The 64,632-nt window shown below is 26.1% G+C and overlaps 4 protein-coding genes across 4 annotated transcripts; 1 reads left to right on the top strand and 3 right to left on the bottom strand.

Annotated features, from left to right (window-relative positions):
* Positions 1–6,044: 6,044 nt before the first annotated feature.
* On the top strand, positions 6,045–7,451 carry LOC145833340 (equilibrative nucleobase transporter 1-like). The gene has a single exon (XM_082940523.1). The coding sequence runs from the start codon at positions 6,045–6,047 to the stop codon at positions 7,449–7,451; it is 1,407 nt and encodes a 468-aa protein (XP_082796649.1).
* A 3,210-nt stretch (positions 7,452–10,661) lies between these two features.
* Positions 10,662–12,408, bottom strand: LOC145834236 (glycosyltransferase 1 domain-containing protein 1-like). The gene has a single exon (XM_082941612.1). The coding sequence runs from the start codon at positions 12,293–12,295 to the stop codon at positions 11,300–11,302; it is 996 nt and encodes a 331-aa protein (XP_082797738.1). The 5' UTR covers positions 12,296–12,408; the 3' UTR covers positions 10,662–11,299.
* Positions 12,409–41,589: 29,181 nt separating this feature from the next.
* On the bottom strand, positions 41,590–48,593 carry LOC145834486 (TM2 domain-containing protein 1-like). The gene is made up of 5 exons (XM_082941924.1): positions 48,424–48,593; positions 45,690–45,786; positions 44,080–44,174; positions 43,830–43,929; positions 41,590–42,230 (listed from the first exon to the last, which is right to left on the bottom strand). Exons 1-5 carry the CDS (start codon positions 48,576–48,578, stop codon positions 42,123–42,125), a joined length of 555 nt encoding a protein of 184 aa, XP_082798050.1. The 5' UTR covers positions 48,579–48,593; the 3' UTR covers positions 41,590–42,122.
* A 4,574-nt stretch (positions 48,594–53,167) lies between these two features.
* LOC145834664 (NTF2-related export protein-like) lies at positions 53,168–53,829 on the bottom strand. The gene has a single exon (XM_082942150.1). The coding sequence runs from the start codon at positions 53,820–53,822 to the stop codon at positions 53,421–53,423; it is 402 nt and encodes a 133-aa protein (XP_082798276.1). The 5' UTR covers positions 53,823–53,829; the 3' UTR covers positions 53,168–53,420.
* Between the last annotated feature and the right edge of the window lie 10,803 nt (positions 53,830–64,632).

The following is a 64,632-nucleotide window of genomic DNA, read 5'->3' as shown; positions in this document are numbered from 1 at the left end:
GGCCACTAAAGTTTAAAAGTAACTATTAAAGCAAAACCCCACAAATCAAAAACTTTCATCATAAAAACAAAACATATTTGCTGAAAATTTATTAGAAGTCTTAAATACTTATTTAGTATTTGTACTTGTGTTTATATTAAACCCATAAAGTATGTTATTTATCTTATATTTTCTTAAACGTTGAAAAATTTACATAGTACATTTAACTATTTACGAATTTTAAACAAATAGAGATTTATCAAAACTTCGATCATGCTTTTAATAAATTGTGTTTATTCAAAAAACTAGTTTAAGGTTATAAAACTTTACCTCTGCTTACTTATTATTTAGTTTTTTTTTTTTTTACTTTTTTCACTTTTATGTTGCAACCATAGGGTAAGTAATTAAACGGTATCCGTGGTGTACGACTCGATAACCGAATGGTTCCTCGTCTCCAAGTCCTAGGATAGGACTAAACATTTTGAACGTTTTTTTTACCGTTCAATAAACTATAGTATAGTAAATATAAATTGCACTGTTCATTATGTTTTTGTCTAAGTTTTATTAAACCTCTGTGTTTTAATCATCGGATATTTAAATTTTAATTGCACTAGTAATTTTTTTTGTTTATCTAAAATTTGTATTATTTTTTAAGATGTAATGTTAAAAGGCGTTAAATCCTGGAGATCCTGATAAGCTAAGCTTATCGGAATTTATACAACAGATGTTTTTGTGTTAAAACTTTATTCCGACTAACGGCGTTTCACTGCTCTCAAATAAATTTAAGAACAGATCTACGGGAGTCTATAAAATATTAACACACATTATTGAATTTGCCCAACTTGCAGCAGAAGATAAAGACCTACTCCTGAACAAGCGGCAAGATTTATCGAATATTTGTCCCCACATCCGACGATTCTACTTTAAATAACTCTGTCTACTTATGCACTTATTTATTTCACAACATTTACAATCACAAACTCTTGCAAATTTAATACTTCATGTTTTTAAGCTGCATAAGTTATTGATCAATTTGTTAAATTTATCATGACATAACATTTCTGCACAACTCACTTTAATTTTCATTTTTAAAAACTTGCCTATACTTAGAGCTTTTTTGAGGTTAGTGTTTGCTTTTATTAAATTTGTATTTTTTGCAGACAATTTTATAATTTTATGTTTTTATTCCAAACTTTATTTTTAAACCATAAAGTTCGTTTATAGTTACTACTCACAAAAACACTATACATAATTATACATGCTTTTTTTCTTATGTGTGTTAATATTTTATAGACACCGTAGATCTGTTCTTAAATTTATTTGAGAGCAGTGAAACGCCGTTAGTCGGTATAAAGTTTTAACACAAAAACATCTGTGGTACTATTTTTTAAGTATTTTTTATTTCAATCTTTTAATTATAGCGTATGTAAATTTAAATTGCACTGTTCATAAACTGCACTTGTTTAGTTTTAGCTTATTTAGTATTATACAGTTAATTTTTTTTTTAATAGAATAATTTTGTATTACTACATTTTCTTTTAAGTTTTAATGTTGAACATAGCGTTTTTAGGCTAAAAAAAGCGTAACATACTGGCAGTTCGTACCTATGAAGTGCGTACCTAGTTGGCAGGTTACTGTATATATAACTTGACTTAGAATTGAAATTAATCTTTTTCAAAAACTTTACATGTACAAAAATTTAACGCATTAGAAATAATGCGTAAACTATTGATTTGAATAAACGGATAACATATAAAAAGGTTGAAAGTGATTTGATTTGGAATTGATTCGAGTTCGAACTGATTCAAGTGGAAATTGATTCAGGTGGGAATTGATTCGGGTGGGAATTGATCGGGTGAGAATTAATTAGGTGGGAATTGATTCAGGTGGGAATTGATCGGGTGGGATTTGATTCGGGTGGGTTTTGATTCGGGTGGTAATTGTGCGGGTAGTATTTGATCAGATGGGAATTTTTTTTTTATCGTTTAAATTTTTTTTAAGTTTTACCGTAAAATAATTAATTTTTATAAACTAACTTAAAATTCTTGAAATAACTAACAAAATTAACAAAACATGTTTAAATATAAAAGATTTTAAACTTCATTTTTGAAAAAAAATTCAAAGGACATTTTAATAATATCTAAAAACTAACAACAGCTAACAGTTAGTTAATAGACAATTGTAACGGTTTCAAGTATAATCTCTTAAATAAATGGATAAAATTTTACAATATTGACTTGTTAATCTTAATATCTGTATCAGTTGAACAAATTAAAACCACTTTCTTTTAAAAATTTCTTTGTGAAAGAAACTTCTATAACTAAATTAAAAGGAAGGGCTATTCCAAAATTTTTAGCAATAGTTTTATGAAAAAATAATTTCATTTGCATTATAACAGTCACTTACTTCATTTTCTAAAGTGATTTACTAAAGGCCAATTTATAAAAAAAACTTAATTAATGAACAGAAAAAAATTGTGCTAGCCACTTGAAAAAGCCTAAACACGCCTCTAGTTTGGTTATTTAGTTGTGTCCTTAGTTTAAATAAAATAAAATTGTTAGAAGCTTTTAATTACATATAAAAAAAAAGCACACTTAAAACTTAAAAAACTCCATTATTTTCATTATTCTCAACCTAGGAGTCGGCAAACTGCGGCCCTTAAAGCAAAAATCTGCGGCTCGCAAGGTACTTCAGCACAAAACATGCTTTTTCAAACATTAAAAGAATAACTTTTGATGGTTGAAGCTTATAGTTATGAATTTTATTTAGTAATTATTTTATACTTTTGTTCTACTATTGTAAATTTGTTATCTCGTTTTCGGTTTAAAATATATTGAATAATACAATTAATTCAAAATGCCGAAGACTTTTATCTATAAAGTGCCAACCGACCGCGAGCAACTTTTATTATAAAACTTGGACTTATAATTGTATAATTATTAAATCTAAAATCACTAAGGCTTTAATTGACAAGTTTTACATTTAAACTAGGCGTCAGCAAACAACAGCCTGCGAAGGGTAATATGTTTTTAATTAATATGTAATATGTTAATATGGGCACGGGATTATGTTTTTATTTTAAATGAAATGCATCCTGCAAACATGGAAATTTTGCCTGCGAATAAACATTTTGAAACTTACACTAGATATTATTGAATTTAAATCAAAACAAAATGAAAAGTTCTTGGGTGGTTTTTGTTAGAAATTTAAAACTTACACTAAATGTTCTTGTATTTGAAATGAAGAACAAAATAATCTTTAGTACACTTTTATTCAAAACTTACACTAGATACTTCGGGTTTTTTATGTTATTTCAGTAAATACTAAAGCTTAAACTTCGTCCGCAAATATTTTTATTTATGAAAGTAGGCCCGCAACCACAAAATGTCTGTCGACCTCTACCATAGCTACATATCTTTTTTAATAACTTATAATCTTTATCGTTTATAAATTAACCAAGGTGTTAAGCTTTAATATTTATAAATATAAGCTCGTTTATGTATCTAACATATATAATTTAAATTAAACGATAAAGTTACAAAAACTAGCTTAGCCAGAAAGGTATGTTGTGCTGCTTATAGATTGTAAACTGTAAAAGTGTAATGTAATTATAAGTTGTCTTTTCTATGACCACTAAAGACTCAAGTTGTTAAAATGTTATTCAAGTAACTTTAATTTGCAACACACTTTATTGACAGATTTTTTGTAGTTAAGATATATAAAGCTTTATGGCTATAACTTAAATCAACCTTGTATTTTATTTAAATTAACTCCACACTTTAGTTGCTTAGTTTAGTATAATTAAAATTTGTTAAAATGTTATAACTATAAATACTAGTTGATTTTATGCGTGCTTGTTTTATGTATCTTTGATATATTTATTGCTTTAAATATTTAAATTTTATAGTCACTTGATTAATTAATTGTTTATTTGAACTCTAAAATGTGAAACAACCACAGTCAACCCATTTTAAAGTAAAAAATTATTTATAATGCATAAAAAAAAAAAGAAAAAAAAAAGTGTGATATGTGGGCTGCTGTAAAGCAAGTACTAGTTGTTAACCCACGTTAAATCAAGCACACTAATTTTGACTCTATGTTTTGACTAGTTTATTTACAGTTCGTTATTTTCTAAATTAAAGTAGATTTTAAAAAAGTTATTGTGCTAAAGTTTGGAAGCATTTATTCAAGTTTACACTTAGATTAGTTTTAGTTTAAAAAATTATCATATAATTAAGTTTTAGCTTGATTAGAATTTCTTAACATTGCGATTTTTGTAACTAATAAAGTAGTATTTAAAAGAAAAACTTCAAAAAAAAGTTTGTTACAAACAAAGTAAAACACATCTTTAAAATATATTTATTAATAAAACCATATATTTGATTTTCATAATAAAATACATGAAATTATATGTTTTGTTTTTTAGAAAACTAATTAAAAGATCTCAATTACTAGAGGAGATATAATATATTTTTTCTTCTAAGACTTTATTATGCAAACTAAGTTTAGGTCAAAGACCTCGTCAGTGCTTTTATTTAAAACCTTATTCAAATAGTACAGAATAAAATATATGTTTTAGATTTTGTTTCAAGATTTAGAATAAATATTTTGCACATTTGTTTAATTTTAATGAAATTCGAATAGTGTAGTTTTTTTTGTGGTTTTTAATCATTTTTTGATTAACTACCGTGCTTTTTAATTTTAAAAGTAAAAAACTTCTAAAAAGCAGATTACATATCAGAAAGAACAATATTTGTAATACAAATCTATAAACATTTCAAATAAACCTATTCATATAGTAAAGATGAACAATAAAGTTTAAAGCATTATTACACACATTATTACGACCAACTTAAAACATACTAAATATTTTACATATTTATTAAGTAACTGAGAAAGAAAAACAAAACAAAAAAAATTTTAACTGATTGTTCAACTTACAAAATTTTTATTATAAACTTGTTTTTAAAAATGAAGTTTTTTTCAACTGAATGTAGTTTTTTTGATTAATAAGTTTTAAATTTGAAACTAATTTTGTTTTAATTTTTTTATCTTAAATGTATTCATAGTTGTTTGTAATCTCAATTTTTAAATAACTTTATGTCTTGTCCTGAACATGACATTACACTGTTCTGGTGTAAGACTCGATAACCGAAAGGTTTTTTCGTACACCAGGTCCTTGGACCAAACTTTTTGAGCAATTTTTTTTATGAGCTTAAAACAAAAAGAATATAGTTGGATAAAAAGCGTATTAAGTCTTTATCTTTTTCAACAGACAAAAAAAAATTAGCAAAGTTAACCTATTTCTATAAAATACTGTTGTATGAAACTAAAATTTAGTTTAAATTTATAAAATGCTATATCTATTACTGTTCAAACCAAAATGTTTTACAAGTTAGTAGCAATCTAAAATTCAACTAACTGATCAAAAATAATTATAAACGGTAGTACTACTACGGTCAGTAAGAATATGTCGGAAGAAAAATTATATTTTTTTAAGTAGAAGATATGTTAATAGAAAACAATCAACAAAATAAAAGTAATATATTTGACAATTTATTTAAGTTAAAAGAATGGAAGTTTTAGTTTTGTATGAAAACAGATTAAAAGCGTAAAGTAGTGTTGTTACACTACCAATTTTATTTAGCAGTGACTATTATACAATGCTTTATACTTTAATATAGAGTTTAAATTGTAGATGATTTCAAACTTTCCTTTAAATCTTTTTTTTTTTATACTAATCAAGTGCATAATTAGATAATTAAGAAAAATTAAAACTATACTTTTTTAATAGATCAAATATAGTGAAAATAAAAAATTTTATAAAAGTTACCTATTATTTTTTTGTTTTTACCCTAAAATATTAAGAAACTTTTAAAGTTTAAAGTTTCTACCATACTAATTGCTTATAAATCTAATCAAGTTAAAAAAAAATGTTTTTTAAATGAGCAGCTAACAAAAAAGTTAATTCCAGAGTGTTTTTTAGTTAAATACTCAATACTTTTTGTTAAAAATACATCAATTTGTGGGAATTCTTTCCAAAACTAACGTAAACAGTGTCAGCCATGATTCAAAAAGCACTGACTTGGATTACAGCAGTCTTAGAAAACTTGTTTTTCGCGGGAATAATCTTTGGATGGGCGAATATCGAACCTGTGCTTGTAAAAGAAGGGTACTTCAGCGAGGGCTGCGTCAATGCTTCCACGACCAAGAACGTAACCATAGTAACGAAAGTAGCTTTTGACTGCAAGTCCCAGCAGAAGCAACTTTCGCTTGTGTTCACATTGTCTACATCGATCGGTCTTTTGTGCATCCTTTTAGTCGGGCCAGCACTGGACTTCTTTGGAAATTGGGTAGTCAGAACAGTTCTTGTTAACATGGGAGTACTGGCTTTACTAGCAACTGGAGGAGCGAAATCTTGGATGTTGTACTTTACTTTTCCTGCAATGTACATTTCTGGCCTCGGGCTTCACGTTACCAATCTTCAGATGTCAAAAATGTTTACTAATAACAAGAATTTTTATGTATCTTCCATCTCAGGAGCTCTTATGTCGGCGTCTTTGACTTTTCTAATATTTTCCTTGTTGTATGATAAATACGGCGTCGGGTATCAGACTCTTTTCACAGTTTACGCAGTCATTTACGCTTTGCTGAACCTAAGAACCTTTCTTTTCACTCCAAAAATGCGTGCTCCCGAAAACATTCCAGACGATTTCAAGTACGGGTACAAGCAACTGAGGTGCTCAAAAGGAACAGAAATTGATTCTGAAATACTAATCCAAAACGACGATGGAGACACCAAACCTAAGTTTAAAGCTTTTGCCTGTTCTTTACTCAACATCACTACAGTTTTATCAATCAACGTAGCAAATTACTTGTACGTGGATTACATGTCCACACTCAACTTGTTCATTTCTACCTTGTTCGAAAACGAGCACAAGGAAGTAGTGGAAAATACTCTTTTCTACGGAAATGTGATGGGAAGCCTAATGTTTGTGGCCTTTCCAATTTGTCTTTTGCATGGCGCAATGGCGAACTTTTTCATGATCAAACTTTCGCCCGATAGGACGGTAGGACAAATAAAGTACTGCCTGATCGGATTGTTTGCGGGCTGCGCGTGCACAATCGGCATGCAGGCGTGCACGATTGTCAGCTCAACAAGGCTGCAATACTTGTCAATGGCCTTGTACATTGGTGGAAGGGCACTCCTCATCAGCGCCAGCAACACGTTTTTGAGCGTAATTTTTCCCGCCAAAATATTCGGCCGGTTGTACTGCGTTCTGTCGGTGAGCCGATCCCTGCTGTTTCTGACGACGTACCCTCTCCAGCTTTTCTTGTACGATGTTTTGAACAAGAATTTTGTCGTCTTCAACTCGCTGCTGACGGTTCTTGCCACTTTGACGCTTGTCCAGCCGTTGTACGTGCTCTATTGGCTCAAAAATGGTAAGTATGAAACTAACCCGGTCGAATAAGTAACTTTAGTTTCATAATTTTAAAAAGTTGTAAAAAAAAAGTTATGTTTTAAAAATTTTTGCGAAATACTTCGTGAGATGAGAACTTTCAAATGTTAAAAAAGCGTTTTTGGAAAAAAGAACAAGCTATATTTTTACTATAGGCTTGTAAAGTTTTCATTTTCTTTTATGATTCAAATTTGTCTTAATTATATATTTGTACATAAGGCTTGTAAAGAATAATATACTTATTTAGTTTTATTAAAATACTTTTCTTCTGTTTTAGATTTTTCTTAACTGTGAGCATTGAAAATGTATAATTGTTTTAATAAAAACATTTTTCTAAGTACTTATTTGACTTGTTAAAAAAAAATGTTGGTATTTGTTAAATGCCATTCTGCTAAGTTTTGTAAATTCATGTGGTAATATTAGTTATAACTTTTGATAGTTTAAACATAATAATCAAAGTTTAAATTAATATATAAAACATTTTTAGTTACAATTGTGTACTTATTAAGTTAATAAGTACTTTGTACCAAAATCCATTTCTGTTTGTAAATTGATCGTTTTTTAGTTACTTTGTTTATCGTTAATTTATTACCGAGTCTAAATTGTTATTATTACTCTCGTTAATTTAATAATATAAAGTACTCTGAATAAAAAATATTATACTTAATTACTAATGAAAATTAGATATATTGTTTATTATTTATTGAACAACAAACGAATACGCTCGAAAATTTTAGTCCAAGGACCTGGTGCACGAAAAAACCTTTCGTTTATCGAGTCATACACCAGAACAGTTTAACGTCATGTCCAGGGCAGAACATGATTGCAACTTTTACTTGTACACCAACATTAGGTATCGAAGTGATCTTAAGGCTAGAGTTATTAAAACTGCAAGTTACAAAAAATACTAATTTCTGATGTTAGTTTATTAAATTTTTCAATTATGTTTACAAAAGTTTGAAATAAATGTATAGTTTGCTGGTACAGTTAGCACTATTTAGCCATAAAATTGTGCTATAAAAGCTTTTTTTTTCTAATATTTCACCTAAAGCTGAGTAATACAAAAAAATTTTTATGAAATTGAACTTTATTTAGTGTACATAAAATACTTAAGAAACAGTGTAAAAATAAAGAGCAAAACGTAAATACTAAATGTGATACGATTGAGTATGTCAACATTGCCTATACACTCTATGATTAGATATAAATGCGTCCACATATTTTGAATCTTTAATAATAAAACAGAAGAAATTCATTATATAAATAAAAGCTTTGATGGTGAGTAGGGAAAGCAAAATGAATTAATAATTGCATCTTGTCTACGTGACAACGTACACAGGTTTATCTTTGAAAAAATAAGCTTATTTCCTTTAAAGATAGAATATTTTCAACTTTTAATATCACTGGTGTTGTTGTTTAAAGCTTTTTAATTTATTTAATATTTATATAATAGTAATAATACAATTAAATATTTAATAATAATATTTTAGTTATGTAAGTTTACACTTTTTGTTAAGGATTGAATTGGTATTACTACTGAAAAAATAGCGTAAGTTATATACACTCAAACTTTATTAAAACAATACTTATCAAGCATAGACTTAACAAAATGATAAGAAAATAGTTCATTTTTTATTGATGCATAGAACTAAATACAGTCACTTACTGCTTAACTTGGTAAATTAAAAAAATATTAACAATTAAGTTTTACTGCTTAGCACAACAAACCTTAACTGAAGTCTATAAAAAACTGTTATTGACTTGAAGTAATAACTTTTTGAATGTCTTGCAACTGCTTATGTTAAAAAGCTAATTATAATTAATTTAATGCTTTAATAATTAAATCTGTTTCTTGCTTATTATATTTAACTTTTATAACAAAATTGTACATTTTGAAATTAAGGAAGTAAAATTAAATCAGTAGATATAAAAAATTGGTGTATTGAAAATCAGCTATGAACATATATTTAAAGCTGACGTTCATCTTATAATTTTGACTCAAGATTCAACAGGATAATTTACGCGATAGGTTGCTGTGTTGAGATACTTTTTTACAACTACTAAACACTAATACAACGATCGGCAGCCTTTTGTAAATCGCAGGCCAATTTCTTTGATAGATTTGCTTGTTGGCCGCTCTTTATAGAAAATAGTCTTCTGCGGGCCGTAGTTATAAAAATAATTGTATAAATCGGTAAAAAAATTGTTTAAACCGAAAATGTGACAAGTTTCTACTAGTTATGAGTTTAAGAGCCTCGCTTGTAAGTTTTAAACATACTTTTTTATTGTGTCAAAAAGTAAATATCGAGCTGGAGAGTTTTGTCATGAGGGCCATATTTGGTCTGCAGTTTGCTGATCCTTGCATTATTACAAAGAAACAATATCACAAAAATATACTAAGGATTGCATTGAAAAGTTTCTTTTACAAAATTTTGTAGGTAAAACTATACTACCATTACTATACTCTACTACATAAAATGTTTTTAATTGAATTAATGAGACACTTTTTTAATAACTTAATTAATTAGAAAAGACAATAAATAAAATTAAAATTAACATGGGTAGCTTTAATTTTTTAGTATTGATGGTAACACTCATATTTTCGAAAAATTATCAATTTCGACATGGGTTGTTTAAATAATGTAAAATTAATTAAGTAAATTTTATAATTCATAGATTTTTATGACAATTATAATACTAAAATGAGCGCTTAGAAAACATCCCCAGAAAGTCATTATTTGCTGACTTAAAAAAATGTGAAAGCATTGAAAACGTTTAGTCAATTTATTTTTGTAAAGAATATCAATGTATATAAAAAATAAAACATCTATCTAATAAATAAATCAATAACACTAAAATTGTCAAAATATAAACATTAGTAAAATACTTTCATAACGCTACAAATAATCTTTATACATTATTCAGAATACTTAAAACCAGATTGAAGTTATGCATGGAAAAGTAAAAAACTGGACAATTTAGCTTTTTTTAGGAGAATTGTTAAACTTTGTGAATAAAATTCAATTAATCTAAAAGTAAACAAATTATAACAATTGTTAGGATACTATCCTTCAAAAAATTTACTACTAATTTTTTAAGTACTAAAAATAAATTTTGGTAGGAAATTTTTATAAAAATTATAATTCAAATTTTAAAGTAAAACTAAAAGGAAATGTTAGATGAAAGTATCAAGTTCTTAAACAAAACGAAATCAATGCAGAGGTAATAAATTAAAGTTGATTCAAAACACAGAATGACATAACTGAAATACTGCTGATAATGATGTCTTTATGTAGTTTTTTAAACAGAATAGTGATATATAATTCTTTTGTAAACCATCAGTTATAAAGATTTATGTTTCTTTCAACTAATTTGATAAAACACGCTTGAAGATCTTAGTGTAACAAACCATAGCATTTACAACTAACACTGATTAAAAAACTTAGAAAATAGCAATTATACGGCTAACAAAGGTCTTTTTCATACACTGATTTAATTTTTAACAAAAAGCACTTTTATAAAATTTTAAAAACTATAAATCTTTTGAGGCAACAATACGCACAAATGATCATAAAATGAGCTTAAAATAATATGATTATTTTTCAATTTTTTTCATTTTTGTTTGAAAACAAATGGTTTTCTACACGTAAACAAGCAATGCAATATAATGCAAAGTGAAGATTTATTGTGCAAAAATACAACCTATACTGCAAAAATTTAAGTTTGACTAAAATAATAAAATTTGAGAAATATTAACTATACTTAGTAAACTAGTATAAATTAAAAATAATTAGCTATGTATTCTAGTCTAGTTTGAAAGAACTAATTACATTAGTTACAGATAAAACAGCTTTGTTTGATTAAAGGGAGTTTAAATGCTTAAATAAAAATTCAGCTTCTTTATCAGGGCTATGAAACTCTCTAATAGCACTCATACCATTTTCAATAACTTTAATTCTTAAACTTGTAATGTGCATTAATTTAAAAGCATTATCTATAAAATCTTCAGTTGAGTTAAACAAAAGTCCATTGACTCCATGCGAAATGACACTTGAATTTCCAGGAATGTTTCTTGCAATTACAGGCAGTCCAACTGCCATTCCTTCGAGAATAGAAGAAGCCATGCCTTCACTCTCTGAGGAATTTAGAAGGGCACACAACTTTCCTGAACTCATCAATTGCAAAATTGATTTAGATTCTAGAGGTGACATGTATTGAATGAAAGGGGCGCCTGGATCATTTATCCAAATTTCAACTTCAGCTAACGTTGTTTTACAATCTTTTGTAGAACAGTACTTATTAATGCTCATTTCAGTGCATGTTCCATCTGACTTTACTGCTATTTTAACTTGATTTAGAAAATTTTCAAAATATGCTTCATCTACTTTAGGCCCAATAATAAGCAGTCTAACATTGTACTGTAAATGACACTTCATTTTTATAAATGATTCAATGAGAAAAGAAGGATCTTTTACAGAACGAATACTTGTAGGCAATAAAAATATATAAGGAGCAGAAGAAGTGTAATTTTTTTTATTTCCTAAACTGCTGTACAAAATCGGAGCTACTGCTTGAGGATGAACAAAGCTAAACTTGGAGCACAAACTTGGACATTGACTCAGTGACTTTGTAAAGCACCAAACAAAACAACTGTTTTCTACACAACTTTTCATTACTTCTAGTTTTTTGGGTTCATTTGTATCAACATTTATATCAGTTCCTCCATATATAACACAGTACTTAAAGTTAGGAACTTGTTTTGTTTTACATGCACATACTAATATGCTTCCACTTTTGTAAGCATGAACAAGTAAAATAGCTTTTATTTTTTCTTTTATGACGAGTTCATTTAACATGCATAATGAACAATTTGTTTTAGAAATAAAGTCATTTGGACTTTTGGCAACAAGATCAATACTGCTTTTTGCAAAATGCCCTTTTAAACGATTAAGAGTGGTGAGATTTCCAGTTGAATATGCATCAGGGGACACAATCAAGTACATCAAAATATTTAAAACAATTCTAAAAATATTACAGCTGTATATATTGAACTTATTTATTGTACATACATGTATTATATCTAAGCAAATAATTCTTTTTTTAAATAAGTACAACAGTTTGCATAAAAACTTTTGTTATGTACAGAAAATAGTCATGGATATAAAAATTAACTCCGTTTAACTACATATTATTAAATCTCAAAATATATTTTAAATATTACTTTCCAGATTTATATAGAAAACTGTAACTAAACATTAATATAAAAATACATATATTGTTTAAAATAACCCATTTTTTAATTTTATCAAGAATTATACATAGACTTAATAAACTAGAGTCATAATTCTGTAACCAGCTATTTAACGTGCACAATAGACGTTTAAAAAAATTATATGTTTGTACACATTAAATTTGCAAACATTTACTTTTAATAATTCATCATCTTTTTTTAATCAAAGAACTAAGTGCAATTGCAGTTTTATGAGTCTTTTATTATTTTTTTATTGTTTTGTTAGTTTGATTCATTAGTTTTATTAGTTTTTTTATTGTCATTTAAAAAAAATAAATATGTTTTTATAACAATTTTTTTATGAGTTAGATTTTAACTGCTTTGTTAGTAAATATCAAAACTTAAACTTAAATAAAATAAACTAATTTGAAAAAATTCAACAAGATCTTAAATAAAAAATGTTCACTAACTTATATGTGATTAGCAACAATAACTTCATAAACAACTTAAAAAAATAGGTTATAGTTATGTAGTTTACACTTTTTGTTTTGTATCTTAAAGTTCAAGGTTTGTAAAAATATGCAAAACTTTTATAATGAATTTTTATGATCAATCTTTCAATGTAACAGGTGTTCATTAAGGCCATAGAGGGATAATTCAATACTTGTAAACAAAAATAAATTTAGCTTTAATTTAAGGGTTTTTAGTAAAACTGTAAAATAAATTTTATAGAACATAAAAAGTGAAATACTTTTTAGATATAGTCAGTTTTAGAAGTTTGTATGACTTATTTTCTTTTAAATTAGTAAAAAAATGCAAAAATCTATCTTTAGATTTTTAAATCAATTTAGCTCAAACTAAATACATATTTTCCTTGCAATATTTAGAAGTTTTTCTCAAATCAAATAAAAATTAAGTTTTAAAGATCTTATTACCAAAACAAAAAACTGTACATACTAACTTAAACATTTTATTTCAAGCATTTCTTAACTTTTTTAAGAACCATACTTTAAGCTCATAAATGATTGTTGAAAAACTGTAAAACAAAAATAGTAAAATTGTATAGAAATAGTGTATTTTCTTTTTAGCTTGTGTTTATCATAAGTCACCAATTGAAATTTCCAAATTGGATCTTTTATATCTCTTAAAAATTTACAAGCAGTAAAGTCAACTGGTAGTTTAATTTAAAATAAATGAAAAAATAACTTTTTAAGTAGTATTTTAACCTTATTTGATTTTTTTTTTAATTTATGGATGTGGTCATAAAACACTTGTTAAATATATAAGCAGCAATCTGGTTCAGCCAGCTATGCAGAGGTTTCAAATCAGTTTAATAAAAGAAGCAATACCACCACTCATGGGAACAGATCAGTTCCAACTGGCAATCAATTTTCACCCGCGCACAATTCCTTCATGATCAAATTCCAGAACCGCTTACCAACTAAGGGTAAGAGTTAAGGGTAACAGTGATAGTAAAAAATAAATAAATAGAAAACATTTAAAAAAAATAAAGTTAAAAATAAATTTAAAAGATGTTTAAAAAAAAATTGGTTGAGAAACAATCGCAAGTGAGAATTGTAAATATGCCATCACTCATACATGTAAGCAAAAACCAAGGACACATAAAAAGTTCAGTGGGCTGTCAGGCAGAAATTGACTTTTTTGGGTGACTAAAATACCAAATTAAAAGTATATTTACTTGTGTGGAAGTAAGTTCTTTTTTTTCAAAACTTTGTTTTTTATTTTTTGCTGCAAGTGTTTTAGAAGTTATGTAAATTTAAATACAGCAATTCTTTATTACTTTTTGCATTAAAATTTATCTAAATTTTCATAAAGTAGAAGTGCAATTAACGCAATAAATTCAAGGTCACGTATCTCAAAAGTCCACAAGTAAACAACCCTATGCTTTTAGTGCGAACAACATGGAAGCAAAAGTAAGTTTACATACGATTCTGTCTTAAGAAGTAAACTTTTATTTTTAGTTTTTCCAAAAAATATTTTGAAAGTTGTATGTTTTTTTCAGAAGTTATTATAACAAAAAAAAAATCTAACATTTTTAATTTACATGCTACTTATCTTATTTGCAATAGACACTATGCCATGTTTAAGAAAAATAGAAAAAATATTATTCATTAATAAACACTTCAGATAATTTTGTTTAGCTTTTGCAATTAATTTTTTGACATAATCTATTAAGAATTTTTTGGTAGTTTTTAAGCTGAAAATAGTGAAAACTGGTAAAATAGTAACTCAAATTTTGAAAGCACAACAATTATTATTAATAATTTCATAGAATTATAGAATTATAAAAAACTAAGTAAATAAATTTTAAGGCCATAGGAGGGTTAACCAGGTTTTTACAAGTTGATCTTATTTTATAAAGCTTTTTCTAAGCTTCAAGATACTTTTTATCATTTTTAAAAATTTGAATTATTTTTTGAGATATGACCAGTCAAAGTCAGGCCTCATAATAGGTTCCCTATGGGAAGGGAAAACTAAAAGAGCAAAAAAAGACTATTTTATTTAAAATCTATCTCCTCCTACATTTTTCAAGCAATCTTCTTCAAACTTTCAGTCTAATCTTTATACAATAACAAAAAAACGTTACTTTGGGATTTTAAAAAAAATTGTGAAAATAAATTTTAAAAAAAAAAAAACACTTTTTTTTTTAATTTTTGTGAAAAATTTTTATTTTCTTTAATTATTAAAACTTAAAAGTTAAGTTTTTTTCTTTTTAATATAAGAAACCTTTCCTGAAAATTTGAAGATAATTGCTTAAAAAATGAAGGAGGAGATAGATTTTTAGTGAATTTTAAAATTTCTAATAAAATTGACCCTGAAAAATATGCGGTCACCACTACGTTTGTATGGAAACTTTTTACAAAATATTAAATATCTCAAAAGTTAAATGATATTTTTTAATTCTATAAAAACTGGCTTGTAGTTTGTATTTAAAGCTTTCATATAAAAGCCAAAATTAATTTTTGTAAAAAAAAAGTGTTGGAACTCCCCTATTGCCTTAAAAAATAAATTTAACTAGCATTGTCACTCTTTATTGGAAATAAGCCAACCTAGGTGTGTAAGAAAAAAAAATCAAATAAAATTATACTATAACTAAGTTACTAACTAATAACTAAGTAAAATATCTAAAAATATCAGGTAGGTGTCAAATATTCACAAAGTGATTTTTGCACAAGGAGACACTTTTGCACAAAGTTTTTCTTTTGCTTTGATGGAGAAAATATTAGTGTTTTAATCTTTAATTTTTATTTATTTGTTAATAAAATAAAAAATGTTACCTCTAACCCATACCCTCAGTTGGTAACATTTTTTCATCTTTTTAGTCTTTTTATTAAATAATTTATTAATAATAAGTTCTTCAGTTGTTTAAAATCTTATTCAAATAGAATTCTATTTGAATAAGATTTCAAACAACTGAAGATCTTGTCTTAAAATGAGTGAAACATTGTTTTGTTTAATAAAATTTAAAATTTTATTATTGTCAATCTCCTTTTATTTTATTTAAGTTGAGAACTTTAATTGCCACCTTTAAAGTACTAAGAACAAAATAATTTATTTTCAATCTTTTTAATTTTCTTGTTTTTTTAATAGTTACTTTTTGTTTTTTATTTTTTAATTTAATTATCACTCTTACCTTTTGTTAAAAAGTGACCCACTGTGCAAAAGTGACCCTTTGTGCAAAAATGTCTTTTTGCAAAAGTGTCCCTTCATGCATATTTGACCCTTCGTGCAAAAATACGTTTGTGCATATTTGACCCCTTCCCAAAAATATCAAAACACTAAGAATAAATAAAAACAGAACTTAAGGTCAACAAAACTAGCCTGATATTTAGAAAGAATGTCCAATTTAGCATGACTTTTACAAAATCAAAATCAAACAATTTTCAGCTTTTCTAAAAATTTCAAACTCACCTGAATTAGTCTGAATCAGCCGAGTATGTAGCAACCCACTTCACAAAGTTCAACATCAACATTGTTTACAACTTTTTTATTATTATCAACTTTAAAACTGATTCTAAATTAATGCATTTAACTGCTTAATGTTAACAAGGAAAATTTTGCAATTAGATTTTATATGCAAGTAAACAAACAGTTTTTTTTTTTTTTTGTATGACCATCTAAAATTATTTTTAATCAAGTTGTCAAATGTAAACAATTACTTTTTTTATTTTATCAATATTTTTAAGCCTTAACAACCTACAATTTTAAGTTATGGTTCCCAAATGTTTAGTAATTTTTTGACTAAAATTATTAAGTGTTTATAGATATTGGTAGTGTGTTAAATTAGAAGTTATTTAACATTATCTTTATTTTAATAATTAAAAAGCACAATAAGTAATTTGATTTAATTTAAAGATCATGTCAATAAACTTTTGTAATCTCTAAATGATTTTACAATAAAAATGCTAACATTGTTCAGGGGTTCCATTTAGGTTCTGCTACTTTTCAGAAGTTTTGTTTGAATCAGCTGATACGCATGATTAGATAGAGAATTATTTTTATTAAAAACATAGCCCATAGGGATAGGATAAACTTTCCTGTGCCTCGTCTAAATTAAGGCTAGTTGAGCGATACTGATAACTGACTTTAGGGAATGATAATACTAAAAAAAATCAGAAAACTATTTTTTACTCTTTGTTAATCTTTTAACTTATACTTACTTTTTTGATAGCTATAAATAATTATAACGCCAATTAAAAAGTTGTTAAAATTTAAGAAAAAAGTTTTCTTAAGTAAGTTAAATCACGAGTAATTACATGAATGAAGCAATTAAAAAAAAAACAACCCTACTGTAAAGTAAACTATACAGTTTATGTTTAACTGTGTTTCATTTTAATATAAATAAAACACAGTTAAACATAAACTGTATAGTTTACTTTACAGTATTAACTTTACTTTAAACAGTATTAACTGAACAAAATTAATTAGATGTTAACAACTTCTGACTACTAAACAAACATTAGATTGTTCTAAATAAACATGTAATGCTCAAGTAGTTATGTGACGATTTGCTGATAGAAGTCTGGCAAGTGGCAACTATGCTGGAAAGCAAAAACAAGTTTTTAAAAGCATAATTTTTAGTTAAACACGATTTTATGTCTGGCCCTTCTCACAAAACTTCGTTTATTTGTAATGTTTATTTAACGACAAAAAAAAGACGCTCAAGTCCTATGACCTGGTGCACGAAAAAACCTTTCGATAATCGAGTCGCACACCGCTTATATACCTTTTAACGTCTTGTCCAAGCTAGATTTAAAAATAACACTTTAAATTATTTGTATCTAACTTATCAGTACAACCCTTTAAAACAAACTTTTCTCAGGAAATATTTATTACTTAAGTCAAAAATCAGTCTTTTAAGCAATATTAAAAACTTTAAATTTAACTTTTTTATACCCTAGTTTATCTCTACTTGTCTTTTTCATCTTACTTTTAGAAAAAAATTTATTTGTATCAAATAAATAGGTATTTTTGTTATTCGCTGCTTAACATTTATTTTGCTAAGATTAAATTAATAAATATTAAAAAGTAAAGTGTTCAAAATCATAAATGGTCTATTTATTTTAATATTTTCTTAGTCTTTAATTTTAATTGCTGTACTGTGCTCCCATGTGTAAAGTAAACCATATTAAGGTATTGTAAGTTATTATTAAATTACTAAACTAAACAACTTGACATATTGCTATGATTTGTTTATACTTGTATTTTTTGATATTTATAACATAGTTGTCATTGATTTTATGTTTTTGTACTAAAATTTGTTTAATAATCGTTTTTTGTTTAATAGTTTAAATTGAAAATCTACCAAAAACCTGTTAGAAATGTTATCTTACTCTTTATTTTTTCTAAACTACTTGTTACACTTTTAAACTTTCCTTTTATCATTTTCAACTTTTTTACATTAAAACTGTTAAATTAAATTACAAGTCTTTACCAATTATTTGTTAATTAAATATAAAACTTTTATAAGAAATTAGTGGAACCAATGCAAAACTAAGATCTTAAGTTTTTGTACATTATAAACATATTATAAGTTATATTGTAAATAAACAATAACTTCATTATTGCTACGTCATAATAATTATAAAGTTTTCAAATTTTAAATTTCTGTTTAATCTTGTAAATAAACTTTAGCTTACTGATAAGTATATGAGCTTATACATCTCATTTACGAAACGGTCGTATAAACTGTTGTTTTTTATATAATCAAATAAATAAATAATTGAACACCCGCTTTAAAACTTTGGGAACTTAGTACTTAACGTTTACATTAAATTAAAAAAAAAAAAAACAAGTTTAAAAGTCATTAATTTCAAAAAGTATAATGTTTTTACCATAGTGATATTTTTCGTGTTAGTTAAAAAAACAATTAATTGACAATATTGTTTTATTTTCTAATATAACTCGAATAAAAAGCCTAGTTTTAAATACTAATTTACAATTTACAATTAATTTAAAAATGTAATTATAACCATTTAGAATATTAATTTTAGCGTTTGCTAATAAAGATCTTAGCGAAACAAGTAACCAAATACATAATGATAACAAATTTAAAGAGTACTCTTTTCTTTATTACACTAACACGTGTTTCTTTTACGGGATACTTCAATAAACACATATATACATATATACCTACTTTAGCTTATAAATATCTAGTTATATTGTATAGCTATTTTCACAAACCTATTTCACAACAACAACAATAACAACAAAAAAAAATCATTTTTTTATTTTTTGTAGAATTCAATTTATAAAAACTTTGTCTTATTTTTTTCTCATCTAAATCCATAAAAAAAAAGTCTTATTAAAGGTTAACAAAATAACTTTTCTCTTAATACTTTTTAAGAAATCAACGTATTTACAAAACTATAAAAGCGAAGTTGAAGAGTTTAGGTTTTTTTTTGCATTGTTCTAATAATCATGAAGCTTCATAATAAAAACTTTTCTTTTTTTTTTGGATTTTAGAACAAAATAAACTTTTTTCCATCTGCAACCAAGTTCCATCCAAACTGTTTTCTATCCGTTTACTTTCCATCTAAATTGTTTTTCACCACTAAAATTCGAATCTAGTAATTTTCTTTTTTTCTCATTCCATTCCGAACTATTTTTCAAATCTCTTAAACCAATTTCTACCCTGTCAATTCCCGTCTAAATTAAATACGACTTGTTAATTTTCTATCTTAGTTATTTTTAACATATTTATGTCTCTTTTATGATTTATTCTTATATAAACTATTCCGCTTGTGAAAATTAGAAAATTATTAAACTAAACATAAAGTTTATACATCATTTACATATCTAACTGTTTTAATAAGTTAGTAATCACTTTACACAGTCTACCAAAATTACGTTAACTCGAATGAGGTGGTGAAATTTCGTGTATAAGAAATGTTTGTAAATATTTCTAAATTTTAATTGAAATGCAGTATAAGACTTTATCAATTGAGTTTTTTAAACAAAGTAAAAAAATACTAATAATAAAAAATTGTCATCAGACTTAAAATAGTAGCTTCCTAAAATGTATTAGTGTATTATTATATACATAAAAAAATATGTTTATTTTAAACTTTAAAACAAGGTAAGGTTTAAAGTAAATTGGATCTTTTACCCGATAGCCATAAGTTAACTTTAAAACGTTGCGTTTCAAAACTTTAATATCAAATTAATAGTTACATTAAAATTAATATCAAGAAAAATAAACCTACTTTTTTTAAAATAAAGTCATACTTATTTAAAACTTCAGCGATTAAAAATATTAAATTGGGTGGGAACTTTTCAAATGGGACACAATTCGGATGTTACTGAAAAGATGAAAGCTAACATTAATTAAAAATTTTCGAATTGGTTTCAATAGGTCTTTGTTTAGATGAGAGTGCATTTGATTAAAGTTACTTCTATCGAATTTTAATTGGTTTACAGTTGGTTGTTTAATGATTATGTCAAAAATTTAAAACAGCTAAATTTTACTAAAAATAAATAAAAATTTAATGAAATACTATGCACAGAAGTTTTGATAAACTAATTTATAGTAAAGTTTTGAGAACTAGTTCTAAACTATCTTAGCTACTTAAAAATAAATTAGTTTTAAATCACAGCAAAATTAAGTAAAATATTTTAAATAGTTTCTAAGTTTAATTTAAAACAATCGAATAGTTTTCATATCATTTTTTTTTGATTTTTCATAAATCTTTATCTTCTAAATTCAGACCTATGAAACCAATACTTTTTTTGACAGAAAATAATTTTTTAGCTGCTAGCTAATAAGTTAGAATAAAATAAGTAAATTTCCTGATTAGTTCTTTTTAACACTTGATTCAAACTATTTACACGCTGACGTTTCATTTATTATAAAGAAACAATTATTTAGGGAATATTTATTGTAAAGTGTAGTTAAGATTTGTAAAAAGGAAAATATCTGCTAAACATAACTTTGTTGATTGCAGAAAAAAAAATTCACAAGTTTAAACCAAACTTAAAATTTTCAACGTTTAATTTATATCTTGGAATAAACCAAAAACTATACATCGAAAAGACTAAAAGTATTTTGAATCCGTGCCTTAGCATGACTATTAAGTCAAAATAAAAACAATTATAACGATTTTTTCAGATAAGCTGAATTAGGTAAACAAAAGTAACTTGATACTCAAGTAGCTTAATATAATTAAAATGTAATTTTAACAAATTCAAGTTTTGTATCTGTTTTTTTTAAGTAGTGATAAGTCATTTAGTTAGTTTTTTGTCTCTCGTTAACTACTTTAAATTACAGTTTGAACTGGCTTTGCTGTTTTGTGTAAAAATATTTTTCTTTTGCCTTATATCTCTGACAAAAAATAGTCGAAATGTATTAGAAATCATACAAGTTTTTAGAATTTTATATTTCGATACAAACCTATATTTTTATTAGAATTTAATTTTTATTAGAAATATTTGTGATATAAAAAGAAAAATTGATTAAATATGTTATCAAAAATACTAAAAGTTATATATATATATATCATTTATTAAAAGATGTAGTTAAAAAATAACAGTACACTGTTTTTTTTTGTGTTTACGTTAACGTTAATATTAGCTCTATTGTTAAACGTTTACTAAAGTTGCTATAGTCTGTTTAATTTATGATACAAACTATCTTTTTCTTTACTAAAACTTAATTTAAAACGATAATTTTCACAAACTTATGTATTCAAGTTTTACAAAGGGTTCAAAACTTTACTTTTTTTATCTAGTCAACAACCGCCTCAAGTCCTAAAAAAGTAACGCTTGAGTGATTTCTCTCGTATCATCCTCTCTTCACTGCCGCTTCTACTTTCTCAACATCGTACGATGTTTAGTGCGTCTTTTTGAAAAACCTGAGCAAATTAGTTCTGCGTTACAAATGAACTTTTTCACTGCTTGATTCTTATATGAACAAGCACGGAATTTTTGTTATTTTTTTTCAGTTTTTTAAGATGGGCGTTTTCTTGATTTAAGTTCCGAAGTTTCCTTTATTTTAAATTTGTATGTTGCTTTTATGGTTTATAGTTGCAATAAATTGAAAAGTAGATCAAATGTTTAACAGCTATTATAAGTTTAAACGATTTTATTTAGAATTAAATCAAATTTTTAACCGAAGAGTTTAAAAAATCTAAAGTAAAGTTATGCTACAACTATATGTTTAATGTTTTTCAATATATTTATTTTCTACTTTCACTACTTCTATTATTCAGAAAGTCATAAAATTTATGATAGAACTTGAAGACTAATCAATTGTAAGGTCTTGAATTTTTATCATTTTACATAAGACGTTTAGTAGCACAAGTTATAAGTTTTTAGGTGTTAAAAAAGTAACAATTTAACTTTTCGACTAAGTTGTAAATAAAAATTTACCAGTTAGAAAAAATACTACAAAGCTTTTTATTGTCAGGATAAAATTAAAAAGCAAAAAGCTGTTGTTTGCACATATTGCTTTTAGTTCATTAACTTAAAAAATGTTTAAACATTAAAGATTAAATACTTACTTTCATTTATACAACTTTATATAAACAAAGTATTGTAAAATGAATTAACTTATCTAAATGGTTTATAGCGATTGTATTACAAAACAACACTAAATACAGATGCAACGAGTTTTTTGTGCTTTAGTTTTGTTGAAAATTGTGGCTTGTAATGTAAACGAATCAATATGGACCGAACCAATTACTAACACAAGCTTGAAGACGTTTGAAGGTAAAAATTTTCTTTATTATTACATAAATTAATTGTTTATCTATCACAGTCATAAAATAAAATGTATCCAACAACGTTTAAATGCACAATACTAGTTTAAAAAGAAATTAAAACTTAGAAACATACCAATTATTGATGTAAAATGTAATTTAATGAGTTCAAATTATTTTTATTAAATGAAAAATAAATAAGTTCTATTGAAAAAATTTAACAACTCATTATCAAAAACATTCAATTAAAAAATAAACTCACTAATCTTTTTCACTACAATGCAAAATTTTCTATTATGTTTGTTATGAAATGTGAATAAAAACAACTCATATAAATAAAATTACCTTTAACTTAACTTGATTAGCTTTTAACTATACCTTTTATCAACAGAATACCCAACAATTCGTTTTTTTAATGGAACATCAAAGTACAGCAATAAGCATGGTCTCGCACGAACAAATATTGTGAAAATTATTCCACTTGCTGCAACTAATCACTTAGTAATTGCTGGACAGTAAGTTTTTGTTGTATTTGAGTGAGTTTTTGCTTTTATTTTTTAAATATTACATTATTGCTAGCTAGCATTTTAAGCATATTTAGCATTTAAAAATTATATTAAAAGTAATGACTAATCAGTATTGCAATGTAAAACAAAAGTTATAGCAGATAATTAATTAGTTTTATTTTACGCTTAATGTTTTTCTATTGCTAGCAATACAACTTATTATTCTTACTAATTTGTTTTTTATTCCATAGGGAAGTGCTTTACTTTTTCTCAGTGGAGAAATTAAAAATGAGTACATGGACTTCTGATAATATAACAGAAATGAAAATAATTCCCGATGAAGTAAGTAGTTAATGAAAAAAAATTCAACATTACAACTACATTTAAGCTATTTTATTGATTAACTAGTTTTAAGTTAAAACTTTTAACTATACAACTTAAAATAGTTTCACACACTGCCATCAGACAACAAGCGACCTGATAAAGCATTTTGCAGAAACAGAAAAGATTTAGAAGGAACACATGTTAGTTACAAACTATTAATAGAAAAAACTTGTTTTCTACTTTTAAAGCTGTTCTTTTGTAGGAATATGAAAATATGTGCAAAAATTACGCTATGGTTTTCACAAATCTGGACAATTCTGGATCAAACGTTTTGTTCTGTACTACTGACGACGAACATGGAAAATGCGCTGTTTTAGAAGATGTTTGTTTTTAAAAAAGTTTATCTTATAAGTTTAGATACGAAATATAAAATTGAAGTATACTTTTTTATCTCTAGGAAATTAAAAAAATGCTTAACACGTTTTGTTTTTTAATCTTTACTTAATTAAATCTTAGTCGTGAACACAAAATTATAAAAAGTTAATAATTTTTAAAACTGTTTACGCGAAAGTATAATGTTATAACAATTAAAGTATCAAACATGTGTATCATTTTAAAGTTTGAGCTTTTAAACTTTTTTTTAACTCTAGATAAAAATGGAATATAGTATGTTACGTTTACCGCAACCAAAACAAGAATTAGATCCTATTATATCTTCAATACTAAACCATAGAAACGCTCAACAAATTTTTGGATCAGGTATTGCTTGCATTATTTTTTTTGATTTTTTATAAAGTTTATGCAAGTAAGTATTTATATATCTTTCTTTTTACTTTTCTTAAAAGTAGTTGCTTCATAACTAAGAACTTATTAAATTTTACAAATCTCTTTAAAAAAAAGTATAAATAGTTAAAGTTGAAATCATATTCAACAATTAATAATAAATAAGAAATTATAGCAAAGTATTTTAGTAAGTTCAGCGCTTATAATGAGTTTTTAAATAATCTGTCTTAATTCTGAACTAAATCTATTTACAATCGAATATTTCACAAAATGTAGAAGCACAACTATTGTAATAAATATTTTTTTTTTTACTTAAAATAGATTATCTTATTTTAATGATTTATTATAAAATTATATAGTTAAACTTTTAATTAATCAGTTGTAAAATAAAATACTTATTCTTCAGATGCATTTTGGTCGAGAAATTTCGATAAAAATTTTACCAAAAATGGAAAAGTAGACATTGATAGTATTAATGAATTGATAAATCTACCATTAAAAAAGTATTTTATCGGTAAGTTAGTAAAAAATGCTTTAAAAGTGTTACTTTAGTTTACTTTGTTTATATTAGGTTGTTATAAGTTTGTTTATATATGTATATGATTGAGGAAATATATATTTTGTAAACATAAAGAAATTGGAATATTTAATAGAAGTTGTATGCTTTTTAAAACATAGATGAAAGCGAAAAAGATATAGTTGGTATGAAGCAAATGAGTGACAGAAGTTGGATTTTCTTCAATGAATACGAGGCTACCAATAGACGTTCACCTGATGAAATAAAACTGAGAAAGGGCTTTGTTGCTCAAGTTGGTGGTGTTGTTTAAGTCTTAAAAAAAAAAATAATAGTTTACTAGAAGTTATAACAAGTTATTAATAGTGTAAATTATTAAGCAATGATGTCAAAATCAAAAAAGTTTCTTTATCAGTAGTATTCATGTGTTTAAAAACTTCAAAGGTATGTTCAAGTAAACTACAAAGTACGTCAACAAAAATAAAACAAGATGTATTAACAATGAAAATAGAGTTAAGTTGTAAAGTGGGCAAAGATATAATACTCAAAGAAATAAAACAAGTTAAACACTTTTTCCTGTCTGCGGAAATATCTGATAAACTTGAACAGACTATCTTAATTCTTTTTACAAGTAGAAAGTAAGTTTCAATCTAGTTTTTTTTATTACTAAGGTACTATCATATTTAAATAAAGTATTAAAAGTAAAATATTACTTTATTTAAACTTGTAGTTTTTTTTTTTGGACAAAAAACTTGAGTAATATACATAACAGTTTTTTATTTAGTAGAAAACTTGTTTTTCTAAAGAACACTTAAACCACAGTGATCAAAACTTATCTGGAATATGTGCTTATGAGACCTCTCAGATTCGTCAAGCTTTTGAAGGAAGCATTGGAGACGATAGGGACTTGAGAAAAATAGGAATAGCAGCTAAAAGTATATGGAAAAACTTGTTAGAAAGAAAAATACATCCTGGCTTCTGCCCTCAACCTAGTTTTGAATCTGAAACCTATGACGGAGTTAACTTAAAACACTTGTTTAGGTTATACAACAAAATGTCTGATAAAGTAAGTTTGAATTTTTTTTGTGCTATTTTTTTAAAATAATCAAAATATTTTTTTTTTATTGGTTTATTAGAAATTTGTGCTATTTATCTTGAAACACTTACATATAGCTTATTTTGAAAGTTTTTTTAACAAAAAAAAAAATATTTAAATTTATAGTATCTGAACATAGAGTCTACTTAACGTTATTCTTAAATTTTGCTTTTAGTAGAAAATTTAATAACATTAAACTCATATTTTATAATCAATAAAAAGTCAAATAAAAAATTTATAAAACACATTCTACAGGTAAGCTCAACAGCCGTTTTAAGTCTGGGTTCAGTTAGGTTTACAACATTTCAAATGAGATTGGATACAGGACCATACAAAAATTACACCATGATGTACATAGGCTCTGAAGATGGGTATGTATACAAAAGTTACTCTGGTGAATCTACTAATAATTTCAAGATGATTGATAGAATCAAAGTGTACGACGTAGAAAAGTAATAGTTTATTAAAATGATCAAACAATGTTGTTTAAAAACATAATTTTTGTTCTATAAAAGCATTTGATATTACTTATGACAATTAATTTAAAAAAAAATTTAGATTATGATTCGTAATTGTTTAGAAAACTTAAATATAACTGTAGTTTGTGAAAAAACAAACCTTAAAACTAATGAATCAAAAAAATGAAATTCTAAAATGATAAAACACATAATTGACTGAATAATTTTCCAATTAAAAAATCTTATTTGTGGTAAAAAAAGTTTTAACTAGTAATTTTTACTAGATGTAGTTCATACAACAAAAAAGAGCTGACTTACGATAGAACAGTTAGAGATATAAGTATTGATGAAGAAAAAAACTTATTAAGAGTCACATTTTCGAGATGCGTGCTTTGGAAAAAACTCGATGACTGTAGTGTTCATAAATGTAGAAAGTAAATTCAGTATTTTACATAAAATTTGTTGCAACTGGCTTACAGTGTAAATTACCTAAATAAAAAATACGGATTTACATATTTTTTATAATACTCAATATACTAAAAATATCTTTTTCTAACCTTCAAATTTATTGTAGAAAATATTTTATAGCGGCACAAAAACTTATTAGATTATATTTTTTTTTATCATAGGTTTAAAGACTGTATGAGCTTTAAATTAAAAACTCTCTTAAAGTTACTTTTTAAATGAAAAAATTAAAACAACGCTAATTAAAATATTTTTTTATTGTAATTTTTTTAACTTACTGACAAACTTACAGCTCATGTTTTGGTTCGAGCGACCCGAATTGCGGCTGGTCCTTCTTTAATAATCGCTGCCAGAGATTTGAAAAACCATCTCAAAGGTTGCATCAGATTTTAGGTAGGGTTGATTCCGACTGTGACGCGGGAGCTTCAACTACCGCTCCTCCAACAACTGAAGTCATGACCACCTCAAACCACGAAGTCACAATGTTATATAACACAACAGCAAGTTTAAACGATGTTACCATTTCAGCTGAAATTACTACGAGGAGAATGAATATCACAATCGGGACTCTTATAGCTATGGTTATTTTATCATTAGTCGTTTGCTACTGCAGGTTTTGCAAAACAAAGGATGATAAAATTTCAATGACGAACTTAAACACGCAAAGTGAACGTGAAAAACTGTTCTCAGGTACATTTTTACGACTTGTAATCACTTATAAATAAAAGATTTGTAAACAACCGTTTATAGGAAAACTAAAAACATTTTCATACATATACATTTTAAAACATAATTAAACATTTATAGCGTTTAGTTTACTTTTAGAGATATTTTTCTACACGTACATAGTATCATTATTAAAAATTACTTTAAGTTTTATGATTTGTATTTGTTTTCAGTCGCTATTTGTTATTCAAATACTTATAAATTTTTTTTGTTTAACAGAACTACCAAAAAGACATACTCAATCGCTTATAGAAACCAACGAGAATCCTAACAATAAGCAAGAAAACGCAAGTCAAATACCAATTAAAGATCTAAAAAGAACAAGTTCAACAAAAAGTAGCTCGAGTTCAGAAAAGCATTACAGTGTCGTACCGACAAAGAAAATATTCAGAGATAGAATGCAATCTGATGACTCTGGCAGAGGAAAAAGCCTCAGGAACTCTTACGAAGACGATGTTAGCTATATCTAATTTTTAGCTTAGTTTGAATGGTTTTTATAACTCCTAAAGGTACCTTTTAAATCCACCAGTTGAATTGATCTATTAAGTTTAAACAAATTAAAATATAATAAAACTGTTATAAAATTTATTTTTATGAGTTTCATATATTTTAACTTTTTTAACTATAAGTTCTACTAAATACATTTGGAAAAAAGTGTGGTTGTATACTAATAACATTAAAATACTTTTTTAAATAGTATAGAATCAAAATTTAAACATACTTATTTTTATGGTTATCATAGAAATACTTTACTTATAAATTTTATTTCTGCTAAAATATAAAGCTGTACAGTTCTAACATGTCTTTATTTGAAAATTTTCAAACAAATAAAAAAAAACAGGAATACGTTTCATTTCACCCGGTATTTGATCAGCCAGAGCTCAGTCGTAAATTATCAAACAAGACTTTCGAACGCAGTGGGAGAGAAAAACGAAATCGTCTTATTTCCGAGCCCGCGTACAAGCAACATCCCGTACTCCGAACCACCAGCCTTGCTTCTTATGACTACCAAAGAAAGCCCCTGCGGATCGTACGCCCTTCTCCCTACCACCACCTTGTGTTGAGTTCGAAACCTCCCTCTCCACACCGCACAGTCATGGTGTCTCAACCCACCACTCCGATGAATTGCAGTGTTTTCACTTTCCCGGAAAATGTGGCTGAAGCTGCAAAGTACGCATCGCTGACGAAGCAGCATGACGTCGTCGTGCAACCTAAAAGGCGACGTCATGCCAGCTGCAATCCGGAAATGACGTCGAATTACACTGTGCTGTCGAGAGTGCCAGCTACGAACTTTCAGGGACGTCAAAGACACATAAGCGTCTCTGAAGTTCCAAGTTACGATTTTATGAGGCAAAGTGTGAAAGATAACCAGGTGACGACGAGTTCAAAAGCTCCGTTGCCCACGTATGAGCAGCATTCGCTTGGAAAAACATCGAAAAACCAAGTAGTGTAAGTGCTGAGCCAAACAAATTAAACTTTTGGGTCGAAAGTTCTGAATAACAATAGAAATAAACTAAAGTTTGTACCAACTCTGCTATATTAGTTTATGTTTTTTTTAAGTTCTGCTTTTTTACAATTCTTACTACTGTATTTTTATAGTTTTTATGTACGTACACTGTTTTTTGTAATCATGATTTTACAATAAATTGTATTAGTTAAAATTTTTGTACGAATATTTTTTAGATTAACAATTGTTTTATGAAAAACTTTATTGTTTTGATATGATATATATTTAGTTTTTATATGAATTTTAAGTTTCCTTACGCATATTTAGACAGATTTAAAGTTAATTTTCAGTTAAAACTTAATAAGTTTTTCTATGAAAATTTAACTATAAATTTATAAGACTGTAGCTTAAACAGAAAAGTAATTTCCTTTATTATAACTCAACATAACAGTCATTTGACCTAAGTTCATAAAATAACTAAGCAGAACAATATTTATAAAATTAAGATGGCTAAACTTTTATTACTCATGAATTGAATAAATCTATAAGTTTTGTTTTCTATAATTTTGTTATTTTAGCTTTGTATGAATGATAGTTTACTTTATAATAAAGTAGAGCTTAGTTTGTTTGTTTTGAGTATATATTAAAAATAAGTCTACAAAATACAACAATACTGTTTGCATTTAACTGACTGTTGTTATAACAAAAACAGTTATACTTTAAAATTATCCTACCTTAAAAGTTTAACAAGAATCAAACTTTTTAATTTGTTCGCAAACAGCACTGCGAAGAGTATGCACACAAGTTCTCAAATTTCAAGGTTCATCAGTTTTTATACGGTTCAATAAGCACGCGCGCGCGCGTTCACATTTAAACTTTTCGTCTCGCGAGTTGTTTACATGAACCATTGCCCCGAGCGACTCGTGATTATAATTGTTGACAGCCGGCGCCGATAACAACGAGCTTTTTGTTTTGAGCTTGTATATTTGCAACTTTTTGCTGGTATTGCAGACAAGTTTGGTAATTAAATTTTAAAAAGACTAGTATTCAGTGGTTTATTAATACTAAAAATTTTGTAGGATGTTGATAATAACTATTTGGTTTATGTTTTGGACTAAATATATCAGCTTTAAAAAACACTTTCTACAACTTTTTTTAATGGCTTAAACTTATTATATATAGTTATGTAATAATTTATTTATGAATAAAAGTCGACTTTCATAAAAATACGTTTTTTATTTATGAATTAAAGTTTTATTAAACTATAATTTCAGACAAAATCAGAATACATACAAAAAATATTTTATATTTAATTTAATTAAAGAAGAACTGTGCTTGATAAGAAATCAAAGTTTAAGCAAAAATAAAAGAACTTCTCGTGAAAAATGTATTTAAAAAAAGAAACATTTCTTACTTGAGTACTAGATCTTTCAGTAGACCAATATTGATGCAATTCAGAAACAAGTACAATACTATAAATTTATTAAATTAAATATCAATAACTTTAGCAAGTTATTAGTAATAATTTAAATTACTAAGATTTATTAAAAAAATTCTATAATGTAGTAGTTGTTCACAAAGTTTGGACTGTTTTAAATATCATGTTAGAAGCAAACACTATTGTGAAAAATTATCTAGTAAAAAAACGAATAAAAATCTTTAAAATTATATATACGCTAAAACATTTTGAGTCTCATGCAAAAAAAATCTAAGTTAAATTATGCACATACAAGAGCTTTATTTGATTTAATTATGTTAATAAACTTATTACTGTTCAAGTGTTTTTTGTCATTTAATTAAGAGTTAGCTTTATTGGTATTTCTCAAGAGATTTGTATTTTAGACTTTTAACAACTGGAATTTGAGTTTTATTAAATATTAAAAGTGAACAGATTTAATTTGTACTTTAAAGTATTATTATTTTTAGTAGAAAGTCATCTGTATTCTAAATTGTCAGTTCTTAACTATATAAATTAAATACTAATATGAAAAACAACAGACTATAATTTATTAAGTTTACATGATAATTCACATTCGGACAACTCAGATTCTTTGATGTATATTCAATAGACTATATAACAAAAAGTAATATACATTATTTAAAATAAAATAGGGGTTGTAGGTCTAACCAAGTATTTATAAAAAGAGAAATTTAAAATCTACTGAAAAATACTATATTTTATTATTTTTTATAGCCATAAACCAAAAAATATTTTATATTTTGTAAAATAAAAAAACTGTCTGTAGATAATTAACAAACTTTCGACCCATTCTTTTTTTTTTCGAACATCAATTACTTTTAGAGATAGATTCTTAATTTTTTTCAGAATTTCAATTGTCGTGCATCCATTATTTAATTTTTAGCTTATAGAAGTAAGCTTTTGCTTGTCGTATAGGTCACAAGTTTTCTTTTTGTTTATATATTTTTATCATTAATAGTTGCTTAAAGTCATTTGAGTACATTTGTTGTGTAAAATATCATTTTGTATTTAGTTTTATAAGTTTAATTATATTTCAAAGTAATTCTTTTTAAGTGGCAAAAAATTACTGAAGTTTAATGTAATATATGATAATACTAGCAATTAATTGCAAATAAGTTAATAAATACAGTAGCATAATGCAGTTACTTTTCATAGGATAGCCTTTGTATTTAGTTGTTTATAAGCTAAAACTCGGTTTAGAAAATTGATTGCTTTTTACAAAGCTAAATAGGTCGGGATATTGTTTATAAGCAAAATCTTATTTTGAAAAAAGTTGAAACTATAACTTATCACAAAATCAAGACAAGTTTTTTGTTTTTATTAAAAAATAATTTTCGGGAATATAAGTTTTCATGCCAATGTTTGTTTCAAAAATATATACAGCTGTTCGTTGTAAAATAGAACTTTTTTAGGTGAAGTAAGTTATAATGACCTAAAATTACAAAAATAAAATAAAATGTTTATAATTATTTTAAATTTCCCAAAATTCAAAAATCTAGCAACCTTAATTTCAGTTGAATGAATACTTTAAAGAATTTAGCACATTTTCTTTTTGAGCATAAAAAAAAAGTGAATGTTAAATTGCACTTTCTTTATATCAAAAAGTACATGTTTAACACAGAATGGCCATTGGTGTCGGCGTCGCAACAATTTAAAACTTATTTGATCTGGAGTGGCCTCTGTAGCTAGAGTCTCCATATCCCTTATTACTTGATTTTGTTTAGGGCGTGCTGAACGTTTAATATGCGCTACCACCATTCATGGTGACTTGTTTTACTATACAACCTAAATGTGTACAAATCTTTAAATATATAGTAACTTGAACATTAGCTAATACTACCTAACTTAATAAATAACAATACAGACAATTAAGTGAGATTCTATTAACAAATTAAACGTAAATATAGATACAAAATAATTTTAAGTAGTACTTAAAATAGCAGTAAGAAAACTTACTACCAATTTAAGACAATTACTGAGTAACTAAACACACTCTAATAAAATATTCTTATCTTTTAGGTTTCAAATGCATGACTAAACACTTAATAGAAGGTTTGTAAAAAAATTAACTAACCAAAAAAACTTTAAAATTCAACACGACCAACGTCCTTACATGCTTAAACACTCAAGTTATTTCTAGATCGGAGTTGGCTTTGCAACTTTGTTTGCACAAGTTGATCTGCACTCCAACTTTTTTTTCTAGTTGTTAAAAGCACTTGTTGTATGCTTGAACAAAATTTATAACTGTGCTTTGCCTCAAATAAGTCATTTATCTTATACTAGTTTGCTCGCCCAGGCGAGAATTTACGAAATTTATCTAATTTAGTTGCTCGCCCTAGCAAGAATATAGGTTTTTAAGCTTGAACATTTGAATACAGTTTGAAAATTTTTGACACAGAGATCGACAAATTGCGACCCGCGTAACAAACCTGGTCCGTCAAGTCTTTTTCTGTGACCGCGAAGTATGTCTAAGCTTAAAAGCAACATGTGCAAAGTGAAGAAATTTTAAATGTTTTGATGTGCTTTAAACTTAATTATGAGTAAACATTAGGGCTTATTTAACTACAAACTTAGTTTTAAAAAGTTTTTCTCCTTTTTTTTATTGTACCTTTCGAAATTGTGGTTTCCCGCAAAGATACTTTTATTAAAAATGATGCCTGTCACTTGTAAATGGAAAGGGTCATTTTAGTACAGCGTCACTTTAGCACAGCGTCCCTTTTACACACTGTGACACTTTAGCACGGTGTGTAATTTTTGCATGTAGCTAAATCAGAATTGTTGCTTTTTAGTTAATTAATCAAATAATAATTTAGATTATATTGAGGAAAATGTTTAAAATTGAACTTAATTTAGTCAGCAACCTTTTGAGTAGGCATGTTAGGCATTTCTAAGAGTAGACTCAAAGGGAAGAATACTTACCAAAGTTATTTTCATTTAAAATTATAATAAAGAAATGAGGAAATAGTAAGACGAAGTTCGGTAGCCTGTTTAACTAAGTTACAAATTGTACTAATAGAAATCACTCGCACTTAGCAATAAGCTAGAAAATTTTAGGCTCTATTTTTAGAGAAGAACTATACTTATTGATAAAAATAACTACTATAAAGCAATAAGTTGGTAAGTTAATTGGAATTTAACTACTAGATACTTAATTAAGTTTTCTTAAATTTTATGTTATTTAAACTCATATAATAAAAAATATTACTAATAATTTACCTACAATTTATTTAATCATTTAACCAGGCTGATATAGTAAATAATTGTTACTTTATATGGGAACTGGTCTAAATTGCACGAAGACAAAATTGCACGAGGTTACTAAATTGCACGAGAACAAAGTTGCACGAGTGCACAAAATTGCACGAAGCCAAATTTGCACGAAGACGATTTTGCACCAAGGGTCAATTTTTCACGAGTTACATTTTTGCACAAATAATAAATAAACAAAAAATAAACCTAAAAATAATTTGATAAAAAAAAAGTTACTGACCGAGGGTAAGGGTTAGAGGTAACAGTGATAGTAAAAATAAAATTAAAAAATAACTAATTAAAATTAAAACAAAAAAAATTAAAAAAAAAGCTACCGACCGAGGGTAGGGGTAACAGTGATAATAAAAAAAATTAAATTAAAAAAAAAAATTAAAAAACCAATAAAAAAAAATTAAAAACAAAACAATAAATTAAAAACAAAACAAAAAAATAACTTACCAACTGAGGGTAAGGGTTACGAGTAACAGTGATAATAATTAAAAGAATAAAAAATAATTAATAAAATTAATATAGAAATTAAAAAGAAAAAAATTCAACCCATACAAAATTATCTCCGTGCAAAATTCTCTGCTCGTGCAAAAGTGTCTTCATGCAAAAGTGAACCTTCGTGCAAAAGTATCTTTGTGCAATTTTGTACGCTCGTGCAATTTAGACAGCTACCCACTTTATATATGTCAAACACAAACGAAGACTTTATTATAAAATTCCAAAATTCGTTTATTTCTAAATAAGAAGAAATTAAATCTATATGTACTACAATTTTCAAAGCTATATATATATATATATCTTTAAAATGAGCTAAATAAACTTTTAATAGTCTAACAAGTTATCAGAGCTTTTAAAAAATAAAAGTAAATTGTTTATCATTATCTATTTACATTTATATCTTACACCTTTTATTTATCTAACTTATTTTATATTAGAAAAAACGAATCGTGCAAAATAATTTCCATGCTAAATTGAAGCCGTGCTAAAGTATCACTATGTGTTAAAGTATCACTCTGTGTTAAAGTTTCACTCCGTGCTAAAGTGTCACTCTGTGCTAAAGTGACGCCGTGTTTTCTGACCCGTTCCCCTTGTAAAAGGCTGCCGACACTTGTTTCGCGTACCTTCATCTTGCAATTTCATTTTGTCAAGTAAATATAATTTTAAGTTAACAAAACCACCATATTTCAGTAACAGTAGTGTATCAATTTCATTAATACATTTTACTACCCTACCACAGTTTTTAAATTAAGTTAATGATTAAAAGTTTAGTTTTAGATGTAACTTTTTTAGCAAGTAGATCTAAAAATTTTTAAAAGATGTAACTTAAGTTTAATGACCGAAAATTTTTCAAAAACCTTGAATTATACTTTAAAATAAAATTTTAACTTAAACATTTGTATAGTTTAGAAAAAATATTCTTGTAATACTTATCTAAAAGAATTCATTATATATGTATGTAAATGAGTGCACAACTATTCACATTCAGATAATTCAAACTCTTTAAAAAATAGTTTAACAAGATACTACTCAATAAATACTACATATTTTGCTAGATTAAAAAAAATTTTTATACGTTTAATTTATACCAAGAAATAATTTTTTTATTTTAGCCAAATTATAAATATTTTTGAGATATGGCTAAAAAGTTTTAAAATATAGTAGTTTTTTAAATACTATTTTAATATTTCTTTTACTATTATAAACTCTTTAATTAGACCTAAAACCGCTTTTTCATTTTTTCAAAGTATAAAATACTTTTTCAGGGTTACATAACAATTCAACTACATTAAAAAAATGTTTTAAAGGCCACAACTTCAAATGTATTAAAAAAAAAACGGTTCTAGGTCTCTTTAATAAGATTATGGTTGTAACAAAAGACTGAAAAAATTCTTAAAGGAGAATTTTTATATTTCTAAAAATTACTATAATTTTAAACTTATTTTAAAAATATCTCAAAAAATTTTAAAATTTAAAAAACAAAGTTTGTTGTAACTAATTAGACCTACAAGCTTTTTTTTCTTGAATTTTGACCCTTTAAATAGTTTTTAAACAACTTGTATTGTCGGAATATGAATTATCATAAATTTGAATTGTCATGTAACCATGTAAATAAGCGGAAAGCAGAGTTTTAAGAGTCTAAGTAATAAATACTTAATAAATAATTGTTTTTAGCTTAAAATATCAAACCGGAGTAAATTTGGGTCAATACGCTCATCATCATACTAGCAACTATTGCGTAAAATATAACGAGGTTTTATTCTATACAGATACGTTTGGATTTTAAAAAATATATGCAAAACAGTCATGTACAAAAACTTTTAACAAATGACGTTTAGATGTCAGTATAAATATATTAAACAAAAAACCTAAAACCACTAAAACTGTCCGAACAGTTTAATTTTGTCTCACAAAATAATTTTTACGACAATAATTTGTTTAAAATATTTGTTTAGATTAAAAGTTAGTTGGTCTTCTGCAACGCTGGACTATTTTTGTAGGTTTCTAAAAATCTGAAAAAAACACTATCATTTATCCATGCAGGTTGTTGTTTGGAATGATATTCTACCTGATCTAACGTGTAGCAATAAACTTTATAGCTTTACATTTTAAAGTTTCGTATAGTATATAAATACAGAAAGTTTATACGTAAATCAATAGTAAAGTTAATTTCAATCTAATTTTAGTTTATTTAAAAAAACGTGTCCTGAGAAATTTATAAAAATTTGTTTATAAAAAAAAATCACATAGGATCCTTAAATGGTTTTTATTTACTCAGTAGCTTCATTTAATTTTTAGAACAAAGTGTAGAGAAAAAATGTTTAGCTACAAAAAATGTTTATTGTACTTTTTACATATGCATGCTATCTTTTGTGGTTTTATAGTTAAAATTGTTATGATAGAAATAGTTAGTTTAGAATTTTGATATTTTTTAAACAAATTGGGCAAAAAATTATTTTAATAAAAACAAAACAGTTAAAACTTAACTTATTATAGCTATTTGTAGAGTGTTTTATAAACATTAAAAAAAAGTTATGTTTTTATCTTGATTAATATTTAATATAAAAGAAAAAAAAACTTCATTCGAAATAACCTTAATTGAATGAACTATAATAAAAATAATAAGAACTTTTTAAACAATTACATCAAGCAATAGTTTAAATAAAACACAAACAACTAAGTTTAAAACTGTTAAAAACAAAACTTTGCTTTTTTTTTTTTTTATTCTTTGTTATAACTAAACTATTTGCCAGTTTAAAGTTAAAAATTCCTAAATCTTATAATAAATTTTTTTTAGTATGTAATATGTATGTATAAACCACTTATTTAATAAGATTTTTTTTTATAAGCACAAAACTATAAAGTAGACCTCTAGGATGGGAACAGGTCAAATATTCACGAAGACACTTTTGCACAAAGGGTCAAATATGCACGAAGACACTTTTGCACAAAGGGTCAAATATGCACGAAGATACACTTTTGCACGAAGGGTACTTTTGCACGAAGACACTTTTGCATGGATGGTCACTTTTGCACGAAGGGTGATTTTTGCACGAGAGTAAAAAAAAACAAAACATTATAAAAAAATCAAGAAAAAAAACAAAGAAGAAAAAATAAGTTACCGACCGAGGGTAAGGGTTAGGAGGGGTAACAGTAATAGTTAAAATAAAAAGCAAACAATGACTAATAAAAATTATAGATAAAATTAAAAAATCAAAATTCAAAAAACAAAAGTAATAAAAAACAAAAAAAAGAAAAAACTTCACCAACTGAGGGTAAGAAGGACTAGGGGTAACAATAATTGTAAAAAGAAAAAAAGATAAAAATTTTAAATAATAAAAAAATAAAACTAATAAAAAATTTAATTAATAAAAAAATAAATATATGAAAAAATTAACCCAGGCAAAATTGTCTCCGTGCAAAAGTGACTCCTCGTGCAAAATCGTCTTTGTAGAAAAGTGTCGTCGTGCAAAAAAGACCCTTTGTTAAAAAGTTTCCCTTCGTGCATATTTGACTCTTACTCCTCTTGGATAGGAGTTGGCAGACTTTTATAAATAATGGTCAGAATTACTTTAAAAATCTTTCATAGGCCGGATTTTTAGAACTTTTCCAAAAAAAATTTCTAAAATATTAAAATAAAGTTTCTTTTAAGTAAACTTGTAACGAAATTATCATTTAATAAGCAATACTGGTTGCTCGAAATCATATTAAGAGCATTTTGATAACTATATATCATAATACGGATCAAATTTGTTTTTTCTGCATAAATTATTTTCAAGCTAAAAAATTACACCGCTGGCCATATCTAACCCGCGAACCTTGGTTTGTAGATCCTGTATTAAATAAGTAAGCTATCTAATTCCTTATAATCCTCGACAAAACATTAAACTGTATCCAAGCGGTGTACGACTCGTTAACCAAAAGGTTTTATCTTACACCAAATTTTAGGACCAGTTATTTTAAGCGTTTGTTTTTTTGTCAAAATTACTTCTATTAAGTTTCATATATAATTATTGAATAGTAACTGCACAGTTTTTAGAATTTTAAAAACTGCTAAACGATACATAATTATTCTAGCTGTAATCAACCACTTACTTAGAAATATTAAAAGTTTTTTTGTTTATCAGTAAACTAGAGGGTTTCGATCTTACAATAAAATGTTTATTACAGTTTAAAATGTTATTATTAACACCCCTATGCCACCGAGAAACAATCTACTATATAAAAGCTACTTTTTATTAAACTTATTTGGAGCTAAATGTTAAAAAAAACTAAGTATAAAGTAATTTGTAATAAATACTTACTTTTCTGCTTTTAGTTTAATTTGTACATAATGACTTTTCCTTACAAAAAAAAAATCTTCAAAATATTGTGTGAAAACTATTAAGAATAAGTCACGGTTTAGAAGTTAACAAAAATATATTGTAGAATAACAATTATACCATACTAGTTTTTCTAATCCGTATGAATTCTTGAAGACAACATTACTAAGTTCAAAAATTTTTAAAGCGTAATACTAAATCTAACAAAAAATTGTTGTAGCATATAATTACAGTCAGAAGCTGCCGCCCAATCACTTAGAACAGGGTTTAGCAGCCTTGTGTATGTCGCAAGCCAATTCTAGAAAGTCTAAGGGGTGCTAGTTTTTTTAAAGTGAAGTAATTAATAAAAAGTACAATTTTGTACGGGTTAGCTTCAGGTTTTTATCAAAATTCCTTCAGGATTTTTTCTTTTGTTTTAAGGGTTATAAAAGTACAAGTTTTTTTTTATATAATTATAAATGAAGACTAAATTTAAGGCAAAAAACTGTTTCGAATATTATGAAATATTAAAATGAAAATTTAAACGCGTTTTATAACACTTTACTTTAAAGTAATAATAATAAAAAATTGTTATGTGGTAAACATTTTGTATCCAACTTAAATTTACTTAACATGTAAGTTGTTTATAGTTTCTCTTTTTGTTTTAATAAATACAAACCTCCAGATTATTTTTTACCCAAATTTTTAAACTTTAGTTAAATTACCAATCTGTTTATACCACAAATCTAATAAATCAAGCAATAATACTTCTAATTGTTAAACTGAGAGCCTTATACTGATTTCTTTTACTAATTTAAAAACTTTGATTGTTTTATAAAGGTTTAGTTTTAGCTGACAAGTACATTAAGGACCCTAGATTAGTGCTTTGCTAGCCGCATTTGCCCAGACGTCGGAGTTTGAACCCTGACTTAGAAGTACAGTAACATGCCAACTAGGTAAGCATTTCCTAGGTACGAACTGCCGGTATGGTACGCACCCTTTTAGCCAAAAAACGATGTGTTCAAAATGCTTTTAATTTTTTGTTAAAAAAAATAACTTAAAATAGTATTACAAAAGTATTTTATTTTTAAAGTAATTGCACTGTATTGAATTTAAACTAAAACCTAAGAAACAATAAAATAAGTCATGAAATCCAGATTGTATATCAAATCCAATATTTAAAAGAAACTATGAATTTATTTACGAAAATGACAAACATTGCTATTTAAATTTGTACACCCCATTATTAAAACATAGGAAAAAAATGTTTAAAAAATCATACAAAATTTATTTAAGCTAAAACTAATGTACAGTGCAACTGACTTTACTTACTCTATGATCGCAACATAAATGTAAAAAGTTTATAGAAAAGAAAAAAATGCAACGTAAGCAGGAACGAAGTTTTATAACCCTAAAATAGCTTTTTAAAATAAACACAATTTAGTAAAAGCATGATTAAAGTTTTCATTAATCTTTACATATATATAGTAAATGATTATATAAACTATGTTAACTTTAAACGTAAAAGGAAATAAAAGATATATTAAAAAACTTTGTGGTTTAAACATAATTATATATATTAATTAAAGACTTTATACTATTCTATATTTTTCCAACAAATATGTTTTTCTTTTATGCTGAAAGTTTTTTTTTTTGCGGGATTTTACTTTAGTAGTCATTTTTAAACTTAAGCTGCTTTTAACATGTTTGTATAAGGCCTAGTGTAGACAATTTAAGATCAAAATTTCCTAGGTACGCACTTTTGCGGTGCATTTAGAGTGCGTACCAGTTGGCAGGTTACTGTATAACTTATATAGAAACATTCTAATTAAGTAAATGTTTACTGTATAAGTTTCTTGTATTAAGCCTCATGAAAGTCAAAAAAATACATCTAATGTATAAAACTTATTAAAAGTGATTTTTACAAATTTTTTTTTTCTAAATTTTTAACAGTTTTTTTCAAAAAAAAAATTAGGAACTTAAATGGTATAATCAAATATTATAGAATCTATAATCTGTTTCTTTGATGTTTAGGAAAAAAATGTGACATTTAAAACTTCAATGATTACTTCTAAATCTACGAATCGTCAGTATAATTTTATAAAAAATTTGCAACATTTTACTACTTTTTAGACATTCTCTAACCTCTGTGGTTTCTATAACTTTTGAAATTACAGGGTTTCCAAAAGATTTTGGTAATTTTTTTCTAGATTAAAAAAAAATTTTGTATAAAATTAAATTTAAGGTAAATAAAAAGACTTAAATAGTATAAAAACATTGAAAAGATACTGTTAAGATACCTTAATTAAGTATGTTAAAGAAAAAAATAATTCAAAACTTTTTTAATCTTAATGATAAATTTTTCGTATCCAATTGAAAATTTGTTACTTTACATGTAAAAAAAGTTTAGAACTCCAGGTGTTCTCAAATTCCAGGTTTTTCGAGTTACTTTTTTTTTGCCTAAATTGTCAAAATTTGGTTCTTCTAGTATTCCAGTTTTTTCGGCAACCCATAAATAAACTAAGACTTTGGAATTTTAAAATATAACAATGGACTTTATGAAAAAACGTAAAAAGTGTGGAATAAATAGTTTTTACTATTAAAGATAGCCATTTATAGTTGTCTTAATTTGATCATTTTTAATTAAATTTAATAAGATAAGTATTTTCACAAAAATTTGTAGTTTAAGAAGCTAATTACAACAAACATTGATACATAATATAAAAACTTTAAAAAATATTTTTTACATTAAGATCCTTTAAAACACAATACTTTGATTAGACCATATTACAAATAGCCCGAGTAAAACTGTTTTAGTTACAACATTATAAGTCGTATATATAACAAAGTATAACTTGTTTTTATTATTAAGATTGTTCAAAATAAACATTTAAACTTAATTAGACCATATTACATTATACCGAATAATAATTTTTTACTTGGCTTAAAATAGTTACAACATTACAAATGGTTGTATACATAATAAATATAACTGATTTTTATTATTAAGATTGCTCAAAATACACATTCTATCTTAATTAGACCACATTACAAATATTCCGAATAATATTTTTTAATTAGCTTAAAATAGTTACAATATTATAGAAACTACACCCTTTGTACAAGTGAACTTGAATTTGTATTATGAATTTGTATTATCATTACTCTTAAGCTGATTGCTGGCTTTAGATAAAAAACACAAATCTATAAGAAAAAAAGCTAAAAACATCAATTTATAGTGGCAGTATAATTGAAAATAAATAACAGTCTCTTTACAAAGGATGTCCAGTTGTTGAAGCTGGTGTAAAAGCTAGTTTTTTTTTTCTTCCACTTGCATCTACCTTATAAAACTTTTCTTTCCCTATAAAACTACTTGAATTTCAGATTTTTCCATAATAGTAGTATGTTTGATCGTTAAGATCATATTGTGAAAGTCGAGGCCCAAACATTTCAATGACGTAATTAGACCCATCAGCTGGTATTACCACCTAAATCAGAATTATTCAGTTTGATAAAAACTAAATCAAAAATAACTATAAGTAACAAAAACTGTAACAACCTTTTAATCATTAACTCTGAATCTATTTCATTTAGTATATTACGTTTAATGTTAAATGTTAAGTTAACATTATAAACTATAAGCACTAGGTTTAATCTTGCATGGCCAATTAAATAGTGTTTGTCGTGCAAAAACTAAAAAAGGAAATTAAAAAAAAAAATATGATAAAAACAGCTAAAACATTTTTGAAATAAAAAAGATTTTAGTTCATCTGAAACCGAAGCAGAAATAAAATTCGACAACATGATACATTTGACCAGTCAAAATTGGTCTGATTTATTTTAATCTTAAAATTATCATTCGGAGGTAGCAGCTCAGACATTTATGAGATTATTTTGGTTTTAGGTGATAGTTAAAAATATAGTAAATATATTAGTCAGGGTTGCCACTGGTTTTTGGCAAGCTTTTTCCAGGTTTTTAAAAGTACACGTTTTGAGGTCTATTTTTAGTTTAAAATTAAGGTTAAGGTAAAATACTGTGTTAAATAGTATAAAAACATTGAGAAGATACTGTAGAGCAACTTTGAATGTGTTTTTTAATAAAAAAACATTTTTGATGATGACTAACTTTTACCTATATGATAGATTTTTAGTGCCAAATCATTATTTTACTACTAAACATGTAAAAGTTGTTTAAAATTCTAGACTTTTAGTGATTTTTGTTCAAAATTTCTTAAATTCTAGTTTTTTTAGTCTAATTTTTTTAATTTCAGGTTTTTCCAGGATTCCAGGTTTTGTGGCAACCCTGATTTGTATTATGAAATAAAATATATCTAACATTTTTATACAATTATGTATCTTAAATTGAAAAAAATTTAAATAGATAACACATTTCTAATTGATAAACTTAACTATAATGATTTTTAAAATTAATTAAAGTTAAATCCAATATGTATTACCGTGCAAACAATATAGTTTATTATTAAACATTGTTATAAGTTAAAACTTAAATGATACAGTGAATTAGTATACTACGTGAATTATTATCCAGTTAAAAAATTAATGAATGCAATTATTAAAAGCCAAGGTTTAAAATTAAAACGTATATATTAAAATACTCTAAAAAAACTAACTAAAACTATATACATTTGAAACTGTTTTAAGAATTAACTGTAAGTATTTATTTATTTATTTTTTTAAAGCTTCAAAATAAATATTACACGATTAAAAAACTTTTACAATTATTAGGTTATTAATAACTAGTTCAAAATCAGTTTTGACTTACACAATTAAAATAAGAAAAACAGTAATTATCATTTGTTTTGGTCACATGAATTCTAATTAAAAATACAGTTTTTACATAAAATTCGATAAAAATGTTTACACTAACTATCATTGTTTATATATACATTAAAAAAAAAGTATCATCCTCGAAAACATTTATTTAGTTTCTCACTACATTAAATGTTTCAGAAAACAACGCAACAACTTTTTCATTCAATATAAAACTTATCCCATCTGTTGTGTGTCATTCCTAAATAAAAATAATTTACCTTGTAATAAAACTTTATTATTAAATTTTAATTAACCTGCAAACCAATTAGCATGAAGTCAATAAACCATCCAAATCCACATAAGCCAAACGTAGATAATTTCAACAACCCTAATGCTGGATAGCCCAAGTAAAATCTGTTTTAATATTACAAGTTTATTAAATACAAAAAGACACAATTGAATGGTTATAAAAAAAAATTATTAGACATTAAGCTTCTATTTCTAAAAACTTTTTTACAAGCAAACTTTATACAAGCTATAAAGAAAGTAAATGGCCTTAATAACCTGTCAACACCAAGCCAACCAAGAAATATGGAAAGGATGACAGCAGTACTGTAATGCGTTCCATTGGTCCATCTGCATTCTACTTGCTTGGTAAACTAAAAAATCATATAAGTGTAAAAAACTTTTTAAAAGGTAAAACTAATAAAAAACTATTACAACTACTTATCTAGCGGTCAGAAAACTATCGCCCTCAAAGTAAAAATATTTTGGTTGTAGTTAATAACCATTAGGCTCTTAATTTAATATTTTGTAGTTACCAGTGCTTTATTGTTGCTTATTTTTACCATTTTTAGTTTAAAGTAGTAGTTTTTTAGATATAATAATTATTTAAACGGCATAGAGGGGTCTACCTTGTTTTTTTATTAGTTGAATGTACTTGGAGGAGTTTTATCTTGGCTATAAAATGCACAGAAACGGGTCGAATATGCACAAAGGTACAATTTTGGACACAAAGGGTCATTTTTGCATGTGAGTAAAAAAATAACAAATATATTAAATGATTAAAAAAATACAACAGAAAAAAGTAAATAAATTTATAAAAAACAAAAAAAAAAGTTATTGACCAAGGGTTAGGGATAACAGTCATAGTAAAAATTAAAATTCTGTTTATTTTAATAAAAAAGTAAAACATATAATAAAAAAAAAATCTGTTCAAAAGTGACTTTGTGCAAAAGTTTCTTTGTGCAAAAGTGTTCCTTTGTGCATATTTGACACCTAACCAAAATACACAAACGAAAAATGCAAAAAAAAACCTATTTTACTAAAATCAGATTTCACTTCCATTTTAACAAATTTTCTTCAAAAAATTTACACCAAGTCTATTACTAATATTTCAATCTTATAAACGTAGGGATCTTTTTAGTATAAAAAATAATATTTATTTTTACAAAAACTGCCTTTAAAATCTTTTTTTTTTTAACTACAATATTAAAAATTTCTTCAACTATATGAGGAATGTTTTATAAAAATTTGAGGTCTGTAGCTCAAAAAAATTAAGAAAGATGGATTAATTAACAATATTTTAAACTTCAAAGAATATTGAGAATGAAAAATTTAAGGTTCATATGTTTTTATTAAAATTTTTTTTTTTAATTTATATAAATCAATAATTAAACAAAGCTTTGGTTTTCCATAAAATCTAAATAGCAATTTATACTGAAAGCTTTCATATAAAAGCCAATGCTTGTTTTTGTATAAAATAAATCCTCTCACTATATCGTTAAAAGTTGTCACTTGTAGAAAACTTTTTTCTTTACAGACATTCCGCAAGCAATTTTTTATAAAAAATAGACTCACTAATTACAACAGGCTACCCATCCCTGTACTAATTTTTATTTTTTTTACCAAGAAAGAAGAAGCTGTTCTTATATTTCTACAGTTGAAGACATTAGATTGGTTTAATTAGTTTACATACTTTAAAAAGCTAAACTCATCCACTTAAAAATCTGTAAAAACTTGATAAGAATATAAGAAGGAAAATAACTAATTTCAAACATATTTTATACTTCAAAATATTTATTACTTTTTTTTGTTAACAATAAGTAGACTTTTAAAACTTGGATATTAAGTAATCTAAAATCAAACCATATAACAAATTGTTGGAAACATACTTGACTTATATTGTTTCCATTGCCTCCTTTAACTTTACAAGTAATACCTGGTGAGGTTGAGCAATTGACAAATGTTTTACCATACTGGCTGCAATTTCTAAAAACATATTATATTGAATTCGTAAAATTTATTTTTAGTTTCACCTATAGGTATTATAAAATTATAAGTAGCTATGATTTACTTTACTAATTTAAGTTCAATAGAATGAAATTTATGGTGCATCATATGGTAAATACTATTCAAAAGTTTGTTACCTATCTAATGATAACTTTTATTTAGAATTTGTTATTCTTCACAGTGTACATAGAAACTATTTTACTGTGAACAGGAAATTTAGTAAAGTATAATAGAAATAAAACACTTTTTTGTGTTTTAAGAAAAAAATTAATTTTGATTAATTCTTTTTGTTTTTGACTTCAATATTTTTTTTATTGATCCAGATTAACCCAGTAAAATGTTTAATCACTCAGGCTGGCTTTTATGTCTCAAGAGTAGCAAGCCAATTAATAGAAAAAAATTCCATTGTACAAATGCTTTTAACTATAGTATAAAAACTAATCTGTTTGCTAATCTCAAAAAAAAATATTTTTGAAAGCTGTTGTAAATCAACTTCCTAAATTTTAACTGACCATCAATTAATTATTACTACATACATTTTTTTCAAGCTAAGAACCTTATTTTTGGCTAAGTTACTGAATATGAAATTTTTAATAAGTACTATTTAAAGACTTTTTGTGAAACACTTTCTAAGTTAAGTTGATTAATTAAGTAATTTTGGAATGCAACAAAAATTTATGTGTTTAACTAAAACTAAAAAAAAAAATTAGTAGCAATTATAAAATCACTAAGTTGATCAACTTAAAGGTAAAAGGTGGATTAAGAAAGGTTCTCAATAGTACATTCACAAGGTTTCACAAGTATGTGTGCAGTAAAATAGCTAAAAGGAATTTAAAAGCTAAAAAAATCTTATGTCATACTTATTGCATTGACTAAAAATTAGGATTTTTTTAATGTTTAGTAGTATCAAGGTTGCCAAAAAGTTTTTTAAAATTTCTTTCAGTTTTTTATAAAACAAGTTTTTTGCTTCACTTTTAGTATAAAATCAAACTCAAGCTAAAAAACTGTCTTAAAACGTAAAAAACATTTAAAAAAAAACTAATTAACTACTTTAAATATGTTTGTTAATAAAAAAATTAAATGATACGAAATTTATTTTATCTTTCTGATATTATTTTTGTATCTAATGAATTTTTACTATGAATGTAAAAATAGCTTAAAATTCCAAGTTTTTTAGTGAATTTTGTTTGGTATTCTAGGTTTTTACAAAAAACTATTTTCTTTTTTTTTTTGCCTAAATTGTCAAGTTTTAGGTTTTTTTGCAACTCTGTAATATGAAGACCTATTTTAACTAAACGTGTGGTAACTTTGCCAAAATTGTTTTCTTATTCTTAAATTCGTTCTAACTTAACTCCAAAAAGTGTATCCACCCTTATATTATATTTGATGTTTTTTAATCATAACTTTAGGCTAAAAACCAATGTTTTAAGACTAATATACTTAATTTTAAAAGATACTTTGTTTTAAACAAGCTATATAAAGACATAGTAAGTACTAAATTAATTTATTTTAATTTTATGTACTTAATTGATATTATTTTACAATATTGTAATAGGTATAAATTATTTTATTGATATACTTTATATTGTAAAAGAAAAGCAATTAAATATTTAAGTTTTATTACTTTATGATAAGCAAGTTTGATTTTGTTTATGCATTTATAATATTATTTTTATGTTGTAAGATGTAAGTTATGGTTAAAAAAGACATTGAATATAATATAAATTGACTTTGATATTGGTGCAACATCATCCTAGGTAATTACCAAAAACCTTTTGATTATCAAGTTGCACACCATGGATACCTTTTAACGTCTTGTCCAGGACATACATAAAGTAATTAGTAACTACTTAGCATAATGTCACACTGATATCAAACAGAACTTACAGAATATTCAATGTCTTTTTAAACTGTAAATTTAGGCCGAAAATCAATGTTTTTAGCGTAATATGTTAGGTATAAAAAGATATTTTGTTTTGAACAAGCTATATAAATACATAAACAGATTAACTTTTTAGTAAGATATGTTGTATTTGTATATTATATACTTATAAACTGAACTAAAAAGTGTTATTAGATACTTCTAACTATTTTTAAGTTAAAATTAAATATAAAACTTAAAGATAATAAATTTCATAATATTATATTAATAAAAAAACATTGTACTTTTAATCTAAAATTATTTTCAAAAAAGACATCAAACACTATATAATTTCAGCTTGTTATTATTCCAACATCATGCTAGTTAATTACCATATAGTTTATTTATTTTCAACTAATAAAACTTAAATAATTAATTGCTTTTATTTTATAATATAAATGTATTTTATACTGATTTAATTTTATAAGTATTAAGCTTTTTCTTACTAAAACTGAACATCAAATAAATTGTCCTAAAACATTGATTTTTAGCCTAAAGTTATGAGTAAAAAAGACATTGAATATAAATATAAGGCTAACTAAATAACTTCAGCACAATACTAATGTGATATTATGCTGGGTAATTATCTTGGAAACTTTGAATAGTAGCTGTTACTAAGAAGGTGTATAAAACACTTAATTCATAGTTTAATACAAATTGTATAAACTTCAAAATAATATAAAACAAAAAACTACTTTAGCTCTTGAGTTTTTGGGTCAATGTTTTGATAATCACAATCAAACTGTCCAACCAAAAGGGTATCACAAAATGGAACAGATTCAATCTTCCTAAAACAAAAGATACTCAATATCGAAAATACTAACCATATTTTCTTAGATATGTAACACATGTTTTTTCTATTAAAATTGATGGTAGCTTTTATCATTATGGGTGACTTGGCTGAAATTCAACAAATCTTACGCTCTACTTGACACTGAATGGGTCTTATTAGAAGGAAGCAAAACTACCCAACTTTCTTCAGTATTAGAATTTATAATCGTATGTACTCTAACCGAGATGCTAAATAAATTTTTGCTACATAAAATTTAGCACAATTATAAGTTATTAACCACTCAGAAGTTTAGGAAATTTTTTAAACTAATATTTCGTTTATTTTTCAAATAACAAAATACTTTTAGTACTGTAATGACAAAACCGATATTTTTAAGTCTTTTATACGCAGTTTCAGTTGTGATTAAAGTTAATTAAACTATCAAAATTCAAAAAAAGTAAAGCAATTTTTCTTTATTATATTTTCATTAATTTTAACTAAAATTTAGAAAGATTTTATGTTTTTAAATCTTAATGTAATAATATTAATGAAACCTTACTGTTTTTATAACTGTTCAATTTTAGTTCAGTTTAGTTTAATATTATTTCTTAAATATCTAGAAAACTAAACGAAGTATTGTTTAAAAAGTTTTTCTTCAACTCAAAAGGTGTAAAATATCACAATTTACGAATGTTTTTTAAATTTAAAAAACTATACTTCAAAAAATTCAAAAATGCTTTCATTTTAAACATATTATTGGTTTAAGTAGTACTAAAAACTTTAAGCAATATTAACTCAGTCGGTTGCAGTTATGAGATTTGTAATTTTTTTCATTCATAACATTATGCGAATTAAGTAAAGTAATAATACAGCAGTATATTTATAACATCCTTACCCCAATCCTTTACCATTTATACCCATTTTTTAAATTTATACACTTTTTCGTAACCGAGCTAACACAATGTTATAAAAAACAAATTAAAAATTGTTATATTACTTAAAACTTATAGTAATACAAGTAGAATAATGCCAATCAGAAACATCTTAAATTTGCAGCTGACAGATAATAAAGAGTTGAAATAAAAGTTTTATAAGTTTTTTAAAAGTATATATTTATTTTACTTTCATGGATGATAAGAACAAAAAATCACAAAGAACAGTTGACATAACAAAACGGTTCGAGAAACTTGAATATTATAATACTACAAATTTAAACATTTTAAGTTTTACAAAAAATAGTTTAAAAACATTTTCTTTTGAAATGCCCCGTATGGGTCCTTTTTTTTTAACTATGCCGAGCAGACATCTAATTTAAGACTATCGAAGTATACCTAAACTTTGTGGTGCTTTACTAGATTGTATCAGGGATCGGCAAACTTTTCCCATAAATGGTCAATATCTGGCCTGCGAACATGCAAACTTGGCACGCGAAAGAAATTTTAAAGCTTACACTAGATGATCTGTTATTTAAATTGAGAACAAAAATCAAAAAAAAAAACGAAAGTCTTAGGTACATTTACAGGATAATTTATAATGTATAGTAACCAAGTATAATGAAGGTATTGTGCTTTTTTTAAGGCTTTCGTTTATAAAATTTTACTTATATATTATTTCTAAGTTATGCTTTATTATATAATGTAAAATTTCAGTTCAGATACAAAAAGTATACATTTCTTAGATCATGATAATAGTTTTTTTATCCTTAAAAGTTTATTTGTGATAATCCCTAGAACAATTCTTTGTTAAAGTCTCAAGCTGTGATTCTAAGTTTAAGCCAGGTTGAAAAGTAAAAGTAACAGTATTTTATAATCCTACTGTTTTATACATAATTTAACATTGTTAGATTTGTTATACATAAATGTCATTAAAAAATTATCAGCAATAAGAAAACATTTAAAAGTGTACATTTTAAAAGTATTCTTTATCTTTGATGCAAATCAAGAACTTTGACTTTTCCTCTTAAAAAATAGTTTGTTGAAAAAGATTACAAAGGGTTTTTTATTTACACTGATTTAATTTATATGCAAATTTAAAAAAAGAGTTGGTCTGATATAGTGTTCTTCTTTCAAATAAACGAACAGTGAAAAACCAAATTAAAATGAAGTTAACAAAGTTTTTTAACAAAAATACTGTTACTAATGTTTATTCTGTATTTGTTATTATTATTTTTTATCTTTAGATGTGCAAAATTTTTATTAGATAATAGCGTTATAAAACAAACAAGTTTAATTTATTACCGTATATAGAAAAAACTTCAGACTGTAGTTTAGTATTAACATTTTTAATATCTTTCCTTGACAAGATATTAAAAGGTATCCGTGGTGTGCGACTCAAGAACCGAAAGGTACTTCGAGCACCAGGCACTTTGAGCGTCTTATTTTGTCATTAAGTAAACTATAATTTAAGCACTTAACTCGCTTAAGTTCAATATAAGGTTCGTTTCATACCAGAAAAAAAATTATTGAAAGTAGAGTGAAACAGGAAGTTTAATCTGACAATCTGCTTAAACCAAAAAGTTGTTAAGTTGGTGAAGTAATATTTGTCTATGATCGATTTGATATCTTTTTTTAAATCTTAGCAGATCAAAATTTCAAAATATACAAACTAACGCAACACAAATTTTAACACTGTCCATCTTTCACATGTAGTTATAAGAAACAATCTAAAGATTTAATATTTGTGTTGAATTATTTTATAAAATATGGATAAGATTGATTTTATCGACAAAACCGTGAACAAAACGCTGTAGGATCACTAAAAGCAAAAAGTTATGATTACTTAATAAAATGTTATTTAAAATAAAATATTTTATTAGAGTAATTTTGGGCAATATGCTAATCACTACAACGGCAGCTAATAAACAGAGTATACACCTTAAAGAAAACATATGAAATTTTAGAAATGCCGTTATAAAGTGTTAATTTGAATTAATTTATATTGCAAGGTCATAAATAAGCTATGAATATAAGCAATTTTATTCCAAATCAACAAATATTGCTCTTCCAATTTAAAAGCTGTGATAAAAATGTGTTAAAGTATGGCTTACAACAACAAGTACTTGTTTGCCTAATTTATATATTAACATTTCCGTAATTTTATTATAAAATGCTTTTCTAACACATATTATATATGTAAATTAAACGACTTTTTTCTAAAACTCAACCAAAAGCGTTTAGGTAAAGCAAACATTTTTGTTAATGCAAAGCAACTTTAATGTTGTTTTATATTTAAACTTGTCAATAGCTTTCTAAATACACATTGAAGCCTTCTTTTAATCGGACACAGTTAAGATAAAAAATCAACACTTCTATTGTAGGCCTATCTAGAATGCATTAATGGTACTTTCTATGAATTTTAAATAACTATTTTACACAGTTTTAGAAACTTCCTAGTAATTCAACGGTCACAACTCGACTTATTCAAAATTCATTAGTCCACACAGTTTCTTGATTGAAACTACTTAGTAAAGTTCAATTTGCAAACTAAGTTGCAAATATTATTGCGACTATAGTTATGAAAAACTTTTAAACTTGGAATAGTAGTATTCTAAAAGAACTAAAACCAATTTAAATATATCCTAAAATTACATAACAAATAAAATTAGAAGTAAATTCAATATTATTTTAAATACATTAGTACTTGTAATATAATTATTGGAAAGTACTGTACTGTGATATTCTATTTTTAAATGTATGGTTAAAGCAGATTTAACACAGAAAAGAAATTGAAAATTATATTTATTACAAAATCAGGCAGTTACTCGGATTGTCACTTTAAATTTTTTTTTATTGCAGAATTGCAGTTTGATAATCCGTTGAGCGATGAAACTGAGTAACTGTCTAGTGTTGTAATAAATTTAATTTTTGGTGTTTTATTTTGTTAGAAGAAGTAATATGAAGCGAATACAGAGTTCCAAATAAGGACATCAAGTATCAATTTAGTAGATAAAATTGCGTTATAAGCAGTAGTGGAGTAATCATAAAAATAAACTAATATAATGTATTGAAAGTTTAGTGAAATGCAAAATAAATTTTGTATTGAAGTACATGCTTTAATACGTTTGGAGCTAGAAAAATGCTAATTAAATATTTTAACAAAGCTAGTTGAGTAGCAACATTATGAAAAAAGCGGACTTGGGTTGAAAAGCTGCGAAAACTTAAAAACTTAAATACTATTTACTGTGTCGTCATAATACAATCATCATGATAAATACTATTTAACTTATTTATTGTTATTTACTTGAATAACAAGTAATATTAATAATATATGTTTAACGTGCATGAATAATAATTCTAGCTAATGAAAACTTATATAATTATATTGTTGAATTTTTACTTTAAAAAAACATTATAATAAATCAAAACATATAATTATTTAAGTTATAGACATAACTGTTACATTTTGAATTTATGTTTTCATTTAAGTAGTAATGTAGTTAAATAAAAATTAAGGTAACTTGTTTTAAAAATAAGTTTAATTACAACTTTAGATTTTAAAATAAGGGATTATGATATAGTTTAAAAACTTTCTGGGCTAGTTAAACTTAATTTTGAAAAACAATTTACCATTAACCCTATCAATGAAACTTAATAACACATGTATTTATTTCATAACTTTAAATAAAAAACAATTATACAATATTTGTAAAATCAGGCTTTATTTTTCAATTATAGAATTTCCTATAAATTAAAAGAACAAACTTTTGTACAACTAGAAGTTGCACCGTCTTTTAAAATACTTATCAAAAATAAAACTCAAAAATTGACACTTAAACAGAACATATAAAACACAAAAATTAAGTGAACATATTTAACTAATTTTAATTCGTCTATAAATACACATCTTTAATATTTTCAAAAAGATAAATACTTGAAATAACATCACAAGTTGTGACAAAGCTAATCTTAAAGTTCAATATTTTCATAATGAATGTAGTCTGATAGTTTCACTCATAATCTTCCACTTTTGGTCCATGTTGACAATGGTGAAAGTCTGATGGAAGCCTTTTAGTTTTTCTCTTTCATACTTGACAGTCCCAGTGACCACAACCAGAATTGTCTTCTTGCCTTGTGTGTATTTGAGTCCTACCTCTTGGCAATCTACAGTGTCAATAGAGTGGGAAGAAGGGGGTGTGTTTTGAATTAACTTGATGATTTCTGCTTTGTTTTTGTACGAATTTCCTGCATAAAGCAGGTTGGCGTTGTCGTGGTACAACTTTTCTATGTTGTGTCTGCCGTGCTGAATCATCTTGTAGTAGTGGCCAGTAAACTGGCTGACAGACTCCATTGCCTCCTTGGCTGTTGCTACATTACTTTCAGTCATTGTTTTTAATGCTGAAATTAATAGTATATATAGATTAGATTATTATCAATTATAAGCTTGTAGAATAACATATAGTTAGTTGAAGCACAGCAAGATTTAAACATAGTCTTGACTAGATATTTTTGAACATAAAACAGAACGTAATTAAAAAAACTTTATTATAGAAATACTCTATTAACATCAAAGTTTAAAAAGTAAAAAAAAAACACACTTTTTATATATACTACAATAGAAGTTACTTTGAAATGCTGATTTGTTTGGTCATATAACCTTTTTGTTAACGTGGTAGATTACTTGTAAAAAGCTAAGGCATCAATGTAAAACAAGACTATTTTAAAAACAAGTGAAAAAACCGTTACCATAGTCTTAACATATATTTACTCTTTGCAGAACATAAATAGGGATACTATTCTTAAATTAAGAGATGACAAATTTTCGTACTAAATATTTAACAAAAAACATGTGTTTATGACAGTACAAACCTCAGTGTAAAACTTTATTAAGTTTAAGATAGGCTGAGAGTTAACAAACTTATATAAAGTTTTGACAAAACTGTATAAGTATTTACCTAGCTTTCATTATGTTTTCTTGTACAGATTTTATCATTCTTTTAAATTAGTTTGTAAATAAACTCAACAAAGAAAGATATATTTATTTATGATAAAATCTTGCTGAATTGAATCTACAATGCCTGTGATTAAATGCCCTCTTGAGTGTTGCACATATGAAACACCAGACGTTGATGCTTCTGTAGCTGCTTCTTTACTTATCATTCACAACAACGTTCACATTAATGCAAATTCTTCAAAACCAAAGCCTCCAAAAATGGACCGTCCTCGAATAGGGAGAGACTGCAATGAAGAGGGTTGGAACATATTTTTGCAAAAGTGGACTATTTTTAAAGATAGTATGGAAATGACAGAAGTAGAAAAGCATCGTCAACTGTACCAGTGCTGTGAGGAAGATCTAGGCGATGCTATTTTGAAGGGACATAATGATGTAGTAAATTTAAGTGAGCAAGAGCTTTTAAGGATGATCAAGCAGCTTGCAGTTATTCCTGTTTCAGTTGTTGTACGACGATCAGACTTTCTTAGTACAAGACAGGATTTGACTGAAAACACGAGATCATTTGCTGCCCGTTTAAAGGGAAAAGCTAGTACATGCTCGTACTCATGTAAATGCCCAAAGGATGGCTGTAACCAAATGATAGATTTCACAGACATTATCCTTAAAGATGTCATGGTAACCGGTTTAGCTGATGAGGATATACGCAAAGAGGTGTTAGGATGGGGTAGTTTAGACGAGAAAGATGTCAATGAGACAATTGGTTTTATTGAAGCAAAAGAGATGGCACGTGATGCAATGACACAACCTGCTGTTACTGCCTCAGTTTCCTCGTACATATCCTTTAGGAAAATTACAAAACGACCAAGTGGTAAAATAACTTGTAATATATGTAGTAAAACATCTACAAAATTTATTTGGAGCAGGAAAAATAACAAGTATATTGAGTGTTCTACATGTAAGCAATGCTGGATTAAATCCAGGAAAAAAGTTTATCATGGTGACAACAATTGTGCAGATGAGACAAATGCACTTCTAGTTGGTGGATCATATACACAAAATTTTGATCAGTCAGTTGATGTTAATGATAGTGTAGTAAAACTTGATCATTACGTCTTTGATTGTTTGAATGGATGGAAAGCATCAGTGTCACTGAAACATCCAACAATTCAATTAAAAGCTTCTATTGATGAACAAGCATACACTCAGATGAATATAAAATGCCCTAGACAAAATTATTGCAAAATTAATGTCGTTACAGATACGGGTGCTCAGTCATGCTTATGGGACCTTAATAGTTACCTCAAACATGGTTTTAAGAACTCAAGTCTTATACCAGTTAAAAGGAAAATGTTAGCGGCCAACAGAGAACAGATCAAAATAACTGGTGCTATATTTATGGAATTAATGGCTAAAGATGTACAAGGTAAAGTTCATGTTGCAAAAGAAATGGTATATATAAGCCCATGTACTGACAGGTTTTTCCTTTCAAGAAATGCCTGCATAACACTTGGAATAATAAATCATGATTTTCCTCGTATTGGTGCTACCATTGAATCCTGCACTGTCCATGAAGAACTGCAAACTTGTGATTGTATACCTAGAACTCCTCCCCCTGATAGGCCAAAGGAGTTGCCATTTGCTTGCATTCCTGCAAACAATCAAAAGATGAGAGAATGGCTTTTAGATAGGTACGCATCATCTACATTTAATAAATGTACTCACCAATTGATTCCAGAAATGACAGGTCCACCTTTGAAAATTCATATTGACCCAGATGCCATTCCAAAAGCAATATCAACTGCTTCCCCAATTCCAAAACATTGGGAAAATGAAGTAAAAGAAACTTTGGATAGGGATACTCGATTAGGTGTGCTTGGTAAGACTCCAGTTGGTGTTCCGTCTACTTGGGTACATCGTATGGTTGTGGTTGCTAAAGCTGATGGTAGCTGTAGAAGAGTTGTTGACCTTTCACCTTTAAATAAGTATTGTGTACGAGAAACACATCATGTAAAGCCTCCATTCATTCAAGTATGTGAAATTCCTGCAAACACCTGGAAAAGTGTGACCGATGCATGGAATGGGTTTCATTCAGTACCACTTCGTCCAGAAGATCATCATCTCACAACATTTCTCACTCCATGGGGGAGGTACTACTACAAAGTAGCACCACAAGGTTATTTGGCAAGTGGAGATGCATATACGCGCAGGTATGATGAAATCATAATAGATATACCTAGAAAGACAAAATGCGTTGATGACACTGTTTTATGGGATGAGAAGTTGGCTGATCATTGGTGGCGTATGATTGACTATTTAGATTTAATGGGAAAAAATGGAGTTGTACTCAATCCTGAAAAGTTTCAATTTGCACAAAAAGAAATAGACTTTGCTGGCTTTACTATTACGAAATCTGAAATTAAGCCACAAGAAAAGTTCATAAATGCTATTAGAGATTTTCCTATACCAAAGTCAATAACAGATGTGCGATCATGGTTTGGTTTAGTGCACCAAGTTTCACACTACAACCAATTGACTTCTTTGATGATTGTGTTTAAGCCATTATTAAGTCCAAAAACTAAATTTTACTGGAATGATGAGCTAGATGATACATTCTACAAATCAAGAGAAGCTATAGTTGCAGCCATAACAAAGGGAATACAAATTTTTGATTTGGGAAAGCCCACTTGTATACAGCCAGACTGGTCTACAACTGGTATTGGTTACTTTTTGTCGCAGAAACATTGCTCTTGTAAGTCTGCTGTGCCAGGATGTTGTCAAACCGGATGGCGTATTGTTTTAGCAGGCTCTCGCTTTCTTAGACCTTCTGAATCACGTTATGCTGCGGTAGAGGGAGAAAGCCTTGCAATTGTATGGGCACTTGAGCAATCACGGTATTTCACACAAGGATGTGATAATTTGTTGGTTCTGACTGATCACAAACCACTGGTTAAATTATTTGGAGACAGAACACTTGATGAAATTGCAAACCCCCGCCTTTTCCGGTTAAAGCAGAGAAGTCTTTTATGGCGATTCAAGATTCTACATAAACCTGGTAAACTACACCTTGCTCCAGATGCAATGTCACGTCATCCAGTGGTTACCGTACATAAAACAAAAGATGAAGTTGAGATAAGTGCTTCTGAAATTTTAGCTGGAATACGTTTGCCAGACAGTGAGTGTATCATTGCAAGTAATCAAGTAGGTGACAATTTTCAAGCTGTGACTTTTGACCGACTTAAAGAAGAAACTTTAAAAGATAAACAAATGATGAAGCTTATTCATTATGTTCAAGCTGGTTTTCCAGAGACCAAAGACCACCTACCATTAGAATTGCATGAGTTTTGGATAGTTCGCTATTCTTTGTTTATGATGGATGGGGTCATTATGTGTGGTGATCGTAAACGAGAACTTGATCATAATAAGTTTCTATCACCTAGCAGTATACTTAAGGATGATGTGTATAGAATTGTTATTCCTCCATCATTAAGAAAAGAGGTTTTAAGAGTGTTGCATTCTGCTCATCAAGGAGTCACTGCAATGAACTTGTTCTTGTTCTTTTATCTTTTTAAAACACAAAGTTTAATTTTATGAGAGGTAAAAAATAATTAGAAAAATACTAGTTACAAGCATTTATGTATAATAAATGATAGTAATTTTAACTGGTCAGAACTAATGATCTACAAAATTAGGATCAGGATATATTTTCAAAACTATGATCTGGCTGAAAACAGTAGAAAAGTAGTCAGAGCAGGTAGACAATAAATATCTTTAACTTAACAAAAATTTATAGTGCTCAAAAACAGGCGGTTAGGAGGAATATTATCAACACAAGTGTTCATTTATATTTATTTAGAACAGGGTTTTCTAAAGTTAGTTATGACAGAAATTTAGGGGGCCATGAGGAGCAAAGGGGCCATGAGTCATAATCTGAAACTTACACTAAATATTCTGAACTTGATGAGAAAGAGCAAAAAAAAAGGTCAAAGTGTTTTAGTGGTAATTTTGAAACATACACTAGATATTCTGGAGTTGATGATGAACAGCAAAAAAAAGGTTTTTAATTGTAGTATTTTGAGTAATCTTGTTGGAGGGGGCCATAGCTTTTTAAATTTCTATTTAAGGGACCTTTAAAAAAAAATTTGGGGAACCCTGATTTAGAACAACAAAGTTTCACTGCTTAAGTGCAGATTTCCAGGTACAATTAAAAAAAACACTCATCTTAAACACTCTTAAATATACAGATATATTCATAATTACTGATAGTTAGTAGTGGTAGATAATGATAAGAACTTATAAGCTTTTTAGTTTTAGGTTAAATTTCAACTAAATTAAGCCTTCATACAAAAACATATGAAAAACAAACACAATTTAAATAACAAAAAACTAAGGGTTACATAAGGTTTTGTACATGATAGTCCAAAAGATATTAATGCCATCTAGATTATTTTTTTACTTATGCCAACACTAATGTTTGGGGTGAATTTGTGCTGGTCGTATCTTGTCCTGTAAGAGCATGCTACTTTTGAGTTGTATTTCTATGTCAGATTAAGGCTTTATGTATACTTTTTTACAGGCATTAACCATTAAACAAGCATTATGTAGAATTTCTGCAATTGCAGAAATTAGCAGTCAAGTTTAGTTTGTTAGCACTTTTTTATTATGAGTTTGGATTTCTTTTCAGGTTAGTGGAACAGCTATAGGTGATCTTGACAGTATTTTTCATAAACATCTAATGTAGCTTGGAGCATGCAGGAAAATGTATTTTTACTGTGTTATGTGCTGGATGAATTATTTTTCAAATTTGGTTTCGACTGAATTAGAGATGGGGGTGGAATTATATGACCTTTCTTCTTACTTTTTCTTACTGGGTGTATGATACATTTGAATTCAAGTCGTTGGAAACCACTTTATATTAGGGCCTTATTGTAAGATTGTTTAGGAGCATTGAAAATATGTTTGTTGACAGATAATTTACAAAGGCGGTTGTGGACCATGGGGCTGAATGATTTTTTTACAAACTTGGGGTGGTTGGATTGGTTACGGATATTTAAGATTTTTACTGTTATGTTTTTTATAAATTGGTATGAAAATGTCAAGTAAATCAGTTTTAAACATGCCTTTTCCAATATATACTTTTGCATTAAACTTCAAGAAAAAAAAACTGGAGTGGTATTAAAAAAAAAAAAAAACTATCCGGAGTTTTTATAATAATAAAAACCAAACAGGCTAGAGTGATCCTGAGTTAAAAGAAAAATTAAAACTTTCCTGGCTGTTTGACAACATTGAAACTATGTAAAAATAATGACACATCTGGATTGCTAAATAAAATTTTTATTTTTCTAAATTATTCAAATTCATAAGTAATGTTTTTTAAAATATAAGGAACATTTCCTGAAAATTTGAAAAAGATTGCTTGAAAAATGAAGGAGGAGATAGATTTTTAGTAACTTTTAAAATTTTCGATAAAGTTGACCCCAATAAATTAGCAATCCATGCGTTTGTGTCAAAAATTTTTACAAAAAATAAAATATCTCAAAAGTTAAATGATATTTTTGAATTCTATAAAAAAAAACTGGCTTGTAGTTTGAACTTAAAGCTTTTATATAAAAACCAAAATTAATTTTTGTAAAAAATAGTGTTGGACCCCCCTATGGCCTTAACATAATTGTATATCCTAAGTTTTAATATAATTACTTTTATACATGTCACTTTTTGTTCTCCAACATGATTAATGTTTCTTAATCAACATTTTTCATGTTCCTTTATGTGTTTAGTTCCAAGTTTAGTTGGAAACCTGTATTCAAATCACAGATAAACTGTGCTTTTTTTCTACTCAGGGTTGCTAAGTCTCTAGGCTTTCAAAATGTCTTTTAGGTTTTTAAAACTAAATACTATTGGGTCTATTTTTAGTTTAAAATTAATTTTAACGTAAAAAACTATATTAGATATGATAATAACATTGAAAGATATCTTAAAGCTACTTAAAGTGTGTTTTTCAATGTTTTTTTAACCTTTAGATAGATTTTTTCAGTCAAATCTAAATTTTACTTCTTAATACTTAAAATTTGTTTAAAATTTCAGGTTTTTCTAGGTTTTTTGTACAAAGTTTCAGATTTTTTAGTGATTTTTGCTCAAAACTCCAGGTTTTTTTCAAAATTACCCATATTCCAGGTTTTTTAATCCTAAATTGTCAAATTCTAGGTTTTTCAAGAACTCCAGATTTATAGGCAACCCTGTATCTAATTTTAATTATCTAACATATATAAATCTTTGAAAATTTAAAGTTTTTTCAAGTAGTATTATATGCCAGGGTTTTTTGGATTTCCAGGTAATATGGTCACTCTGAAAACAAAAGTTTTGTGACTAAATATGAAAACATAACTAAAAAAACTACAAACTACTTTGCACAAAAAAGTTTGAGTTTTCCTGCATTCTATAAATGAGTGACAAGCCACAAAATTCAAAAAAAAAATATTTATCTGATAAGCAATTGCAATTTTTATTTTTCAGAGATTAAAAAAAATACTTTACTTTTTACTTTTTGAAAAAACCTAATAAGCTAATAAAATTTTGATATTTTGTTTTTGTAATTGTATTGTAACTGACTAAATTTAAGTTTATCCTAGACACTTTAAAAATCTTCACAGGATATTTTTAGGTCCATTTTTGAACTATAAAGATTAGCAGGGCTGCACTTCTGCAAATGTTTAAGAATACTAATTTTCATTTTAAAAATTTATACTGTTAAGTTTTATTGTTTTTTTTATGATTTACCTTGCTCAATTGTTATTGAATTCAAACATCACAATAAAATGAACTAAGGAGTCTCATAAGATTTATTTACACTATATTAGATACTTTACATAACTTTTTTTAACTTGTGTAGTTGTTATAAGTAGACTTATCAAAACTTAATATAAAAATTAATTTGTTACATTTTAAACTCTAATATTGTAAGTTTTTGTATATAATTTACTATAGAATTGCAATAGTTGATTTGAAATATTTAAACTTTCTGTTTTACTTAATTTTCTTTAGGTTTTTAAAATTTCCTCCAGGATTTAGAAGTACACATTTTTGGGTCTATTTTTAGTTTAAAGTTTAAGGTAAGAAACTATGTTAAATAGTATAATAAAATTGACAGATATCTTAAAGCTACTTTAAATGAGTTAAACTTTTTTTTTGATGACAAGTAAAAAAAATTACTTATATGATAGATATTTTGTGTCAATTCGAAATTTGACTACTTAAAATGTTAAAATTTCCAGGTTTTTTTAGCATTTTGCTCAAAATTCAAGTTTTTTTTTGCAACCCTGCCTACTATGCACAGTTGATTGAAGAGGATTTTTTACTGCAGGTTTATACTTTGCACATTTATACTTTTTAAGCCAACTTGTTGTTTTATGTTTTACCATTCATATTAATAAAAAATAGTATTTATTTTATATTTAAAATATCTGTATAAGATCATATTGCAATGTATAGGTAATGAATGCATATGTTTTGTCTTTCGCTTTTCTTGTTTAGTGTTATGTTCTTATCTGATTTATCAATTTCTATTTATTCTAAGTTACAAAGTTTGAAGCCGAATTTAGCATTGAATTATGATTTTGACAAATACATATGCATTCATTACCAAAAATACTTTTTTAGCAAAGTTAAAACTAACTAAATATTAAAACAAAGTAAAGTTTAAGCTGCAAACACGAGAAGTTTAAAAATTTTTTTAATAGTTTAAAACATTTTTCTAAAAGTTAAAAACATTTTTCTAATATAACCTTTTCCAAAATTTCCAAAATGCATAAATTAACAAGTACAGGGTATTTTTCAAATTCAGCTAAATGTACAATAAACTGTATTATTGCTACGTCATAATTATTAAAAAAAATTCAAAATCTAAATTTCTGTTCACTACTGTAATAAACTTTAGCTTACTGAGGAGTACATAACATTTTATAACAGCTGTCTAAACTATTGTTTTTTATATAATTAAATAAATATTTAGCTCCATTTCAATTTGTTGAGCACTATTGACCAGAACTTTTTATAAAATCTTTAATATATATATATATATATATATACCTACTTCAGCTTCTATTCTTTCTTTTCAGTAATTTTTTTACAGAGCTCCCTTGAAGTGTGTTAACTTGTTAACTTACAGATACATGTGTTAGTGTAATAAAGAAAGAGTACTGTTTAAATTTGTTATTATAAGTTTACTTAGTATTTTTTATTGTTTGTTAATGGGAACTAATTGAAATTTTGGATCAGGAATAATTTGGAATCAAAACTGTATTTTAGCAGAAGGCATTCAATAAAATCAGTTTTTTATCTAACAGAGAAAGGAGTAACAGCTTGGGATTTTAAACTATAATCACTTTAAAAATAAAAATAATTAAAAAAAAAAAATTCATTTCAACAATAAAAAGAAATATTTAACTAGAATGCACGTTTCAAAATATTTAAAATAATGATACTAGGTTAAGTAGAATTTATAGGATGATTTTTCTAATTAAAAACCAAAAAATTTCCTAAATAATATATTACATATATACTTTATTCATTGATTTTATTTAAAAGTTGAACCAATCACTACTACTTTATATTTAAAACTAGTAATATATGTTTACAACCTAAAAAACTAGTGAATAAAACTAAAGGCCATAGGAAGGTTCATTTTTTTGAACAGAATAATTAACATAGGCCCTTATTAGAAAGCTCAAATAGTATATACTATAAATATTATTTTATAGAACATATCATTTTAATTAAATTCTGAGACATATTGCAAGCTGGTAATTTAGACATAAAAAGAAAAAAGAAAAAATTCAAAATTTCTCTGATTTTACAAAAAATATATCTTTTTTATTTCAAAAGTATTTAAGGGCACAGAGGGGTGGTAAACCACCTTATTTACTATTTAGACTTATTTTATTGAGTTTTGATTAAGGTAGAAGTTGCTTTTTACAGATTTTAAAAACTTATAATAATTTTTGAGATATAGCCAGTCAAAGTCAGAGACTCAATATTACAATAAAAAAAAAGACAAAAAAAAGTTATTTTTTTTTAATAAAAAAAACAAACAAAAATTTTCAGAATTTTTAAGCATGGAACATTTCCTGAAAGTTTGAGGTATTTATCTTAAAAACGTAGGCAGGGTTGCCAAATGTTTTTGGCAAATTTTCTGTAACTTTTCAAAATTTCTCCCTGGTTTTTAAAATTACATATTTTAGGGTATATTTTAGATTCAAATTAAGTTTAAGGTAAAAACTGTGTTAAATAGTATAACAACATTGAAAAAATATTTAAAATTTCTTTACATGTGTTTTTTAATAAAAAAAATTTTTGATGATGACAAAAACCAAGTAGATTAAATATACTAGATTTTTAGTGTCAAATCAAAATTTTGCTACTTAATTAAAAGTTGTTTAAAATTCAAGGTTTTTTAGTGAATTTTGTTCAAAATCCCAGGTTTTTTCAAATTTCATTAATTCCAAGAAATAGTATTTTTTGCCTTTTAGTTAGCGCCTTCCATAAGGAGCTTAATGTTGCCTCCGGCTTTAACCTGCTATATCTCAAAAGTTATTTTGAATTTTTAAAATAAGTAAATGCATCTTGTAGCTTAGTTAAAACTCTATAGTCTTTTATACTACTTAAAATGTATTTTAAAATAAACATAATTGGATATAATTTACAAACTTTTCTATTGTTTATAACAGTTATACCTTATTTATTACAAACTTCATTTAATTATATTAAAAAGTGTTGATAATTTTTATTTTATCTTCATTAATTCTTGAATTTCAGGCTGTTGTAAGTAATTTACCTTCATGGATGGTATTAGTTTGATGTTGATAAGTAAATCAAATTAAAAAATACCAACTTAATATAGAAAAGTTACAGCAGTTAAGGATAATTTTCATATAAAAGAAAATATATGTTGACATATATTTGTAATAAACAAGAACTAAAACATATCAAAGCTGAAAATAAAACTTACTATTTGATGTTAAAATATCAGTGTAGTAATTTAATATGAAGTTTGAAAACTTAGGCAAAAAAATCATGAAATACCTGATTTTGATACTTTAAAAAAAAAAAAAACTTGAATTTGTGTGCTACAAATTTGCACAAAATTTAGAATTAAAATAACAAAATTGAGATTAGTTACACTTTACCTATTATATACAATAAATATTTTATAGTACTACTTAGAATTATTTTATTTAGAAAAAACGTTTAA

Source organism: Thalia democratica, chromosome 4 (assembly GCF_965202585.1).
Source record: "Thalia democratica chromosome 4, ktThaDemo2.hap1.1, whole genome shotgun sequence".
Classification (NCBI taxonomy): domain Eukaryota; kingdom Metazoa; phylum Chordata; class Thaliacea; order Salpida; family Salpidae; genus Thalia; species Thalia democratica.
Note: the sequence above shows the minus strand (reverse complement) of the source record. Positions and strands in the feature narration are given on the sequence as shown.

Excerpts from the sequence above, each read along its gene's own strand:
- LOC145833340 (XM_082940523.1), top strand. The coding sequence starts at position 6,045 with ATGATTCAAAAAGCACTGACTTGGATTACAGCAGTCTTAGAAAACTTG.
- LOC145834236 (XM_082941612.1), bottom strand. The coding sequence starts at position 12,295 with ATGTTAAATGAACTCGTCATAAAAGAAAAAATAAAAGCTATTTTACTT.
- LOC145834486 (XM_082941924.1), bottom strand. The coding sequence starts at position 48,578 with ATGTGTTACATATCTAAGAAAATATGGTTAGTATTTTCGATATTGAGT. Across the intron at positions 45,787-48,423 it reads CCAAAAACTCAAGAGCTAAA|AAATTGCAGCCAGTATGGTA; the intron begins GTAGTTTTTTGT and ends ATATGTTTTTAG. Across the intron at positions 42,231-43,829 it reads TCATGCTAATTGGTTTGCAG|GTGGTAATACCAGCTGATGG; the intron begins GTTAATTAAAAT and ends ATTCTGATTTAG.
- LOC145834664 (XM_082942150.1), bottom strand. The coding sequence starts at position 53,822 with ATGACTGAAAGTAATGTAGCAACAGCCAAGGAGGCAATGGAGTCTGTC.